This window comes from Meles meles, chromosome 13 (assembly GCF_922984935.1).
Source record: "Meles meles chromosome 13, mMelMel3.1 paternal haplotype, whole genome shotgun sequence".
Lineage (NCBI taxonomy): Eukaryota > Metazoa > Chordata > Mammalia > Carnivora > Mustelidae > Meles > Meles meles.
Genome location: NC_060078.1, coordinates 1,239,097 through 1,311,185, shown reverse-complemented (window position 1 = coordinate 1,311,185; position 72,089 = coordinate 1,239,097).

Here is a 72,089-nt window from a genome sequence, read left to right as displayed (position 1 = left end):
CTAGACTGACCCTGCTTAGAAATTTCCAACAAGGCCCAGGTGGCAAGCCTTCTGGGGCTGGCGCCCACCTGGGGGGTGGCCCTTGGGGGTGGTCCAATGGCAACAGGTATCACACACACCTGGTCACGGCTCCCTTTGGGGGCCGCCTCCATACAGGCATCACACGTGGCACGTCTCTACCGACAGTCCTCCGGGACTGTCGAAGTAAAGAGGACAGTGGCCGCCAGAGACAAGCTCCTTGCCCTGAACCACAGGGTGTCCTTCCAAGATCTCACGGATGAGGGGTCTGAGGAGGGTGCCAAGCAAGAAGGTGATTCAGAAGGACAAAGGAAAACAACTTTATTAGCAGAGAGCGCCAAGACCGAATGATTTGTTCTTTTTCACGGACCAAAGCTCCAAGTGTTCTTTGAGTAATATTTAATCAAAGGGGTGTTTCAGGTGGGTAGAGAAACAAACATCTGAACCTGGGATTGACTAAAATTCTCTCCAGGGAAAACATCCTGGATGTGAAAACCATTGATTCTCTATGGGGCCCTGACTCTATGGTCTTCAGACAAGGGCAGAATAATGAGCCTGAGGGCCTTTGGCCCGGCAAGGTCAGCAGGCAGGGATCCGGTGGGTGCCTTAAGATTTCCGGTGCTCCAGAAAGCCCAGAGCTCAGAGAAGCCCTGGTGGGTGCCTCAGTTTCCCCCGTGGAGCTTCCTGTAGATGCTGAGGGTCCCGATCCTCTTTTGTGAGGCTAATACTTGGTTGGAGGTATGGGGGGGGGCGCGCTGTGACTGTTAGCCCATTTATTCCTCTGGGCTTTGGGAAAAGGCTTTGAAAGAGAGAAGGGAAGGATGTTATGGGTTAAACCCGAATTCATATGTTGAAGGCATAGCCCTCAGAGTGCGACCTGACCTGAAATAGGGTCGGCACAGGGGGTCCTCAGAAGGAGGTCACACTGGAGGAGGCTGGGCTGGAAACCAGTAGGACTGCTGCCCTTATTCAAGGGAAATTTGGACACAGGAAGCACCATGCAGAGACAGAGGTGGGGACCTGAGCGATGCTTCCAGGAGCCAAGGAGCGCCGGAGATTTCCAGCAAGCCGCCCGAGGCTGGCAGAGGGGCCTGCCCCATGGCCCCCGGGAGAAACAGCCCTGCCCGCTCCTGGGGCTCGCGCTTCTCTCCCCCAGAACCGGGAGACTATACGCTGTTGTGGCTTAAGTCACCCAGGCTGTGGGGTTTTTCCCGCAGTGTGAACGGACTGTGTGGGCGCTGCAGTGGGGATACAGGGAGGAAGTTGCCCAGGGGCTTGTGACCCACGAAAAGGAGGCATCCTGAGGGCGGGTCGCAAGACACCAGCACCGGCGTCTCAGATGGCAGCGATGGAAGGAAGAGCGGAGCTCCTGCCACCTTCCTCCACAGTCCGCCGCCCCACGAAAGAGGAAGAGAAGATGATTCATATTGTTATCTGAGGCCGGAAGGAGACCAGTGCTCTGGGTGATAGGCAGCCACTGGAAAGAAGCAGGAGCTCCCATGATGCCTCGCCCGCTTCTGGCAAAACTCAGTATTCCGTCTGCCTCCTACCTGCCTTCTTTTAAGGTTCGCTGATGGATCTTGGTTTCCTGCCACGTGGAAAAACCCTTATTCATTATTCTTCCAAAGAGTCTCCCTGAACAAGGTTTCATGACCTAGAGGTCCAATTCCATGCTGGAGTTAAGAGGAAAATGCCAGAAGCCTGACCATGAGTATCTGAGGGCAAATATCTATGAGGAGCAGAAACGCTTTTAGTCTGAGACTACGGCACATTGAAGCACCCCTTACGGACACCAGGACTGCCCTGAGGTTTTCCCTCAGGGGTGGTGGGCAGAGGGACGGGCCTCCCAGGGCCAAGCTGCAGAACATTCCGCTGCTGTTCTGAGGACCGGTGACATGGGCCATCCCTATTTCTCCTTCCCTGGTCTGTGGCTTGACCTTGTGCCAAGTGCTGTGGCCTGTTGTCCACAGTGTCTGTCTCTGCTACAGCAGAGAACTGTCCTAACTCAATGTCCCTGTTTAAATATGTTTGCCTCCTCAGCTGCCCCCCAGCACGCACATACACATGCACACACGAGTTCCTCCTCTTTCCTTCCTTCCTCTGCTAATAGCCTGGCCCTCCTCCCGGTCACCCAGCCTCAAAACCTGAGCACCAACTGTCATCTCACTCCCCTAAATCGGCCAAGAGCAGGTCCCCGGCGGACCCTGGTGGGCCACCTCCCACATGCCTTCATGTCTTTTCATTCCGTTTGGCTTTTCCAGAGTTCAGGTGTTCACCGTGTCTCCCTTAGACAATGCAGTGGCCTCCAGATTTCACTGTTGTCTGCCCCCGGCCTCCCCCACCCTGATCTATCTGCCCTGAACCCCCAGAGTCCCCCTCAGAAAGCACGGGTGCCCAGCCCAGGCCCCTCACTGGCGTCTCACTGTTGTATTTGGTTGTTCTGCAATCTGTGGGGGAGAAGAGGGAATTCAGCATGGCATGTGGGGTGAGCAGAGTTTTCCCCCTACTTGGCCCTTGTTGGAGGCTGGTGGGGGAGCAGTTAGCAAAAGAGAGGAAGGAAACTGCTAGGCCATTAGCGTAAGAAAGCCCTGGTATTAGGGTCTAGGGCCTGTTGCATTCAGGGACAGCTGAAGGAGCAGGGCAGAGGGAGAGGTAAAGTGGACTCAGGCAGGCCTGGGTGGGAGTGAGGAGAGGGCGAGGGGCACCCACGTGGCCCGCTATTTTCGGGTCAGTACTGATGTGAAACCAGGACGGAGACTATAATGAGAGGCCGGTGAAAGGGGCACCATGTCCCACTTCTACCTGGGCCCAGGGGTGATGAAGGGCAGGGGCCAGTGGTAATGGCCGGGGTAAAGGTTCCCTTCCTCACCTCCTGCTTGTGGCGGAACCAGGGCAGAGCTGAATCTTGGGAAAGAGAGATGGAGGGTCAAGAGGTGGGGAGATTGGGAGCACCTGGGTGGCTCAGTGGGTTAAGCCTCTGCCTTTGGCTCAGATCATGATCTCAGGGTCCTGGGATCGAGCCCCGCATCGGGCTCTCTGCTCAGCGGGGAGCCTGCTTCCCCCTCTCTCTCTGCCTGCCTCTCTGCCTACTTGTGATCTCTGTCAAATAAATAAATAAAATCTTAAAAAAAAAAAAAAGAGGAGGGAGGTGGTTTGAGGACAGGGACCTGGGGCCAAGTGACAACTCTGAGTGGGGTCCAGCTCTTGTCTTAGAACCTCCTACACCAAGATCGGCACCCAGCCACCCCGGGAGCCACCAGAGACCCTCCTGACCCACAGCTGCGTTCACACTTTGTCTGTGAGGCTCTTCTCCATCTCTAAGTGCTGAAAGTGCAGCGTCACCAGAGATCAGCTCAGGGCTGCCTCCTCCAGAAAGTTCTCTTTGGTTTATACGTCCAGATTAACTTCCCTCCTCTGCACTTCCTTGGTACTTTGTTCATCTACCAAACCACTTACGACGTTCATGTGTTTCTGTACTATATGTTTCATGTGTTTCTGTACTATAGCGTGCAAACCCTCGGAAGCGGGCACAGTGCTCGACCACAGGTGCTAAATAGATGCTTATTGAACTGAATGAAGGAAAGAACGAACCAACGGAGGTGGTGAAAGTCGCCTTCATCTGGATTCTTCTGCAGTAACCAGCGTGCTCTCACATCTCATTGCTTCTCAACAAATGGCTAACTTGTTCATTTCATGGAGCTTGTGATTATAATCATCTTATCTCGTGTCATGACTTTTCCCCCCACCTCCTACCGGGGGAGAATAAAGGGAAATGCCCAGAACTCACTGCTAATACGCTTTCTGAATATTCCAGGCAGTGTCAATCACCTGGGGCTCTGTCACCTGCACTGGGGTGCATGGGGAGGCCCAGCTGGGGGGGAGGTGACAGGTGGTCACATTAGCATTTGGGATTCTGTGGGGAACCTTTTGGTTATTTTCAAAACTATGCACCTTCTTGATCTAGTCCTCCCGACATTGCAGGTGTAGAAAACATTGACCGTGGTAGACTGGCTTCCTAGATGAGGAGGGGTGCTCTTTATTTATTTTTTTTTTTTAGGATTGTATTTATTTATTAGAGAGACAGAGAGGGAGTCCAAGCAAGACTGGGGAGGGGGAGGAGCAGAAGGAGAAGCAGATCCCCACTGAGCAGGGAACTTGATGTGAGACTCGATCCCAGGACCCTGAGATCATGACCTGAGCTGAAGGCAGACGCTTAACCCACTAAGCCACCCAGGCGCCCCAAGGGAAGGCACTTCTAAGGAGATAAAGGGCTCTTCCTGGGCCACAGATGCCAGTGGCTAAAGGTCTGGCCATGCCCAGAGCCTGGGATGCTTCTTGTCCCATCTGGGGCAGAGCAAGTTCCCATCACACGTCCCAGTCCTCAGGGGCAGGATTCCTGGGCTTGCCTCCTTCTCTCCCATGGAACAGAGGTTTGTTCTTGCCTCTGGGATCCTGAGGAAAGAAACCAGGATGAGTTTGGCTCCAGGCCAAGGCAATCTTGCTGTGTCCTCAGAGCAGCAGCCAAGCCTGGACACAGCCTGTGCCGCCTGGGGCTTTGTCTAGAAACTTGCACGGACCCCTCCTCCCGCCTCCTCCACCCCATGGCCCGTGACCCCCCTCTCAGGCTCAAAGTTTGACTTTCTTTTCAAACTCACAGCTTTTGCAAACCGCTAGAGAGGAGAAATCAGTCTGGAATTTTACGCCTCTCAGCATAGTTGGCTCTGCCTGCAAACAGGGTGTGGGGGTGTTTGGGGGGCAGGCAAAAAGCAGGGATAGAATCACCCTCCAGTCTCCTCGCTCCAGCTCTGGGGTGGAGGGGGGGGGGGCAGGGGTTTCAGATCAAGGCAAAGGCTGCTGCCTGATGTCACTCCCTTGCAGACAGGGGACTCCCGCTCTCCCAACTCCTCCTGCCACATGGCTGCGGGACGGACTCACACTCAGGACAGCGCCCAGCTGTTAACAGCCCACCGCGTGCCTGGCCTCGTGCAAAGTGCTTGGAATGTGTGCGCTCTCTCATCACGCTCACGGTCAGCCTCCTGCGTCTTCCTTACGGAGGAGACAAAGGCTCTGAGTGTTTGAGGGACTCGCCCAAATCCTATACAAACCCACTCGGTCTGACTCCAAGCCTGAGCTCTTCGTGGAACCAGGTTTTAAGGGGTCTGGATACATGGGCCCCTTTGGAGGAATGTGTCCCAGGAGAGATGGCTTCTTGGAAACCTCTTTTCCCCCTGCAGACCTCCTGCAGATCAGACACTTCTCCTGAGGTAGCTTTTTGTTCTTGCCTCAGATATGGGGTCTGATGTTAGCTTCTACCGGCTCTCGTAAGCCCAGCCCCCTCATTTTCTAACGTCCCAGGGTCATGGCCTCAAGACATAAAGGGATGGAGTGACCCAGCAGGAGAGGCTGGCAAACAGGGTGAGGTAGAGTTTGACTGTGGGACTTGGCAACTGGTCTGCCCAGGTCCGAGTGCTGGTCCCACTCGCTGTACAATTTAACCACTCGGTGCCTCAGTCTCCTCGTCTGAGACATGGGGGTGCTGGGAGCTGAGTAGTATCTGCCCAGGTCCGTATGTTGAAGTCCTAACCCCCCAGTGCCTGGGAATGTGGCTCTATTCAGAGACAGGGTCTTTAAAGAGGTAATTAATGTAAAAGGAGGCCCTTAGTGTGGGCCCTGATCCAGTCTGACTGGCGTCCTTACAAGGACGGGAAACTGGGACATGCAGAGAGACACCAGGGCTGTGTGGGTACAGAGGAAAGGCCACGTGAGGACACACCAAGAGAGGCCTGCGTGCCAGGGGGATTGGCCTCCCGAGAAGCCAAACCGGTGTATATACCAACACCTTGATCTTGGACTAACAGCCTCCAGAACTGGGAGAAAAGAAATGTTTGTTTAAGCTGCCCCCTCTGTGTACTTTGTTACAACCGCCCCCGCAGACGAGGGCAGGGCTGTGCATCACTGTAACTCTTCCGGACCCATTCTGGGACCCCATTCTGGTTAGGTTCATGGGATCAAATCCCTGCTTAGGCACTTCCTGCCTGTGTGATCCTGAGCAAGTCAGCTCCTGGAGCCCGGTGTTCAGCCTCTAGGCTCAGGATCTTTGAAGCCCTGGTCTTTCAGGGCTGCTATGAAGTCCAAGAAGTCAGTGGGGAAGACAGAGTTAACGAGTGCGGGAGCAGGGATTTGAACACGGCAACGGTAACCAGGATCACTCTATGGCAAGTCTGTGTTTTTTTTCAATTGTATCTCCCTAGTTAATCAAAAGTGACCAGTTGTGTAGTGCAGAGACAAGAGTACAACAGCTCTCTGCGTGTTGACTCCCAGGTAGCACTTTTCTCTGGCCCCCCCGCCCCGCTACCGTGGGGTCTCTGTGGCCACCTGCCCGCCCTCCTCAGCTTTCTGCCTCCTCTCCCCCGGCTCAGGCTCCTTCCGCCTTCCAGCGCATGCACAGCGCAGGGCTTCCAGAGAAAATAACCGAAAAACCCCAAGATAAACAGTAGTGATTTACTTCGTGTTAGGCAAACCCTGAAAATGGGACCAAAAATAGCACTGGCCGTTGCTCATTTGTTCAAAGGAAGCAGCCGTTGATCTCGTGCTTGGGAAGTTATGTTAACTCTTTGAGACGGTGCCCAGGGAGCTGTCCGGGGGCGCCTGGCCTGGCAGGGGGTGGGCACGTGGGACCAGCGCTGTCTCCCGTGGCAGGTTCTGGCACAGGTAAGTCGATTTCCCCAGAAACCAACTGGGGTCCTTTGGCACGGGCTCCTGGGTTTCCCCATCTCGTCCCCGAGAAGCCAGAACCAGCCCTCGGTCAGAGCTCCCCACCTCAGTCTGGTGAGCAGCCCAGAAACCAGGGGATCCACAAAACCCGGCCCTCTGGGGCAGGTTTCACCAAGGGGGTATGACCATCTAGACCCGGATACAGAGCTTCTGCTCCCCACAGGCCAAAATCCAAAATGTAGCCAAGAGAGAGAGAGAGAAAAAAAAAAAAAACAAGGGAACGGCCATCCTGTATGCTGTATGACCCTGTCTGCTTCTGTGAGGACTGTCACAGAGCCTCTGCGGGGTGGGTGTCCTCCCCAGCCTGGTCCCCGGGGACACCCGCAGCCCAAGGTCTTTCCATTTTTACTCCTTGGCAGCACAGACCTTTCAGCTCCTGAGGGGAAGGCGGGACTCCTGGAGGCGCTCGACCAATAAGCTGGGTGTTGAGCAGAAAAAAGAAAGAAATCAGGAAAAAGAGAGAGAGAAGGGGATTTTCACTGCTTCTTTCCTTTCTTCCCTTTGGCAGGACGAGTGCTGAGAACGAATCGCCAGGATTCAAGCGTCCAAGTGAGGTCATTTAGTACAAATTCCCTATTTCCTTTCCCCCTTTCCTTCCCTTTTGGTTCATCACGGGAATGACTGAATTTCCCCTCAAGCCATCATGGTTCACGCCTTCTCTCGGCAGGCGGTGACAGCTTCTTCCAAAAACATTTCGGTATTTTTCTGAGACCACTTCCTAGAGCTTCAGAAAACTGCACATGGCCCGAGCGACTCCGGTTCTTCCGGTAAAACTGCTTCGTCTTAATCCACCCATTTCACAGCTCAAAGCAAGACCCACGGAGGGGTTGCAGGCCCCCTGAGGTATGGGTGGCCTGCTCAGCCGGGGATCTGGAGCTGTGCAAGGGGGGCACAGAGGGAAAGGCAGAAGAGATGCCGGGCTGACATGTTCTCCTCCAAAAATAGTTCTTAAGCCACAAAGGCTCTAGGAAAGCCCTCATGGATGGGAAGCGATGGAGCGGAGGCTCACTGCCTCCTTGGATGTCCGGGCATGGGTTGGACCACCAGGTCCAGAGGCCGGAGACCCTGTCGGTCGCCCACCACCGCCTCCGCTCCACTGTCCCAGAGTGCCTGGACCAAGGCACTGCCCTCTCTAGACCCTTGCTCTGAGCCGGCACACGGGCATGGAGCGCCCAGGAGATCCCCATGGGAGTCGCCGGGTCAGCAATGTGGTGCCGCATCCCCCCATCCTCTGCAGTCTATTTATTTATTTTTGACCAGGTCGTGTTAGCAAATACTTAACATGGACTTTACCCTGCGCTAGAACCTTTACATATCTTAATTCATTCAATGTTTACCACAACTCAAGAGAGAGACGCTGCTATTGCCGTTCTCATTTACAGAGCAGGATGGGAGGCAGAGAGAGATTAAGGTTAAAAAAAAATGAACAGATGAAGAGACGAAGACAGAAGAGACTATCTTCTCTAACGCAGCTGGGTGACAGGGGCAGAGCGCGGCTGGGAACGCGGGCAGCCTCCACCCAGGGCGGTGCCCTCCCCTTGCCATCCCGCCTCTACCCTCCAGACTCCTGACTCTTCTCTCTGGAGGCCACCACTGCCAAGAGATTGATGTATTTTTAAAAAAAATATACCAAAGGGCGCTTGTAGCTTTATATACACACAAGCACATATGGCATATATTATACATATATAAAACATAGATATAGATTCTTTCTGTCTTCAAATAGTCACATTTATATATTCTCCTTTTTTGCACCAAATACAAGAATGGGATCCTTCCGTATCAGTTTATTCTTTTAAACAACTTCCGAGTGTGTTTCATTGTATCAGCGGTAATTTATAACCGACTGCCTACTGATTCCCGTTTGGGCCGTTTCCGTTACTTTACTGCTACGACAACGCCGCAACGCATGTTCTTGGAGCTGCGTCGTTTTGTGCAGGTGAGGCTGTGGCAAGCAGACTGCTCTCCTCTCAAGACGTTCACGCTCTTACCCCTTATTGTAACAATGCTACGATCTGATCCCTGGTGAAAGGGACTTTGCAGATATGGTTACGATTACAGTTAGAAAGAAAGATTATCCTAGCTTCTTGAGGCATACGGATTAATCACATGAACCATTAAAAGCGCAGAACTTTTTCCAGTTAGAGACAGGAGAGATGTGGGGTTACCAGAAAGATCTGAATCGTGAGAAGGACTCGGTCCACCATTGGCGGCATTAAAGATGGAGGGGATCCTGAGCCAGGGAATGTGGACAGCTTCTAAAAGCCAAGAATGAGCCCTGGCCAACAGCCAGCAAAGAAAGGGGAAACTCAGCGCTACGATCACATGAACTGAATTCTGACAATGATCAGAATTAGCCTGGAACTAAATTCTTCCCCCCGACTCTACCTAAGACTCAGGCCACCCTTTGGTTTCAGCCTCATGAGATCTGGAAGCGAGAAACTGGCTGAGCCTTCTAACTCTCCAAGCTACAGAACCACAAGATAATAAATCTGTGTTATTTTACACACTAAATTTGTGGTGATCTATTACAGAAGCAATAGAAAAACACTACTGAGCTCGTAGGACAGCTGGTTATATGAAGAGTATATGCATTCAGCATTCAGCATTTTGATAGCTGCTGTCAAAGCGCTCTCCTTGGAAGTATAGCCAATTTGCAATTTCACCAGGTATACGGGAAGGGCGGTCTCCCCACATCTTCACCCACTTAGTATGTCATCAGACTTTCAGAACTTGGCCAGCTGGGTATGGGAGATTGCGCTGAACTTGCACTCAGACAGCAAGACCGCTGCTTCAGTGGAGAGTCCACATCCTCTTGGAGCTGTCTTGCATGCAGAGAGATTCCTGATAGAAATGCCAGGGCTCTCTTGGGGTGCACCACGGTCAAACTGGCTTAGACAGACAGCTCAGCTCCCCCTCCTGTGCAACGAGAGGCAAGTAGGGAAGGTCCTGGGATTGGCCCCAGCTTGGGTAGGGGAGCTTGGGGCCGTAGAGCATCAAGTCAAGGAAGACTAAAGTCAGTGACCTAAGTGTGCCTGGGCACAAAGGAGGAGTCCAAGTGTTGTCTCCCTGGGAGGAAGGGGAGGACAAAGACAGCCTAAAGGCAAGTGCAAAAGCTGGGGTGCCCGGCTCGTGTCTGTGAAGTGCATGGGGCCGTGGTATGCAGAGTATGGAGCTTTTGGAAGAGCCCGAAGGCCCTGCTAGGTTTGGACTTAGCAGCGAAAGGACTGTGAGCTTTGCAAGAGCACTGGGAGGGAGGGGAGTCCGGCTGACTTAGAAACAGGAGCTCAGACCCAGACACTGCGGAGTCTGTTCAAGGCGGGAATCAGAGGCCCCAGTCCCTCCTTGTCTGGCCAAGCCTGGAGCCAGAAGCAGTTGGGAAGGATGGGAGAGTGAGAAACCATATGAGGGTCCACAGGGAGGGAAACAAGCTCACCAGAGAGACAGCGGGGGGCCGCTGTGGGGGAAGTCAGCTGAGAAGCGCGACACATGGAGCGTCCCCTATGGGTGATGCTCGGGAGCCTTTGAGAAAAACCAGAGGGAGTTCCCTAGCTGGGACACGTTCCAGCCTGGTCTTTCCAGTGAATCCATTGTGGGGTTACAAGACCACACAGGAAGAGTGGATTATGGAGCCAGAGAGAACTGAATTCACAACCCGGCTCAGTCGCTCACCAGCTATGAGATTTGCCTGAAGATGCCTAAGTCCTGGGGCTTCACTGTCTGTACCAGAAAACGGAAGTCACGAAACCTTCGGGGTATTGTTAAGGATGGGAAATAAACATACGTATAAATGCAATTTACATATGCATAGCGGCATGTATGTGACACGTATGTATTTATGTACACATGCACAGTGCCTTTGCGAGAATACATATATGAGGCTTGTGTGTGCACGTGCACACGAAGAAGGTATGCACACGTACAGATGTGCACGTGTATACACACACATATATACACATGTGTACACATACGTGTACGACGGAGAAAGGGAGCACTCGGCAAATACTAGAATTAATTAAAATATATCTGAGAGGTGCCTGGCTCGCTCAGTCGGTGGAGCATGGGATTCTTGAGCTCAGGGTGTGCATTCAAGCCCCACATTAGGGGTAGAGATGACTTAAAAATAAAGTCTTTAAAAAAATAATAAAACTAATTGAAAAATCACCTAGTGTATTTACAGATGGAAAACGAAGGCTCAGGAAAGTCTGATGATAGGCTCAGGGTCCAGCCACAAAAGACATGAACCTGATCCCCCACAACCCCGGCATGGTGCACTTTCATCCTGCCCGCCCCTTGTCCAGATTGCCTGGGGACCATGACCAGCCCCCCTGAAGAGGCCAGGCCTCCTTTCCAGGGAGATCACTGCTGTACTGGGACCCATTAGTTCTGTTTACGAGACTGTGCTGGGTGGTTATGACATTCCCCCGCGGCCCCGTGTTCTCCTAGGGAGTTAGGATTTGGGCAATGAAATACAGAACTCCCAGGGAAATGTCACCATGGCAAAGGTTGACGAACCAAATCATTTTCTTTCTTGAGAAGAAATTGAAAGGATTACTATAATTGACCTCTCCTCGGGGCAGAGTGAACTCTATAGAAAATGGAACTTTGAAATGAGTCATTTCTAGATGATTTATCATCTATCACTTAGTGCCTCTCAAATGTCAGTTCACGCACTACCGTCCAGAGGCTCCTGGGTGCCTGTTGGGACTGCAAATTCTGGGGTCCCCCTTTGACCTGCTAAACTGAGACTTGAAGGATGAGGTTTGGGATGCTGATTTGCGACAGGCTTCTCGGGTGATTTTGATCCGTATCTGGGGGTGGACCCGGCTGTCTGTCTGGCATCTGTGAGAGAAGGCAGTCCTGCAGGCTGCTTGCCTGAGTGGTGAGGGCCCCCTACACCAGAGCCAGTCTGCTCTGGGGGCACACAGCCCTCCCAGAAAGCTCCTTCCTCGGAGCCACACTCCTCCCTCTGACTGCCACCGGTTCAGCATGCTTTCCAGAAAAGTCAATCTCCACGCTTTCATCAACACGACAGCTTTAAGCATTCGGTGCCAAGCAGGCAGGTCTGGTCTTTGCTGTTTCCAAACTCCTCCTGGGGTCCAAGGGTCTCTTTCCACCTCTCATCTGCCCTCACCGCGATACCCGCCTAGGCCTCCTTCCACAACTCTATGCTGTTCCCATTTGCAGCCCTGCTCCTTCCCTGCTGGAGCTAAGGGCTCTGCCTTCACTATACCCATACCCTCGAAAGTGCCAGCAGCTCCGTGTGTCTCTGGTTTGATGTAGGTTAAGAGGAGGCTTCTGCAGACGAGGGCTTGATCTAGTGGTTGCTATGGTGTGGGAATGCCTCTCATTTCCATTTCTACTCATCTTATCTGTGGGACTAGACATGGCTCTGCTCTTGCCACCGATATCCTTCTGCACCCCGCAGTTACGTGGTGGGAGCGTTCCATGGAGATGTGGGTTATGGATCAAGTTCTCCAAAAGCTTCTGTGCTCTCAGACACCAGACCTATACTTGAGGTGACAGGTGGAGTGTGGCTGTTTGGAAAGCCTAGGCAGCTGAGGAAACACCTCCAGGGACCGCCAGGGGTCGAAGACCCATGAATCCACTCGACAGAAGGCAAATCGGGAACTCAGAGAAGTGGCATTTCTTAGACTACGGAGTTATTTAATAACTGAGTCCGAACTTCTGAAAGTTACATGGCATTTATTATTTTATTGTATTTTTCATTAGGTGCCACACACCAGAGGCTTGAAAATCAGAATGGTGTGACAGGATACACAGAGATGCATTACGGACCCCGTCCCTGTCTCCCTCCTCCTCTCCCACCTGTTCCGCCTTTACTTCCTTTTGTCTCCTTCCAGCATTTCTTCATGCAGATAGAAGCAAATATAAGTGTGTAGTATGATTTTCTCCTTTTTTTTTTTTTTTTGGTCCCAGACGTGTCATATGGAGTATACTCGTCTGTTTTGTTTTCTCACTTAGGAAATCCTGGACAGCCTGTAATCACCACAATTTTTCGTAGCAGCATTGCATGCTCTCCCTTCGATGGAGGCACCGTAGCACCTTTTAACAGTTTGGCTGTGGGGCGCCTGGGTGGCTCAGTGGGTTAAAGCCTCTGCCTTCGGCTTGGGTCATGATCTCAGAGTCCTGGGATCGGGCCCTGCATCGGGCTCTCTGCTCCATGGGGAGCCTGCTTCCCCCTCTCTCTGCCTGCCTCTCTGCCATTTGTGATCTCTCTCTCTCTCTCTATGTCAAATAAATAAATAAAATCTTTAAAAAACAAACAAACAAACAAAACCACTTCGGCTGATACAGAAGTCGTTTACTATAACGTGTGTATTTAGAGTCTCTAATTCAGCTTTTAGGAAATTCAGAGATGTACAACCTTTACACCAATCACCTATGAAGAAACAACTGGGGTTATTTCTTATCTGTTACTATAAAAAAAGAAGATGCAGGGAACATTCTAGCTTATTCTAGTTTATGGCACTTTGTGCAATTCACAGGTGCTTCCTAGGGTAAATGGCCGGAAGCAGAAGCGCAGCAGGACTGCACAGGGCACGCCTGAAATGCCGGTGTCTCTTGTGCTCCAGGTGGGTCTTACCACCGTCACCGGCCAGGAGGGAGAGGGCCCTTCCTCCCTGACGCCTGCGTGGGACATTATTACTCTCTAAAATGCTTCCATCAGCGAATAGGAAACCATGTCATCTCACTGTAGCTTTAATTCGTCATCAGTTGTACCTTTATTCTAAAAGGTGCGTTTTCTGTTGTGGGAGCCAGCCTCCAGGATGGCTCCGAATGAGCTTAGCCAGCCTTGTCCGTTTCCCTCCCACAGTGCATCAGGGCTGGTCTGTATACCTCATAGAATGCGGCAGGAACCGGGGGCAGGGGGCGTGACTTCTCTGGCCAGGTCATAAAATGCCCCCTCACCTGGTCTCTCGGACTGCGCGCTGCAGGGGAAGCCAGCTGCAGTCAGTGAAGGCACACTCTCAAGACGCCGCATGCAGCGTGCAGAAAACCCCAGCCAGCACCAGCTCGCCAGCCGTGTGAGTCAGCCGCCTTCCGCGTAAATCTCCAGCCCCAGTCGAACCTCCAGATGACGGTGACCCCAGCTGGCATCTCACCGCAACCTCAGAAAAGCCTTGAACCAGAGCCATCCAACGGAGGCACTCTGGAACCCCTGCCTTCAGAAGCAGGAAAGATAATAAATGGTGTTTGTTGTCTTAAGCCCCTGGAGTGACTTGTTAGCCGTGAAAGAAAACCCCTATATTCAATGAGTATAACTGCTAACTCTTAGGGTGTTTTAAAAGATGGCTTAACACATGGGTGCCTGGGTGGCTCAGTGGGTTAAAGCCTCTGCCTTCCGCTCAGGTCATGATTCCAGGGTCCTGGGATCGAGCCCCACATCGGGCTCTCTGCTCAGCAGGGAGCCTGCTTCCCCCTCTCTCTCTGTCTACTTGTGATCTCTCTCTGTTAAATAAATAAATAAAATCTTTAAAAAAAAAAAGATGGCTTCAGAAATCGACCCTCAACTCTATGGTCAACTAATCTTCAACAAAGCAGGAAAGAATGTCCAATGGAAAAAAGACAGCCTCTTCAATAAATGGTGCTGGGAAAATTGGACAGCCACATGCAGAAAAATGAAATTGGACCACTTCCTTACACCACACACGAAAATAGACTCCAAATGGATGAAGGACCTCAATGTGAGAAAGGAATCCATCAAAATCCTTGAGGAGAATGCAGGCAGCAACCTCTTCGACCTCAGCCGCAGCAACATCTTCCTAGGAACAACGGCAAAGGCAAGGGAAGCAAGGGCAAAAATGAACTATTGGGATTTCATCAAGATCAAAAGCTTTTGCACAGCAAAGGAAACAGTTCACAAAACCAAAAGACAACTGACAGAATGGGAGAAGATATTTGCAAACGACATATCAGATAAAGGGCTAGTATCCAAAATCTATAAGGAACTTAGCAAACTCAACACCCAAAGAACAAACAATCCAATCAAGAAATGGGCAGAGGACATGAACAGACATTTCTGCAAAGAAGACATCCAGATGGCCAACAGACACATGAAAAAGTGCTCCACATCACTCGGCATCAGGGAAATACAAATCAAAACCACAATGAGATATCACCTCACACCAGTCAGAATGGCTAAAATGAACAAGTCAGGAAATGAGAGATGCTGGCGAGGATGCGGAGAAAGGGGAACCCTCCTCCACTGTTGGTGGGAATGCAAGCTGGTGCAACCACTCTGGAAAACAGCATGGAGGTTCCTCAAAATGTTGAAAATAGAACTACCCTATGACCCAGCAATTGCACTACTGGGTATTTACCCTAAAGATACAGACGTAGTGATCCGAAGGGGCACGTGTACCCGAATGTTTATAGCAGCAATGTCTACAATAGCCAAACTATGGAAAGAACCTAGATGTCCATCAACAGATGAATGGATAAAGAAGAAGTGGTATATATACACAATGGAATACTATGCAGCCATCAAAAGAAATGAAATCTTGCCATTTGCGACGACGTGGATGGAACTAGAGCGTATCATGCTTAGTGAAATAAGTCAATCGGAGAAAGACAACTATCATATGATCTCCCTGATATGAGGACATGGAGAAGCAACATGGGGGGTTAGGGGGATAGGAGAAGAATAAATGAAACAAGATGGGATTGGGAGGGAGACAAACCATAAATGACTCTTAATCTCACAAAACAAACTGGGGGTTGCCGGGGGGAGGTGGGATTGGGAGAGGGGGAGGGGGCTATGGACATTGGGGAGGGGAGGCGTACCATAAGAGACTATGGACTCTGAAAAACAACCTGAGGGTTTTGAAGGGTCAGGGGTGGGAGGTTGGGGGAACAGGTGGTGGGTAATAGGGAGGGCATGTTTTGCATGGAGCACTGGGTGTTGTGCAAAAACAATGAATACTGTTATGCTGAAAAAAATAAATAAAATGGGAAAAAAAAAGATGGCTTAACACAGAACGAGTTACAAATTCACATACCTTGATATAAATCAGTACTTTCCTTGATATAAATCAGTACTTTCCTTGATATAAATCAGTACTTTCCTTGATATAAATCAGTACTTTCCATCTGAGCTTAATTGTTATTGTTAACTGCTTGCCCTTGCATTCTGCTTTAAAGAGAAAATATTAGGGGCTCCTGGGTGGCTCAGTCAGTTAAGCTTCTGACTCTTGATTTCGGCTCAGGTTATGATCTCAGGGTCGTGGGATGGAGCCGAGTCCTTGCAGAGGGGGGAGCGTGTGTAAGGTTCTCTCTCTCCTTCTCACTCTATTTAAAAAAAATTTAAAGAGAAAATAATAGCGTGCGTATTTATAGTCTTTAAGTGACACAGAGTGTCACATCTCATGCCTGGCTCCTGAACTATCCATTCCAGCCCCACCCAAATTTGCAAGGCTTTCCAGGAGTTTTGGGTCAGAACCAACTTCTATCAAAAACTTTTTTTTTAAACTTCTTGAGGAGGGGCGCCTGGGTGGCTCAGTGGGTTAAGCCTCTGCCTTCGGCTCAGGTCATGATCTCAGGGTCCCGGGATCGAGCCCTACATTGAGCTCCCTGCTCAGCACAGAGTCTGCTTCCCCCCACCCCCTCTCTGTCTGCCTCTCTGCTGACTTGTGATCTCTGTCTGTCAAATAAGTAAATAAAATCTTTTAAAAACCCAACAAAACAACTTCCTGAGTGTTCTCATTTCTGGACTTCCGTTCTGGTAGTGATCCAAATTGCTTGATTGTTTCCTCTTCAAATGGCACCATGATGTTGTTTTGCTTTGTTTTGTTTCTACCTGACCCACGTCTCCAGCCCCAGACCTGCCCTTCCTGGACTCCTTGTCACTGAGGCATCATCTGTGTTTTGCACTTCCACAGATTGCTCCGCAGCAAATTGATAACAGCCAGAAGATCAGTAGTCGGCACTGGCAGGCACTTTTGTCGGAAAAACTATTAATTTCCAGCACCCTTCTACGCTTAAAAAAGCAACTCAGTTCCAGAAGAGCCTGGTGGAGAAAGGGAACGTTCACAGAGGGTTTCCTCATGAACCTGAGATAGCCTGCTTGTCAATAAATACACTCCCTTCACTTGGACATAACCTTGATGCAGAGGTTACTCTGCACGGAGCATTGAAGATCGATTACGTATCAACAGCCCTGCTAGGGTTCCAGTGGTTCCAAGCCTGCCTTTTCCAGAGACTATTCAGAATGGCCAGATCTGTCTATTTTAAAGATCTAAGAACTCACTTTAAAGGACAGGTTTTAAGAATAGGGATGTACAAATACTTTCCTTGTGGCTATGATACCTCTTCCGGGTAGAGATGACCTCTTCCAGGTAGAGATGACCTCTTCCGGGTAGAGATGACCTCTTCCAGGTAGAGATGACCTCTTCCGGGTAGAGATGACCTCTTCCAGGTAGAGATGACCTCTTCCGGGTAGAGATGACCTCTTCTAGACTTGTCAAGGCTGTACTGACCAGTATGGTGGCCGCTGGCCACGTGTGGCAACGTCAATCTAAATTCAAAGTAGTTCATATTGAACTAAGTTAAAAATTCAGTCCCTCGATCATGCCGGCCACATTTCAAGCCCTCAGGAGCCACATGTGGCTGGCAGATGCCAGCCTCCAGACTGCAGATCACAGGGGCGCCTGGGTGGCTCCATCATTAAGCACCTGCCTTCTGCTCAGGTCATGTCCCAGGGTTTTGGGATTGAGTCCCTCATCGGGCTCTCTGCTCAGTGGACTCTGCTTGTATTCCCTCTCTTGATGTCTCTCTCTCTCTCTCTCTCTCTTTCTCTGTCAAATAAATAAATAAAATCTTTAAAAAAGAAAGAAAAAGAAAAAGACTGTAGATCATATAGAACCATTCCAGATTTTGGGAAGTTCTATTGGTCAGCTCTGGTTCCGAGGTTTGCCTGGTCCCTTTTGTGTGAAAACATACAGAACAAACTTTGTCCCCCTCCTCAAGGGGACAAGACTGATCGGGTCTGAATTTTCTGACGCATTTAACTAGTATTTCCCGAGTAAGGAGACTCAATGGTTAAAAATAGTCAAATCTTGAAAACTGAGTACATGCAAAGCCAAGACGTAATTCTCTCTCTTCCCTGTTAAAAACAAATAATAATAGAAAAGGACACTAAGAAAACATGGGGTTCATTTACTGGGTGTTTGTGATATTTTGGCAAATGGAGGAGAGGGAATACTTTCCTACTTTATAGAAGCAATGCTTATGAGGGCTAATGTTTGCAAATCCTTCTGAAGATGGAAAGCACAGTTATGTAAGTTCCGAGGGCTAGTTCATTATTTATTAACATCCTTATTAATAACAGGGGAACGAATGCCTTGTTATAAAGGATTTTCTTCAGATATGTGAGCTTCAAAAATATATTTTGTACATCCAACTCTTCTAGAATTTAAAAGGGGGAAATAAAACAAACTCAAAAAAAAAAAAAAAAGGATGCACGGAAATTCTGCCAGGAAAGTAGACACGATCCATTTATAAAGTACAAATAGTGCTATGTTTCCTAAGTTACAGTCAAGAATATTCTTCAGGGAATATGGGTCACCTTAGGAACTTTTCTTAGCTTTCCTTGCTTAACGGAAACAAATCTACATGAGCGGCAATGCCCCTAGCCAACTCCAATTACGAGCAAACAGCAACAACAGAAGTAGCAGTGACCATTTATGAAAACCCAAGTCAGGCTCTGGCTAAGAGATTCACATACATTATTTCAACTCATCCTCTCAAGATCCACAAGTCAGAAGTATGGCAAGTTGAGTAGCCCCACTCTACAGAGATGCCAACTGAGGCAACATAGGGTTTGCTGGGAGTAGTAGGTAGCAAGGGACCCCAGAGTCCTGACAGGTGAGTTCAGCCTTCTGTGGAGGGACTTGACTCTGGTAGTTTCTGGAGGAAGCTCTGGGGGGAAGACAGTGCACCCGTTAGGCAGTCCGAGAAGAGAAACCAGCCATCTGAGGCCCCCGAACTCAGTGCCAGTGGAGACTGGGTTAGGTGATCTAGACAAGAGAAAATACTTTACAAATGAAAACATATATCATAGAGTCCTGGGCCTTGGGGTTTCCGTTTGCGAAAAAGGAGGACATTTGGAAAACCAGAATCCCTGCTGAGGATCCTAATGTCTTCAGGAACCGTTGCTCAACGTTCATAGGGCATGGACGACAGTATGGAGAAAGTCAGAAGAGGGGCCTCACAGGGACTCTGGTTGCTCCTGAGGGCCCCAGTGTTTTGCCAGCAGAAATTGCTCAAAGTCCATCTTCCTTCTTCTCTGGAGAACAGCGGTTTGGGGCTGAAAGGACCCCCAACAAAGTGTAAAAGGGCAAATATTTAGGAAGCAAAGCCTGATCCTGCCCCTGCATTTGGCCGCCCTTCTTAATCATGGGGCTATGAGTCGTCATCCGTCCTGGGGTCACTCTCCCAGACTAGCACCAAGCTGATGGGGACCAGCTCCCTTACTGGCGGATGACTTGGAGAGTGAAAATTGACCAGGATGGGGAGGGGCGTCTTACTCTAGGTGCCTAAGAGAGGAGATAACCAGCCTTCCTCTCTGACCCCTTATCTCAGTCTTTGATGTTCTCCTCTTCAAGCAAGGGGAGAGCTTAAGTGTTGGGAGAAGTCTGGCTACCTGGTCCCTGTGAAGTCTGAGTCCTGGGCTGAGTAATGTCATGTGGGCCCAAGATCTCTTTACCAGTTGGAACTTGGAAATTTCACCAGGAAAGCAATCTGAACAATAGAAGCCCACCGTTCAAAGACTTTTCTATTATTTGGTTCTTTTTGGCTTCTTCAAAAACGGTTCCTGGGGCGCCTGGTGGCTCAGCGGGTTAAGTCCTCTGCCTCGGCTCAGGTCGTGATCCCAGGGCCCTGGGATCAAGCTCGCATCAGGCTCTCTGCTCAGCAGGGGAGCCTGCTTCCCCATCTCTTCCCCAATAAATAAATAAAATCTAAAAAAATAAAAGTGGTTTCCCCCCCTCAAGAAGCTTGCAGACCCCTGGGGCAGAGGAAACAGATGCCTGGGTCTGTCTCCTGTGTGTCTCCCTTGCTGGAATCATCTAAGTTCCAAGAGGGTAGGAATCACCCGACCCATTCCCTGGGGGTGTGGCCAGCACCCAGGACAGGGTCAGGAAAGACACCTAGTGTACGGCACTTAGGAGGAGGACATCTTAACTACCACTGGGGGACAAAGCAAATATTTCTGAAGAAGGTGGTATGTACGTAGTGTTCTGTCACCGAGAGAGCTGGAGCCAGCCCACTGAACAGCAGTTCGTCAACCTGCCCGGCGTGACATTGCCAGTTAACAATGGAGGCACACTGAAACGCATCCTCGTGTTTTATCTTAACTTAAAAGTATAACCTCCCTGAAAGCACATTTTACAAAATGCGTGTACTTGTCCTTTAATATTCAGTCCAGGTACCCTAATTTTCCCCTTGCAGTTCGTGGATGGAACGGTTGCAGAATTGCGTGTGTTTATGAGAATCAAGGGTCACCTGTGCCCTAGTCCCCGGCGCGCTGGGACCCGAGGCCGGATGCTTGATTTAGAAACAGAAGGTTGCAGCACGCTGGGCTGCATTGATCATTCCGGAAGGGCTGTGGGGGACTCCCGTGTGGGGAGACGGAGCTCTGATGAATGACAGGGCGTCTTTGTTGAAGGCCGAAGTGAATCATCTTTGTATGGCTGCTTGAAGGTGAGCAGGGGGTGAGATGAATTCTCGATATGAGGCCTCCTGCTTTTGAATCGGGACAACTAACCTGCCACAGGTATTTATTTACCGTCCCGGCGCACAAGGCCGGTGCTGTTCAGTAAAGAGTGTATATGAGTTGTGAGAAAGGGTCCCCGCCTAGAAGGGAGCTCATGCTCCATAGGAACACGTCACCTGGAGGACAGATCGTAGGAAGCAGTGAGAAGTGCCAAGAGTATGTTGGTTTCCACCCACTGCCCGGCCCTGCCCGCCCCTAGCTCCCAGCCCAGTCCCGGCCCATTTCCAATGGGCAGAAAGTATATACAGAGCCCCAGATTAATTCAGTTCCAGTATGTATGGGATGTTGTACAAAGCCCCAGAAAGGTCTGACATAGTAAATGTTCAACAGGGGAATTTTTTTTTTTTTAAGATTTTTTAAATGTATTTGAGAGAGAGAGAGAGAGAAAAAATATGAGTGGGGGGAGGGGCAGAGGGAGAAGCAGACTCCCCGCTGAGCAGGGAACCTGCCGGGGAGCTGGATCCCAGGACCCCAGGATCATGACCTGAGCTGAAGGCAGACACTTAACCATCTGCGCTACCCAGGCGCCCCTCAACAAGGGACTTTTGGGTGCATCCAGGAGGCAGGAAAATGGGCACACACAGAACACACAGAAGTCAGGGTGGGAACTGCTTAGGCAGGTCAAGGGAAGCCTTCTAGAAGCAGCACACCTCTGCCCCAGTCTTGGAGGAGTTTGCCGGTGGGGGAGTGTGCCAGGCTGGGGGACGGCAGCGCGTCCGTGAGGAGGGGAGCAGGCACCGCTGAACTTGCCTGTGCTTGGGGCTGGGTTGTGGCGGAAATACAGGCCAGGCTTCAGGAGCCCCTCATGCCAACTGCCCCAGGGCACACCCCGGGGTCTGCTTCGGTGCGGGCACTGCACGCAGAGGACGCCTGGCATGAAGCGACAGTACGGGAGAGAGGCACAGCCTGGCTTCGGCAAGTGCGAGGGAGCAAAGGAATGCGTGAGCGGATGGGCTCTGGGTGCAGTGAGAAGACCGACTCTGCCTGCTCTGTGGCCTGGACGCCCACCTCCTCCTCCGCACTGTCCAAGGAGCCCAGCACAGCCAGGACAGGAGACTAGGCTGTACTGAGCCCCAGGCCCCTGGCTGGCTAGGGAGGGAGCCTAGCGCTGTGTGCGTGCCGTCCTATGGGCTTGTGAACTTTGTGAATTCTTCTGCTTGAAGTAGCCTCTCAAATTGCACTAGCTTAGGTCTGCATGTGAGCAGGGTATGGATGGTTATCAACCCGGGGGCATTTAAAGAGTCTGAATCCACGGCTGTCCCACCCTCCAGCTGGCCAGGATGAGAGAGCCGTGCCCCACCCCCACGCCGGTGCCTCCTAGGTCCAGTCAGCTGTGCTAGTGATCAGGCTCCAGGCAGATCCCTGTAAAGGCAGACATGGGCTCTACCCCTGAGTTGGAGGAGAGCAGGACTGAGGTCCTGAAAAATGGGCCGGGGAGGAGGCAGGAAGAAGAGGCAAAGGTTCTGGGACTGGTGGCTGGCTCTCAGCTGGACTGAGGGGCTGCAGAGAGGGGTGTGGGGAAGGGGGCTTCTGTCCAGCATTAGCTCTCCAAAATGCAGGCTAGGGATGGGAGCAACTGAGGTGCAACTCCAAATACATTGACAGAAACAGGCAGCCCTCCCGGGGCGGTTCGCAGAGCAGCTTGGCACTGTGCTTACCAGCTACAAAAAAGATGATCGGAGGCCATTCCGGAAATGCTGCCGTGCAGGGTGGACGTGATGGGTTTGCTCTGGGAAGAGGTATGGGTGGCAGTGGCCCTCGTGGGCTGAGGCGGAGCCATGCGGCCACAGGCTTTTTGGATGGAGTCCCATAGCAGGAGGCTTGTGTCATCACGGAGGTGTTAGGCAGTGGACAGTCCTCCCGGGGCAGAGATATAAACAGAGGCCAGCAGAAGGAGAGGCTTGTCTAGACTTCAGAGCCGGCTTTGCGGCTTTGTATTGATCTCTTCTGCTACTGATAATTCTGCTTAGAAAACGCACCTGCTTGTCTTGTTGTTGACCCTTTGCCCTCACTTTGTCAGAGGGAGCCCTCACTCCTGCTGCCCGTGGGGTTCATTGCCAAGAGCTCCCTGGGCGACCGGCCATTTGTGGATTGCAAGACAAAGGGGGCATACTCTTTACTCTGGTCAGCTCTCTGGCATGAGTGTGCTACCACTTCCAGAATGTTCTCAGCATTTAAAACCCTCCTTCCGGGGTGCCTGGGTGGCTCAGTCGGTGAAGCATCTGCTTTTGGCTCGGGTCATGATCCCAGGGTCCTGGGATCGAGTCCCACGTTGGGCTCTCTGCTCAGCGGGGAGCCTGCTTTTCTGTCTCCCCCTGCCTGCTGCTCCCCCTGCTTGTGCTCTGTCTCTGTCAAACAAATAAAATCTTAAAAAAAAAAAAATCCTCTTTCTAGAAACATTCCCCACCCTACCCATGTCTTGACCAAGCTGAATTACCAGCATCCCCTAACCTATAATTTCTGTCCTCCCAACTCTGCCTCATGCTCTGCCTCTTCTTGGAATGCCCCAGCCCCATCACTGGGCCTAAAAACCCACGACCCCTTCAAAAGCTGCTTTATCCTGCAAACATTCAGAATCTTCCAAAGTGTTCTCCAGATCCCCTACAGTCCTGAATCGCTGGCCAGGAGACGCTTGGAGGTGCCGAGGTCTGGGGACCAACAGCTGCTGACTGCAGTTGCTGGTTCATACCCCTTCCACTTTTGGAACTCCCCTCTGCCCCCCGGGAACCCAGAGGATGACTTGACAGTGGTTTGGGCTTGGAGATCAAGCAGGTATGACCTAGAGATGAGGGGCGCGTGGGGGGCTCAGTCAGTCAAGTGTCCGGCTTGAGCTCAGGTCATGATCTCAGGGTCCATGGATCCCCCCGGTCCCCACGTGGGGCTCTGTGTCAGTGGGGAGTCTGCTTGCCCCTCCCCCTCTGCCCTTCCACCTACTTGGGCACACACACTCTCTCTCAAATAAATAAACAAATAAAAAAATCGATAAATCTTGAAAAAGAGAGAGAGAGAGACCTATCGATCAAGTAGATGATGCCAGATGACCACTGGGGAAGAGTTTTCATGGTCAATGAGTCAAACGCAGAGAGAATGTTTAACTTTGGCGGCAGATTGCGTAACCCAGTGGATGGAACGGGTCGGCTCGCGGGTCTCTAGGTCAAAAGCACACAAAGAGAGAAGTGGAGATCTCATTGGGAGATTTTGTAAACCCTGATTGCCCCTCCTCCTAAGGAAGGCTAGAGAACTCTCTGGGGTCTAGGAAAGGACTTCTGTTGTAAACAGGAGACCCAAGTTGTTTGCAGTACTCTGGACAGTGGACGTTCGAGTTAAAATAACAGGATTTTCAAGGTATTCCTCATTCCTTCAGCATCTAATGACTGAGTGCCTGTGTGGCAGGCTCTAAGGTGACGGGACTATCCCCCAGACGCTGGGGATGCCTCAGAAGCCACCTTCACCGGTCAGCTTCAGCGGCAGAGGTCAGCTCCCCCCAAATCATGCTCCTCCCTGGGGCAGCCCACGTACAGCAACCGGTGAGTTTGGCAGGCAGAGAGGGTGGGATGGATCTGAAGGGTCGGTCACTTTAGCTTCGGGGCTCCCTGTGTGGTGGCCTGAGTCCCTTGTTGGGCTCCAGTCCCAGTCTGACACTCCCTCTGCCCACTCCTGCTTCCTCCCCGTCAGCCACAGTGCGCATACGAGGGGCGCCCCTTCAGGCACATCCCACACGCCCAGCTCCCACTCAGCGTCTGCTCCCCGAGGAGGCCAGCCTTCGACAGCCTGCTTTTTGACAAGAGGATCATCAAGGATTTCTGATGTAGATGAAACATGTCTGGGAACTGTTTAGAATTTCCCATGGATTCAGAATGTACCGTCCCAGATCTCTAGAAATATTTGGTCAACAGAAGAATGGATACTTGCACGATCCTTCAAACTGAGATGGCAGGCAACGTGCCCAGGTCTCTTTTCCTACGGATGCCTCTCTGCTTCGTGTCCAGGTGCGTTGGGAGCTCTTTGAACACGTCAGGAGTTACTTCTGCTTCTCTGGTTCACAAATCCCGTTTCACGTAGCCTCGCAAATCAGCAGGGACCCTGGCGTTGGCCCACCGTGGCAGACCCAGACCACGGCGTGTTTGGTAAATGTTGCCATACTTGGCCCGGGGAGGGCCTTGGGCTGAGTGGTCCAGACTGGGCTCCTGGTGTGCCAACGGCATGCGGTGGCTGTTGAAGTGGAGAGAAACGAGGAAGGCTGAGCCGGTGGAGTCAGTCGCTCTCTCTTGCCACTTGGAACCCCAAGTACAGATCTTTAAAAAACTATGCCAACATTAAATGTGCAATTTGCAATGTTTCAGGAAGAAAAATAATTGGGCTAAGAGCCAGAAAACTTGGATTCTGGTCCTACCTGGGCCTCTAACCCACTGTGAGATACAGGGTAAGACAATGCACTGATTCATAAGAAGATCTGTCTTCTCACAGGTGGAACGAAGGTAATGAATTAGATGTGGTTTGAGGTCTTTATAGCTAAACAAAGCTGGGGAGTGGTTTCTCTCTCCTTTTAAAAAGAGTTTATTTATTCATTTGAGAGACAGACAAAGAGAGTGAGAGACACAGCATGAGCAGAGGAAAGAGGCAGAGGGAGAAGCAGGCTCCCCACTGAGCTGGAGTCCAATGTGGGGCTCTGTCCCAGGACCCGGAGATCACGACCTGAGCTAGAGGCAGATGCTTAACCATCTGAGCCACCCAGGTACCCCCGACTTTTTAAGTTCTTATTTATTTAAGTCACCTTTACGCCCAATGTGGGGCACAAACTCACAATACCAAGACCAAGAGTCGCATGTTCCGACTGAGCCAGCCAGCGCCCCGTGAGGGGTTTGTCTTTTAAGAGTATTTGTTTAAATAGGTCATTCTATATTTAAAAAAAAATTAATAGACTATTTTTTAGAGCAGTCTTGGTTTTGGGTGCCCACGTGCCTGCTATTACAGAGTGGTACACAAGAGTTCTGCTCCCCTAATCGTGGTCTGTGTTCAGGTTATTGGTCTCTCGCTCTTTGGAACCCCTGACAGGCACTGACCTTGCCTGTCCCAGAATGTCTGATAGTTGGAACCATGCAACATGCAGGGTTTTAATACTGGTTCCTTTCATTTAGCACTATGCATTTAAGATCCCTCCCTTCCTTTCTAAAGGAATAGTTCTTTCTTTTTTATTGCCGAATAATAATTCATCGTATGGACATAACACAATTTGTTTATCCATTCACTTGCCGAAGGACAGTTTGGTTGCTTCCAAGTTTTGGTGATTATGAATAAAGCTGATAGGAACATCCTTGTGCAGGTTTTGCGTGGACATAAGTTTTCAGCTCCTTTGGGTAAATACTAAGGAGCATGACTGCTGGATTGTATAGTAAGGGCATGCATAGTTTTGTAAGAAACCTCCAGACTGTGTTCCAAAGCAGCTGTACCCAACAGCAATGAATGAGAGTTCCTGTTGCTCCATATCCTTAAAGTATTGTGTTGCTAGGGTTTTGGATTTTAGCTGCTCTGATAGGTATGTAGTGCTATCTCATTTTAATTTGCATTTCCCTAACGACATATGATGTTGAGCATTTCCCCACAAGATTATCTGCCATCTGTGGGTCTTCTTGGGTGAAGTGTTTGTTTAGGTATTTTGCGTATCTTTAAATTGGGTTGTTGGGGCGTCTGAGTGGCTCAGTGGGTTAAGTGTCTGACCCTTGATTTCAGCTCAGGTCATGATCTCAGGATGGTGCGATCGAGCCCCAGATTGGGCTCCATGCTCAGTGGAGAGTCTGCTTGAGGACCTCTCTCTTCCTTTCCGTGTCCCTTCCTTTCCCTCCTCTGCTTGTGCTCTCTCTCTCTAAATAAATAAAGTCAAAAAATAAATAAATTGGGTTGTTTATTTTCTTACTGCTGACTTTTAAGAATTCTTTCTCTATTTTAGGTACCGGTACTTTATCAGATGTGTGTTTTGGAAAGCTTTTCTTAATCTGTGGTTTGCATGTTCATTTTTTGGACAGTGTTATTGGCAGAGCAGTGATTTTTTAATATTAACGAAGTCTCCCCTATCAAGTCTTTCCTTCATGAATCATACTTTCAGTGTTGTATCTAAAAAGTCATCACCAAACCCGTGGTCACCTAGATTTTCTCCTATTTTATCTTCTAGAAGTTTTATACTTTTGCATTTCACATATAGGTTATGATTCATTTTAGAGTTAATTTTTGTAAAAGGTGTTGGTTTTGCGTCTGCATTTATTTTTTCTATCTACATGTCTAACTATTCAGCTATTCAGTTATTTGAAGAAAAGACTATCATTTCTCCATCAGAATGCCTTTGCTCCTGCCAAGATCCATTGACTGTATTCATGTGGGTCTATTTCTGGGTTCTCTATTCTATCTCACTGATGTGTTTGTTTACCCTTTTACCAATACCACACTGTCATGGTTACAGGAGCTTTATAGTAAGTCTTAAAGCCAGGTAGGGTCAGTCCCCCAATTTTGTTCTTTAATATTGCATTGGGTATTCTGGGTCTTTTGCCTTTCTATATCACCTTTAGAATCAGTTTGTTGATACACACAAAATAATTTGCTTGGATTTTGATTGGGGCTGTTTGAATCCATAGATTAATTTGGGAAGCACTGACATCTTGATAATACTGAGTCTTCTTATCCATGAACATGGACTATTTCCCCATTTATTTAGTTCTTTGATTTCATTCTTCAGAGTTTTCTAGTTTTCCTCGTATCTGTATTATAATATCTTGTTAGATTTATGCTTAAGTATTTCTCTTTTTTTGGTGTTAATTAAATACTATTGTATTTTAAGTTTCAAATTGTCATTGTTCTTTGCTGGCATATAAGAAACCAATTGATTTGTAAATTAATCTGATAATGTGGAGACTTACTGAAGTTCTGGTTTTTGTTGTTGATTTTTTTGGGTTTTTCTACATGGACAACCATTTACTCCGTAAAGAAAGACAAGTTTCTTTCTTTCTTCCTAATCTATGTACTTCTTATTTCCCTTTCTTGTCTTATTGCATTAGCTGGAACTTTCAGTCTGATGTTTAATAGTGGGGGTGAGAGTGAACATCTTGACTTATTCTAGATCTTAGTTAGAAAGCATTTAGTTTCTCACCATATGATGTTAATTGTAGATTATTTCTGGTAGACATTCATTATCAAGTTCTGCTCTATTCCTAGTTTGCAGAGTTCTTTGTTTTTGTTTTTGTTTTGCATTTAATCATGAGCAAGTGTTAAATATTGTTAAATGATTTTTCTGCATCTATTGATATGATCCATGATTTTTCTTTTTCAGCCTGCTGTTCTGATGGATTGCATTGTATTGGATGGATTACCTTAATTTTTGAATGTTAAACCAGTCTCACATACCTGGAATAAATCCCTTATGGTTGTGATATTTAATTCTTTTTATACATTGTTGGATTTGATTTGAAAACTTTCTGTTGAAAATTTTTGTATGTTTATAACAGATATTGGTCTTTAGTTTTCCTTTCTTTGTATATAATAACACTTTTGTCTAGTTTTGGCATTAGAGTAATGTTAATCTCATTGAATGAGTTAGGAAGTATTCCCTCTGCTTCTATTTTCTTGAAGAAATTGTGGACAATTGATATAATTATTTCCTTAAAGATTTGGTAGAATTCACTCATGAATTCATTTGTGTCTGGTACGTTCTGGTTTTGAAGGTTATTAATTATTAATTCCTTTCTTATGTAGATATTGGCCTATCCAGATGATCTGTTACTCCTTGTGAGTTTTGGCAGATTGTGTCTTTCAAGAAATTGGGCTATTTCATCTAGGTTATCGAATTTGTGGGTATAGAGTTGTTCATAATATTCCTTTGTAATTATTATAATATCAGTAGGATCAGTAATGAAGCTCACTTTTCTCTTCAGATAGTAATTTGTGTCTTTACATTTTTTGTTTGTTGTTTGTTAACCTAGCTAGAGCCATCAATTTTATTGATCTTTTCAAAGAAACAGACTTTGGGGTAGTTGATTTTATTTATTAATTTCCTGTTTTAAATTTATTGACTTCTTCTCTAACTTTTATTGATTTTTTTCCTGCTTTTTTGAATTTAATTTGCTCTCTCCTTTCTTTTTAGTTTCCTATGGTGGAAGCTTAGATTATTGATTTTAAATCTTTCTTTTTTTTCCCCTAATATATGTATTCAATGCTATAAATTTACCTCTAAAGACTGCTTTTGCTGCATCCCAAATGTTGATACATTTTATTTTCATTTTCATTTAGTTTGAAATATTTTGAAATTTCTCTTGGGACTTCATCTTTGACCCATATATATTTAGAAGTATGTTGTAACCCATAACTTTGGGGGTTTTCCAGCTATCCTTCTGTTATTGATTTCTAGTTTAATTTCATTGTGGTCTGAAAGAATACTTTGTATGAGTTATGTCCTTTTAAATTCCTTAAGATGTGTGTTTTGGTCCAGAATATGGTCTATTTTGATAAATGTTCCCTGTGAATTTGAGAGGCATGTACTCTGCTGTTGCTGGATGAAATACTCTGCAGGTATCAATTAAATAAATTGATTGATGGTGTTGTTCAGTTGTATCCTACTGATTTTCCTCCTGCCAAATAATCTGTTACCAATAAAAGGGTGTCAATATAATAATTGATTCATATATTTCCCTGTGTATTTCTATCAGTTTTTGCCCCAGGTATTTTGATGCTCTGTTTTTAGGCACGTATACATTAAGGATTATTTTGTTTTCTTGGATAACTGACCCTTTTATGTAATGACTCTCTTTATCCATGATAACTTTCCTTATTTTGAAATCTGCTTAGTCTGAAATTAATAAGGCAACTGCCACTTTCTTTTGATTTGTGTTAGCATGGTATATATTTCCCATACCTTTACATTTATTCTATGTTTTTTATACTTACAGTGGGTTTCTATAGACAAAATGTATTTGGGTATTTTGAAAATGTACTCAGAGTCTCTGATTTTAATTGGTATATTTTGACCAGGGGCGTTTTAAATAATTTATATAGTTAGATTTATATGTACCATATTTGTTACTATTTTCTAGTCATTGCCCTTGTTCATTGTTTCTTCTCCTCTTCTTCCATTCCTCCTTCTCCTTTTCCTTGTTCTACTTTCTACTTTTTTCCAACTCTCTGGTTTTAATTGAATATTGTATATTCAATTGAATTGAATATTGTATAAGATTTCATGTTTTTCTTCTTTTAGCACAGTGTATATAGAGGGATACATATATCAGCAATCAAAGAAATAAAAACAGAAGAACGATTAAGGAAAATTCAAGATGGTGGTACCCTAAGTTGATAACAGGGATTTTCTTGTGCCTGGGAGTCAAAGAGGAGACGCAGAAGGTCCCAAGATACCCAGGCAGAAGAAACTCTAATCCTTATGGACGTAAGAGCCTCAGAAGCTCTAGGAAACTTTGCCCTTGAAGGCTGGGACTATGAAAGTCATGATTATTTCAAAGTACCACTGATTTGAGGGAAAGACTTGATATTATCCTAGAACATCCACGGGGAGGAGGATGGTCTACCTTGTTACAGCTGAGGGCTCATTCTGAAGAACCGGGACTAGGGGCTAGGCCACAGATGGTTGAGTTTTCCTTTTCAGTTTTTAAAACAGAAATATTGAAGGAAAAGACAAACCACACAGACTTAGCCAAAACAATTAAAAATTCCATTATCTGATACAGGTATAGTACATAGAACATATAAAGAATTCTCAAAATCCAGCAATAAGAGAACAATCCCCAGCCCCAATGGGGAAAAGATTTGAGTAGACAGTTCACCAAAGAAGATATACAGATGAGATATATAAGTAAGCACATCAAAAGATGCTCAACCCCATTAATCATTAAAAAATGCACATTAGGGGCGCCTGGGTGGCTCAGTGGGTTAAGCCGCTGCCTTCGGCTCAGGTCATGATCTCAGGGTCCTGGGATCGAGTCCCGCATCGGGCTCTCTGCTCAACAGGGGGCCTGCTTCCCTCTCTCTCTCTCTGCCTGCCTCTCTGCCTACTTGTGATCTCTTTCTGTCAAGTAAATAAATAAAATCTTTAAAAAAAAAAAAAAATGCACATTAAAATTGAATAAGACACCATGACACAGCTTTAAGAATGGCTATAACAACAACAACAAGAACAATAACAACAACAAGACAATATTACGTGTTGGTAAGAATTTGGAGCACCCGGGACTCTCAGCCATTGCTCGTGACCATGCAAAATGGCATAGCCTCTTTGAAAAACAGTCTAGCAGGTTTTTTTTTTTTTTAAATAGTTAAACATGCAGTTACCAAATACAAAACTCACGTATCAACATTTATTGTTCATTTATTGCCAAAACTGGAAACTCAAGTGTTTCAACTAGTGAATGGATAAAAAACTGTAGTCCCTCCATGCAATGGGATGCTGCACAGAAACAAAATAAGCAAACATACAGTAACATGGTGAATCTCAGTGCATTATGGTAGGTAAGAACAGCCAGATTCAAAAGGCTGCTCCTGTATACTCCATTTATGTGATATTCTGGAGAAAGCAAAACTATAGAGACAGAAATCAGAATAGCTTGTGGCTGGGACTAGAGCAGAAGGACAGAATTGGCTACAAGAGTGTATGAAGGGACTCTCTGGGGTGAGGAAACAGTGCTGTATCTTGATTGTGGCAGTGGTTATGTGATTATATGCATTTGTCAAAAAATTCATACAGCTGTACACTAATTCTTCTTTGTGTAAATTATAGCTGAATTCTTCTTTGTGTAAATTATAGCTGAATAAAAAACATTGTAAAAGTCTCCAAAGGTTAAAAAAAATCTATCTCTGCATAGTTTTAATCAGAATGTATATTATACACATTGGCTTGCTTTTCTGTTCATGGAGTCACTCTCACAGAGTTCTACCCAGTGCCTCTGCATCGTTTAAGAGCACCCCTACTCTATGGAAGATATCCATTTCCCAGCATCTCCTCACTACACAGCTCTTCTTATCAGTCTCACACTGGAAACTAAAATTCGAACTGATTATTTACTTTCCCCTAAAAGATCAGCAGGACTAATTTCATTTCTTATTACATGCTATTTTCCTATTTTCCTCTGTCACCACCAGAAGTCCCTGACTTCCAGATTAGCCTAAGTAGCCAGACTCTCCTGCCTTGGTGTTAGTGAGGAATTGTGTCCAGATGCTAGTAATGGAGACTGAGCTACAGTGATTAAACAATGCCTTATTCTCCTGCAATGTTATTAGGGACCCAGGCTATTTCAATAGTTGAACAGATGGTTTTGAGAATATTTGGAGCTGTTTCATTAGGATAGAAATTCAGAAATAGGTTAAAATATGCATTTTGTGGACTCTTGATTCATATTGATGCATTGAATTTCTGGCTGGGTGTGTCTATTCACAATAGCACTAGCAATATGTCAGAGTCCCCACCTTCCTGCAGAATCAGTATTGGAATTATTGCTTGTTGGGTTGTAGAAAGAGGCTCACATTGTGTAAGTGATGAGCCTATGGCTGGTACATGTCCAGGTCCTGTGCTCTTTTGCCAAGAAAATCTACAAAAATTATAAATCATTGTCTAGGTCCTCTTTCCCTGCTTCCCTACCTCGTTCTCTCCTCCTTTCTTTCTTCTTTTCTTGCTTCCTCAGCGATTCACTGGGGTCCCACAGTAGTCCAGGCTCTGGATGTAGTCTGTCATAGTGCCTTATCTTTGGGGAGATTTGATAGCCTTCTTGAAATGCTTTCTTCTTTGCCTTTTGGGACACCAGTCTCTCCTGCTACAGCAATGGCAGCTCTACTTGGACCAGGGACAGGTGGACAAATGGATCGGGACAGGTGGACAAATGGATTGGGACAGGTAGACGAATGGATCGGGACAGGTGGACAAATGGATCGGGACGGGAGCGTCAGAGTCCCACTGGTGAGAGGAAGGGACTGTTAATTTCCTCCACAATATACAATTCCCCCCTCTTCCTTCTTGATCGTTTGGAGCAGCACTGTGCTTAACCAAGTGCAGACCCATAGGACATGAGAGTGTAAGTTGTTGAGTTGTTGGATGGCACTTTCAGGAAATCTTAAAAGGGAACTGACAGCTTGCTGAATTGTCCTGCCCTTTATTTCCTGTGCTTGTTGGGCATGTCTAAAGGCCAGTCCTTAAACCTCTTCTCGTCTCTAATACTCTCAGTTCCTAGGACTCGAAATGTCATCTATAAATTGGCCACCTCCAAATGTCGATCTCCAGCCCCGACGTCTCTTCGGAGCCCCAGACTGGTGCACACAATGGCCACCTCAACCTCTCCACGTGGATGACTAATGCCCAGCTCCAACCGAACTCATCGAAAACGGAGCTTAATTTCACGCCTGAAACTCATCCTCCCCCGTTGTTTCCTCCTCAGCAAATGGCACCATCATTCACCCAAATGTTCGGTCCCGGATCCGGGAATCACACCGACCCTTCTCTTGTCCTCACGCAGCACGAGCACGCCGGCAGCAACTACCCCGGACTCTCCGTCTCGCCTCAGCTCCCGAGTTAGCCCCTCTGCAGTCCTTCCTGCACCATCCCCTCGGCTCTCACCCAGACTATGGAGCAGCCTCTGAACACTTTTCTGTTTATCCTCTCTTATCCCTGATAATCAATTCCCCTAGCAGCGTCTAGAAGGCTCTTTTGAAAGCTATTCGTTCTCAAAACCTTCTAAGGGCTCCTCTGGCATTTAGAGGGAATCAAATCCCTCTCAAGGCGCTCTGGGAGCTGCCTGTCATGGAGCTTCCTGAGGGTCAACAGCTGTATGCGATTCATCTTTTCACACCGAACCTAGTGACTCGCAGGTTGCAGATGATTAATAAACTTGCGTAGAAATGTTGATGGAATTCTGCCCCCTCAGATGACTAGAGGAAACCTTGCCCACCACCACCCCTGCCCCTCGAAAGAAAACATGGCAGCAAATGACAACGTTGCTGGGTGTTGGAGAAAGTTCTTCTGTGAAACTCTTTTGATTACAACCTGTACTTGCCTACGCTACCTCGATAGCTTCATGACAGCGTTTGGTTGTTTTTCCATCTTCTTCACTTGGCGAGATTTCTTTTGAGTCCACTTGCCTCTCTGGGGACATGCTGTTGCAGGATATGAATAATTGAACACAACAAATTTGGATGATAAATTATGGATTACAGATGCTGAGTTATTTTGGAACTGTTGCTCCATGTTGTAGCAAGGCACTGGAATATTAAAATGTGTGTTTTAAATCGTCTTAGGTTTCTTCTGGAAAAAAGAAGATAAGAAAAGAGAAAAAGCAGAATAGCCCAGAGCACCAGGGGAGATCGCCAGCTGCCCCAGCTCCCTGGCTAGCGTCTCTCCGGGGCCACAGCTGCAGAGATCACTGGAGCTTAACGCACCCTGGGCACCAGCAGCATTTACCTGGGCATAACCAACTGCGGGCTCGCCCTGATTACATGTGCATCCTGTGTCCTTGCTGAGGGGACGGGCGGACGGAGGTGGGTGGTGAAGAGGAATCTGTGGATTGTGCACCCATCCCGGGAGCCTGGGGGGAGCAGAGCTCAGTAAACAAGGCTGTGTCTACACCTGTGTCCTGCTGCCGCGCACAAGAAAGGAGTGCTAAGGGGGTAGTCTGGGTGGGGCCCGTGTGGTGGGATGTCAGGATTTCTTCCCCTTTGTAAACTGACAAGAAAAAGCCAGCATCTACTAGGGATGCAGCAGAGACATGCAAGTGTGGGCACGGCGTCAGCACGGGTGACAGGGACTGCACATTCAGGGGGTCGCAGCAGGACTGGAAGACACAGGAGAAGCTCTGCCAGTAGCTGCCATCGTGAGCACCCGGAGGAGCCGCCAGGCCGGGGGAGCCAGCTGCAGCAGGAAGTGGCTGCTTGGGGCCTCTCAGAGAGAGAGTCACCGCTACAACCGCTGGAAGCTTCTAGCGACCGGTGCTGCCCGAGGAGCTGGAGCAGGTCTGGGAGACTTCGTGGCTTGCACACACCCGCTTTGCAACTCCAAAGTTTGGCAATTTTGTTGTCCCAAGGGAGAAAGGGTAGTGTTTGTTATATTTTCAGAAGAACAATCTCCCTTCAGAAGACGCAGTAGATCAGCAGGCCCGGGACCTCTGGGTGGGGAGCCCGTTTGCTTCAAAGACCTGCGACTCTGTCATCTCGGAGTCCTTGAGTTCTGGGTGGAGGGTGTAGCTCGGGAAAAGCAGTGCCCCTCGGGCAAAGCCCCGTGTCCCTCGGGCAAAGCCCCGCCTGTGCAATAGTGTTTGGCTGTGTATTCGCTGTAAGTTATTTAAAGTCCCTGTCAAATTTGTGCTATGGTCATAAAAATGTCCCATTTATTCTCTCTCCGGATGGAGACCAGTGTGTTTTTGAAATCCGAGCTAATTGTTTAAGCCCAATGCCTAACACCAGGCCATCATTGTAGGGACGGAGAGCAGGGAGAGAAGTCTGTGGTGTGCTTGCCTGTCAGCACTTTGAAGTCGTGGCAAGTTCCCCAAACTAGCGCGTGATGAAGTGAGAGGCCTCTCTCACACACGTGTGTGTGTCTTGGAGTGACACGGGGCAGGGAGTGACATCTTGTCGCTGTCACTGAACACAGGAAGGGAGTTGCTGAGCTCTGGAGAAAATGCATCAACACTCCATGAGAAGCGGGGCGGGGTGGGGAGGTGGTCTTGTCGTTTTTCAGGAACCTTGGGCTGGGGGCTGTTGGCAGGAGAACCCAAGAGAGGAGGAGTCGGGGACAGCCCTGGGAAGCAAGAGCCAGGTTCTGGTCCCTGGGAATGCCATCCAGGAGCCCAGGGATGCCTTCCTCTGTCCTGGGCAAGAGGGCCCCATTGGCCTGCTAGACTTAGTCTATGTGGGGGAGGGGAACGGAATGGAGCATCTGCAACTGGCCTCAGTTCGCTGTGGTGGCTGCCCAACAGAATCAGAAACTTCCAGAGTGAAGCTGGGCACTGAACCAAGCCGGTGCTGGAGCAGTCATGGGGACCTCTCAGGGGGTGGCCGGCCAGGAGCGTGGAAGGCAGGGCTCAACATGATATTTAGACACAGGGATACAGGGTAAGGAGCTCTGAATTGGCACCAGTAAACAACCTGTAACAACAACAACAACAAAATGTGCCCCTAAGGCTTTTTAATAAGGTTCCTGTAGGAGGGAGACATCAAATCTCAGACCAGCCCGGAACAGAGTACCCCCCACAGTCCCACAGTCTGGAGAGTCCCCCTTCTCTCGCTGAGCAGTCCACTGGTTCCGTCCCATCTCCCAGCTTGGGGACCCTCATCCAGACCCCTTGGCCATATGGTCTGGGGTCCTATGGAAGCACAGTTTACAGCTGGGGAAGGGTTACTCTCTGCACTCACTGCTGTCCCAGAGAGGGCCGCCCCGCCAGTGGGCTCAGGGCCATTTTGAAGAGCACGGAAAGAAGAAAGTGAAAGTGAAATCGACATTCACCTGCCTGGGAAACGTTTAGGACAACATGTTCTCCCTCTACAATTCGTTGAGCATAGTTTTAAAAATCCAGCTTCGACAGGAAGTGGAAAAGAGCAGAGTCCACGATCAGATCTGGGTTCTGATTCAGGCCTTGCTACCAGTTGGGCCTGAAGACTGGCACGTTGTTGAACCTCTCTGAGCCACCGTTTCTCATTTGAACAATGGTTCCGGAAATCTGCCTTCCAAGGTATTTTTTATTTTTTTATGTCTTTTTAAGTGGGCTCCACCCTCAATATGGGACTTGAACTTATGATCCTGAGATGAAAAGTCACATGCTCTACTGACTGAGCCACCCAGGTGCCTCTCAAAGTTGTTGTTTTTTGTTGTTTGTTTTTAAGATTTTGTTATTTATTTGAGAAAGAGAGGGAGAGAGAGCATGTGCACGAGCAGGGATTGGAGCAGAGACAGAGAATCTCAAGCAGACTCCACGTTGAGCGTGAAGCCTGACATGGGGCTCGATCTCCTGACTCTGAGATCATGACCTGAGCCAAAATAAGAGTCAGACCCTCAGCTGACTGAGCCACTCAGGAGCCCCCACTCAGGATATTTTTTTTTAAATGATACTAAAATACACACAACATAAAATTTGCCATTGTAACTATTTTGAGTATACAGTAAACACATTCTCATTTTTTGTGACCATCACCACCATCCACCTCCAGAACTCTTTCCGTCTTACAAAACTGACCCTCCACCCCATTAAACACTCTCTTCCCATCCCCCCACCCCGATCCTGGAAACCACCATTCTACTTTCTGTATCTATGATTTTGACTACTCTAGTCTACTCCTACAAGTGGACTCATACAGTATATGCCTTTGTACTGGCTTATTTCCTTCAACAGGCAAGGTTCATTCATGCTGTAGCATATATCAGAATTCCCTTCCATTTTAAGGCAGGATACTATTTCATTGTGGGTATATATACACATGTATCTCACATTTTGTCTATCCATCCATCCGCTGGTGGACACTAGGATTGCTTCTCTACCTCTAGGCTATTATAAATAGTGCTACTATAAACTTGGATGTACAAATACCTCTTAGAGTCCCTGCTTTCAATTTTTTTTTTGGGGGGATGCATATCCAAAGGTGGAAATCCTGGATCATATGGTGATTCTACTTATAATTTTTGAGGAACTGCCGTACTGTTTTCCACAGTGGCTGTACCATTTCCTATTTTCACCAGTGGTGCATAAGAACTCTGATTTCTCCACATCAAAACCAACATTTACTTTCCAGCAGCCATTCGAATGGATATGAAGTGATACCTCATTGTAGTTTTGATGTGCACTTCCTTAAGGATTATTGATGTTGAGTATCTTCTTATATGCCTTTTGTCCATTTGTATATCTTCTTTGGAGAAATGTCTTTCCCCTTTTTATTTTATTTTTTTTAAGATTTTATTTATTTATTTGACAGAAAGAGAGATCACAAGTAGGCAGAAAGGCAGGCAGAGAGAGGAGGAAGCAGGCTCCCCACCGAGCAGAAAGCCTGATTCGGGGCTCGATCCCAGGACCCTGAGATCATGACCTGAGCCGAAGGCAGAGGCTGAACCTACTGAGCCACCCATTTTAAAAATTTTAAAAATCCCATTTTAAAAATCAGTTTGTCTCTTTGTTGTTGAGTTGTAGGAATTCTTTATATGTTCTGAATATTAACCCCTCATCAGAGATATGATTTGTAATATTCTGAATATTAATGCCTTATTGGATATATGATTCGCAAGTATTTTCTCTTTTTCTATAAGTTGTCTTTTCATTCTGTTGATTATGTCCTTTGATGCACAGAAGTTGTTAATTTTGATGTAGTCCAATTTACTATTTTTACTTTTGTTTCTTATGTTTTTGGTGTCATATCCAAAAAATCAATGCCAAATCTCTCGAGGTATTTTTGAAGATAAAATGAGATATGTGTGAAAGTCCTTGTAACTTATGAAGTAGTATAAAAATATTAAGAGTTATATAAGTATTCGAATACTCAACATGCAGCCAAGCCCTATAGGCATGCTTCAAAAATTACCAAAAAATTATTAGTCAAGATAATAGATTCGAAGTGCACGTATTATTTCTTTCCCTCCCTAAGCCTTACCAAAGGGACAATAAAAGGATTTAAAAAAAAATACATGTGCTTTATGGGGCACCTGGGTGTCTCAGTTGGTTAAGCCTCTGACTTCGGCTCAGGTCATGATCTCAGGGTCCTGGGATCGAGCCCCACATCGGGCTTTCTGCTCGGTGGGGAGCCTGCTTCCCTTCCTCTCTCTCTGCCTGCCTCTCTGCCTGCTTGTGATCTCTGTCTGTCAAATAAATAAATAAAATCCTTAAAAAATACATGTGTTTGAGTTATAATTTAAATACAATAAAATCCACCCATTTTATGAAGTTTGATGAGCTTTCATAAATTTGTACATTGCTATCAGCACCATCACAATCAAAATATTTGGTGTATATTTGGTATAATATTTGGTATAATATTTCTATCACCCAGAAAGTTCCCTTCTACCTCTTGACAGGCAACCCACTAGTAACTGTTCCCAGGAAACCATTTATCTGCCTTCTGTCACTATGGTAAGTTAGTTCGGTCTTTTTGAGACTTTCGTGCAATATGAAGTCTTTTGAGTTTGGCTTTTTCTGCTCAGCTTTGTTTTGAGATGCATGCAAGTTGTAGCATGTATCCGTCATTCCTTCTGTTTCATTGCTGAAGAGGGTATCATAGTGTGGAAAAACTAAATTTGTTCACCTGGTGTTGGAGATTTTGGCTCTTATGAATAAGACATCTATGCCCAAGTGTTTGTGTGGATATATGTTTTCCTTCTCTTAAGTAAGTTGAAGTCAAAAGATAAGCTGGGTCAACTGGTAAGTGTATGTTTAACTTTCAAAAAAACTGCAAAGTGTTTGTACCAGCACTATACAGGAATTCGAGTTCTATTCTATCACTAACACTTGAGGAGGCCAGTGTCTTAAATTTCAGCCATTTTCATGAGAGTGTAGTGATAACTCCTTGTGGGTCTAATGATCATTTTCCTGATGATTAATGATGTTGAACCTTTTTCAAGTGCTTTGCCACCTCTCCAGCTTCTTGTGTGAGATGCCTGTCTGACCGTAGCCCATTTGCAAAGCCCATTGGTTCAGTTGTGAGGAATAATTGCACATTATCATTTTTCAAATTTGTGTGTTGCAGATATTTTCTCCAAATCTATGACTTTTTTATATCTTTATTGAGACATAACTGGCATGCACCAAACTTCAGATATTTAAAATTACAACTGATGAATTTTGACACAGGTATACACTTATGTAATAATTACTACACTCAAAGAAATGGATATATCTGTTACTCTCCAAAGTTGATTTTAGATCACTTTTCAATGCATTCCTCCTGCCCTTTTTTGTATTGATCCAATTTTAACTTGAAATAGCATTTTTTTTCCTACTTGAAGAATTTTCTTTTACATTTTTTGGTACTACTGGCCTACTGGCAAAGAATTCTTTAAAATTTTGTTTATCTGAAATAGGCTTTATTTCACCGGCAGCTTTTAAAGATGTTTTTCTGGGTACAGAATGCTGACTTTATTTTTTCTTTAAGCACTTTATCACATATTATTTCATTTTCTTCTGATTTGTGTAATTTCTAACAAGAAATCTGCAGTAATTCTTATCTTTGCTCCTTAATGTGTAAAGTGTTCTTTTTCTCTGAATGCTTTTACTATTTTCTTCTTATCACTGATTTTCAGTCATTTGATTATGATGTTGCCTTGGTGTGATTTTCTTTGTGTTTATATTCCTTGGGTTTTCTTGTTCTTCTTGGATCTGTGGGTTTATAAATTTCACTAGATTTGGAAAAATCTTGGCATTTTTTAAAATATCCCTTCCTTCTCCGCTCTGAATGGGACCCCAGTCACTTGTATATTGTACTAATTTGCCAACAGTTCACACTATTCATTGTTTTCAGTTTTTTCTCTACCTGTATTTCACTGGGTGGCCTTCTGTTGTTCTGACTTCAAGTTCAATGATCTTTTTTCTGCCAGGTCTCGTCTGCCATTAATTTTTACCAGTGAAATTTCCATTTCAGACACTCTATTTTTTAGCTTTAAAAGCTCAATCCATTTTTTTATGTCTTCAAACTCACTCCTCATTGTGTTTGTATTTTTTAAATCCTGTTTGCATTTGTAATATGCAAGTAAGTAATTAAAATCTTTGACACTTCCATCCTCTGTCATTTCTGTTGACCATTTTTATTGACCTATCTTTTTTCTTGGCTTTAGATCGTGTATTCCTGCCTCTTTAAATGTCCACCTATTTGCTACTGAATGCTTTAGTTTATGAACTTCATGCTTTGGACTTAGATCTCCTCCAAAGATAAGGAACTTGAGCTTTTTAAAAGATTTTTTAAAATTTTATTTGAGAGAGAAGGTGAGAGCACAAGAGCAGGGGGAGGGAGAAGCAGACTCCCCGTTGAGCAGGGAGTCCAGATGGACATGGAGCTCGAGCCCAGGACACTGGGATCATGACCTGAGCAGAAGGCATCTTCTCAACTGACTGGGCCATCCAGGTGCCTCAGGAACTTGATTTTTTTTGGGGGGAACTGCTTTCCAGTCTTATTTTTTAGTGAATCTAGAGTATCTTTTGCTCCAAGGCTGGTTTAGTCTCACCCTCAAAAGCATTTCATTTTAAAGCCCATTTATTCTTTTAGATTTCTCCACTTATGGGGACTCAATGATTTCCTACCTATGTGTTTCCTGTATGAATTTTGGGAATTGCTCAATTTATAGCTTCCCAGGGATTTTTCTTTCCCCAAAAGTTAGTTTTGCATAGCCTAAAGGAATTTAACATTATTTGTGTGGAGACTGGCATTCTTACACTCCAAGAAGATCCCTGTGCAGATTCCTAGACGTTCTCCATATGGCTTCTGGCCTCGCCAGTACTCTATCCCCCAGATTCTTGGCTCCTTAGTCTCTTTAAACTCTGATTTTAGACTCTTCAACTTTGTGACACCACTGGGATCTGCTGGATTTCCCTCTGTGTGCTGCAGGCTGCAAATGCTCTCCAGGCAGAAAGCTAGAACAATCACAGGTCTCACTTTGTGTACCAACTCTTAGGGATCACAGTCTTGCACGACTATTTCCAATGTCTAAAAACAGTAGTTTCTTTTATTTTGTCCAGTTTCCTTTTTCTTTTATGGCCAGAAGGCAACACAAATGAAGTTAATTTTTCATGGCTTATGTGGTAGTGTCCTATTGCTGTAACAAGTCACCATGAATGTAATGGCTTAAACACACAACACAGATGTTTTATCTTAACAGTTCTGTGAGTTAGAAGTCCTACGTGGGTCTCATTGGGCTAAAATCAAGGTGTTGGTGGGCCTTATGACATCTCGGAAGCTCTGAAAACAATCCGTTTTCTTGCCTTTTCTGTCTTTTAGAGGTCCCCTGCATTCCTGATGAGCTCCCTTTTCCAATCCCAAAGCCAGAGATGGTGGATCAATTCCTTCTCATGTTGCATCACTCTGACCTGCTCTTCCCCTTTTTAGGACCCTTCTGGACTACACTGGACCTATCTGGATAATCTAGAACAATCTCTCTATTTCAAGGTCAACTGATTAACAAACTTAATTCTACCTGCAACTGTAATTCCTCTTTTTAAATTACATTTAAATTACATCTAAATTACATATTCCCAGGCTCTGGGGATTAGGATGTAGACATTTGGCGGGGGGGGGGGGGCAATAGATTGATTGATTGATTGATTGATTGATTGCTAACTACAGGTGGAAAGCAGAGTCTGAACATTATAACATAAGCATAATTCCTCAGAAGGAGGGGGAGAACTGTAAAGAAGGCAACGTCAACGAAATTTTGGAACCAGGGAGGAATAAAAGATTTAATGGACTAGCAAAGGATAATATCTAAACCAACAAAAAAGCAAGCTGGGAAAGTAACTGGCTTAGACTGCACAATCCTCAGAACCCTCAGGAATTAGAGGTACCAGGTACGCCTGATAGTATCAGCTGACTCAGAATGCTAACATAAGATATAACGATGGAACGCCTATTCAAGAAGCAGACAGAGTCCTAAATTACACTTTCCAACTCTGTTCAGTCTGTTCAGGTAAGTGTCCTCTTCAATGCTAGCACAAAGCACAGGGGTTTTTATTCCATAACAAGGTACCTTTCTTATTGGAACGATTCAGCCAGAGATTAAGCCCACCATAGACTAGCCCTCCCACATGCTCAGAGCTGCCGACTAGACTTATAGTCCTTTTGCTTTTAATGCCACCAAGCAACCAAGGAGTACCAGACATCAGGAAACTGGCATCACAAGAGACAAATAAGCATAGAAATGAGCAAATACATACAACACAGTGTGAAGGATGCAGGTTTTAAGAAAAGGAAATATTCAAAAAATTCTCTTTAATAGTGTCAGAGATATTGGAGAAGATACTGAAACTGTGAAATAGAAACAAGGGGTTCCCCCCACCCCCACATGGAAAAAAAATCAAGAAATAAAAATTGAAAACAGGGGCGCCTGGGTGGCTCAGCGGGTTAAAGCCTCTGCCTTCAGCTCAGGTCATGATCCCAGGGTCCTGGGATCGAGCCCCGCGTCGGGCTCTCTGCTTGGCTGGGAGCCTGCTTCCTCCTCTCTGTCTCTCTGCCTGCCTCTCTGCCTGCTTGTGATCTCTATCTGTCAAATAAATAAATCTTTAAAAAAAAAAAAAAGAAGAAAAAAAAATTGAAAACAAACAACCAAATGGTAGCAGGAAATTAAAATCAGTAGAAAGGTTTGAAGATAGATTTACAGAACCGTCACAGAAGGTAGAGAAAAAGAGAAAAGCAGAAAACACTGCTTCTGGGTTAAAAGGACCCCTCTGGGACTCCTCACAATGAATGAAAATGAACACTCATCCCCGTGTATTAGTGAGAAATTTCAGAACTGGGGACAAATAGAAGATTCTACACCCTTTCAGGTTGGGGGGGGTGGAGAAACCGGGCACATTCAAAAGCTGGGGCATTGAAATGACTCAGCCATCTCAGCAGCAGCAGCAGAAGCTACAAGAAACTAAAGTGACACTTTCAAAATTTGGAGGAAATAATTTCAACCTAAAATTCCAAATTAACAATCAGCCTAACATGAATATTTAAAGCCGTGTATTATATTTTATATGTTACATAACAAGTATAAGACAGCTGTGGGCTGGAGAGCCCTAACATTGCTCCTTAGCAATTCTCTCAGAAATTACCAACATTTTTATTGGCTCGAGTTTCCAATTCTGCAGACTCCATTCTGGATGCCTGGTCAGGGGGAATTACTATTCCCGTGGAATTCTTCTCCCTGTCGTGACCAGAGAAATGAGCAAGTCAGAGGGAAATCTGCTGCCATGTGGCAGTCCAGAGGTGAGATGCTTTGGATTTTGTGACTGCCTCGAATCACAGCACTGAGCTGTCCCCTCTGTCTAGGGCAGGTCCCCAAGTTTACATGACTCCAGGCATGGAGCTAGAGGGGATAGGTTGACTACTTCTCAACCACCATGACTTCCTCCCCAACAAAACCTCTCCTACCCTGCCCACACTGTCAGTCTGGAGACAGAGATGTTCAGCTCTCCTTCTCTCAAAACCCCTACTGTCTTCAGATACTAGTCTGTGCCATAATGATTTGTTTACCTGTGTGTCTTCAGGCTTGCTACCTACCCCCATGGCAGAAGGTGGCATTCTTGAGGGTAAGGACCTCATCTTGCTTTTCTCTGAATCCCTAACCGCTAACACAGACCTTGGTAGTTGGGGCTAGCCATGCATGAGCCTTCATCTGAAAAAACCCACCCGTTGTTTGTCCCTTCTTTCAACCCTGGCGTGCACTGTTCTGGGATAACAGTAAACAAATGAGACAATGTTCTTGGACATTCTAGGGAAGGAAAGAAAAACTGACATGGTATGTGAGCAATTGCCCCACGTGGTCCTCAGAGAGTCTGACCTTGGGGTGGAACAGAGCTCTGTGTTCTTGTGACTTATTCCGGGAAGTTCTGCCATAAACAGGGGTCCTCACTGTGTCACTCAGTTCAGAACCTTCCAGCAAGGAACCTGCATAGGTGTATTTCAGTGCGACTAATATTTATTAATACCCATGAGAAAACCATTAAATATACAAGGAAGACTATGGTTTATCCCTTAAGGGGCTTGTTCCCCCGGAAAGAGACATAAAATGTAACATTTTAATGGAATGTAGAAGGTGCTGTCTGTGCTGGAAACCAGGCAGCTGGGGAGTGTAGAGGACACAGAGGAGGACTTCCACCGTCTGGCCTCATCAGGATACCTGTCCGCTCTGCCATCACGCACAGGAAGACCAGACCCTGAGCACCCAGGGGTCCTCAGACGGGACTCACAGACACTGGGAAGCGGTTGGGCAAATCTCGGGGCTCCTGGCTTTAGGGCTGTCTGCAGTTCCGTAAATACTGACAGGTCTGGCATGGACGAATGCCGGGAAGCAGTTCCAACATGCCTGCTGGAGGGCTCGGCACCCCCACGCGTACCCCCCACACCTCACCCTTCTCTTTTATGCCCCCTTGCTCCCTCCTCGCCTTGCCTTGTCCCTCTTGTCTCCCCACATCCTGGCTTATATCTCCCTGCACTCCCTCCTTCGTATGACACGTGCACGCATCTTTAGGGAAGTGTACAAGGCCAAGTGTTATTTGTGTACCTGGGATGTTGTACAAGCGGGACCTGTGGGATATGGCCCAAGCACGTTCGTCTTTCATCCTCCGCTGTCCCTTTACAATGCATTCGTGGAGGCATCTTATCGCCTCTTCATGGCTAGAGACTCCCGCAGGCCCATGACTGGGCTTGGTTCATGTAGAAACAGGAAGTCTTAGTCATTTTACATGGCAAAACTCAGCGTCTGATAAAAAATTGGAATATCCTGTTTAATGCATTATTAATTCAAAGTGCAGATCTCTCCTGATTCTCCCCCAGCTCATATCCTTCGGGGGGTGGGGCAGGAAGGCAAAGACGGGTGGAGGAAGTTCTTGCTTGGCTGGTGCTCTCGGCTACCGTCCACTTGTTCTGGTGGGCGTGTGAAGAGGCCCCTTGCTCTCTAGACCATTCCTGTCCATTCCTGGGAGGCCTCCCTGTTCACTCCTGTGCCTGCAACCCCACAGCCCAGGCCAGGGGGTTCCTCCCTGAGCAGCTGTCCCCACTACCGGTCAGCGTCCATTTCGTAGCCAGCCACCCACACAGACCATCCACAACAAGGGACCACTGGCTTCGGGAACAATCTTGTGGACGGGATCCTTTGTCAAAAATTCCAAGAGATACTCCTCTTCTTGTAGCGTCCACATCTGGTCCCTGGGTTTCTTAAACCTTGGTCCCTGTCCTAGAGAAGTTGCACGTTCTTCCCAGGCACGTCTCTTTCTTCTCTCTCCCTCTGCCATGTCCCCTCCAGGCCAATGGCCAAGGCCGTAAGTGGCTTTGGCACTACCTACAAAATGCAAGGGCAATGGCTTTGTCTGCGGCTCTGCCAAGTGCTGAGGCCGCGTGGGCGTGTGCTGGGAGCAGTGTGTGTGCTTCTCAGTTTCTGGAAGCAGGTAATCGGGCCCCCAGAGGGTCTGTTGAAGCTGGCTCTCCCTAGACGTGAGGCGAGCAAGGTGACCTTCTCCATGCCCTCTCCTTGAAATGGGAAATGGGACTCACACAGAGGCTGCCATATTCTCCCAAGAAATCGCTTTACAAATCATCCCCTTCTTCCTGAGTCTTCCCCAGTTTTGCAACTTCTTAATGCCTTCCTAGCGGGGTTGTTATTTAACTGACTCTTGACCTCTGATATTTACCAACTGACCGTACATGACAGGGCTCCCTATTTAACATTTTGTTGCACGTATGTGTTTGTTCTCAGTGAAATCCAATTATTACACTGTAACTTGCCCTTTTCATTTGTCAGTATCATGCATCTCCCTATAGGTCCACAAACAGAGATCACATTCTATCGTTTGCACTGGTGTATGTAAATAAAGGAATTTATGCAAATGGCAGGGCTGGGGCTAAGGTGGGACAAACAAGGTGGCGAGGGGCCCAACCTAAGGAAGTCCTCGTATCAAGGTCGAGCCCATCACGCTTTTTGTCTTTCATGCAGCCGTTTTATTTTTAGGAGGCCGTGTGTTACAAAGAGCACAGACTCTGGAACCAGGCTGCCTAGGCTTGAATCCTGACTCTGCCACTTGTTAGCTGTGTGAACTCTGCAACTTCACTTTCTGTGCTTCAGTCTCAGCATCTGGTAAATGGGTCAGTAATAGAATCTAATAGTGTCCCTTTGAGATAGATCGATCGATCGATCGATCTCAATGGGACACTATTAGATTCTATTTCTACATGTGTATGTGTGTATATACATATGTATATATATACCAATAGATGTAAAATAATGTTCATATATTAAATTTATATATGTATATAAAATTTAGAGAGAGACAATGTATGTGGATAAGTATGTGGATGTGTGTGCGTATATAGAATATGTATGTGGAGAGAGAACACATATACACATATATGTCTCTCAGGGTCCGAAACCTCAAAGACCTATCTGAGCACTAGCTATTTTGATTATTATTATTGTTAAATATACTTGCTTAATCCTCCTCTCTGTCCCCCCCACTTCAACTGCATGAAATTCCCCACCCCAACCCTCAAATGATAATTCATATTAACAACTTGAGAATGTTCTTTTAAAAAAAACTCCGTGCTCTGGGCATCTGCGTGGCTCCATCATCTGAGCACCTGACTCCTGAATTTTGGCTCAGGTCATGATCTCAGGGTTGCGAGATCGAGCCCCCTGTTGGGTTCCACACTCCAGGTTGAGAGTTTTGGAGGATTTTCTCTCGCTCCCCCTGCGCACCACCACCCGCCCCGCGGCGCTTGCATTCTCTCTCTCACTCTCTTTCTAAATAAATAAATAAAATCTTTAAACAAAACCGAAAAAAACTCCTTGTTTGTTGACACACAAACTTCGTCATATATTAAATTCTCATTTGACATGAAAATCTACCTCTGGACCGTTTTCTTTTTTTCTGTCTAACATCTATTTGCTTATTCCTAGGTCAATATAATATTGATTTGAATACAGTAACTTTTAACTATGTGTGGATGTTTGAAAAAACAAGTCTTCATGTTTTTCTTCCAAATCTCTCTTGGTTTTTCTCAGCTAGTCATTCTTCCAAGTGAACTTTAAGATAATTTTATCCATGTTCAGAGTGAAGAAAATTCTGTCAACATTCTAACTGAAATTATATAGTTACATAATATTGATACATGAATTAATTCTTATGATATTAAATCTTCCCATCCATAAAAAGACATATCTGTTCCCTTATTTAGAACTCATTTTATATCTTTCAAATGCATTTTAAGGTTTTCTTTATATAGATACAACACTTTCACCACTATATTTATTTGTGTGACTTTTATACTGTTTTTGTTACTATTATGAACAAAATATTTTTTACTATTTCTTTCTCTGTATGAAAAGCAACACATTAATTTTTGTATATTTATCTTACATATAGCTACTTTGTTAAATTCCTTACCTAGATAAAAAAATTATGGCATCAACAAGAGACAATTTTACTTTTCCTCACTTAATATGTATTCCAATTATTTAATTTTCTTGTCTGATTGCATTTGCTAAAACCTCCAAGGCACTGTTCAAGGAGAATGGCAGAGCTTTCATCCTTGTCTGGTTTCTGATGGTAACTGAAATGGTTTTAGAATCGCTATTTAGGATGATAGCGAATGAGACTAGAAACAGCCTGTAACATATTTAAGTTGGCTCTTATTCTTATCTTGTTTAGAATTCTTTTGAAAAATGGTGGCTGAACTTTAATAAGCTTTATTAACCTTTTCAGAGTCTATTGATAGGACCACATGGATTTTCTCTTTTAATCTGTTGTTGCAATCAGTTTCATACATTCATTTCTTGATATTTGGGCCACCCCTACATTTCTAGACTAAAACTTATTTAGTCATAGTTTACTTCCTTTGATACATTGCTGTATTTTATTTGCTAGTATTATATCATAATTTCCGTTTTATACTCATAATGAGGCTGGGCTCTAGTTTTTCTCTCTGTACTCTATCAGATTTTTTGTGTCAACTGTATAAAATAAATTAGAAAACATTTCATCTTTTTCTATATATAAAGTAATATAACTATTACCGGAATTAATCTGTTTTTCTAAAGGTTGGATAGAACCCAACTCTAAAGCTGTCTGTTTTCAGTATCTGTTTTAGTGATTAATCTTTATTCACCTCTCCTGTCTCTACTGTGGAAATTGTGTATGTAAGTTTCCCATTTCTTCTTAATTTTGTTATTATGTACTTCACTGAAAATCAGCCATTTCCCCTAGAGATTCCCTTCCTTTCTTTCTTCCTTCTTTCCTTCCTTCCTTCTTTCTCTCCTTCTTTTTCTTCATAAATTAGGCTCAAGAAAGTTAGCCATTTATCAGTCTCTTCTAAGACCAGCTTTGGGAATTATTTATCTTTTCAAATTTTTGTTGTTGTTGTTTTCCATTTAATTCCTACTTTCTATTTTGGATTATTTTGCTGTACTTTTCCCTCCTTTTTTTTTTTTTAAAGATTTTATTTATTTATTTGACATAGAGAGATCACAAGTAGATGGAGAGGCAGGCAGAGAGAGAGAGAGAGAGAGAGGGAAGCAGGCTCCCTGCTGAGCAGAGAGCCCAATGCAGGACTCGATCCCAGGCCCCTGAGATCATGACCTGAGCCGAAGGCAGCGGCTTAACCCACTGAGCCACCCAGGCACCCTTTTCCCTCCTTTTTATAGGTAAATACAACCTCAATTTTTAGATTTCATTTTTTAAAGGCATTTACAGTCATAAAAATTTTTTGCTCTGCACAGAGATATTGACAGAAAGTGTACTCCTTTACGTTGCTTTCTAGGGCATTTATATATATTTTTTTCTAACTTTATTGACTTGTAACTAGATAAAATGGCTGTGAAAGTTCTACTTTTTCTTTGTCATTTAAGTATTCTATTGTGGCCAAGTGAGAAAAGACACACCTTGTATATCTTGTTTATTTTTGCCTTTATATTTCCAAAATTGAGGTCTTTGCTTTGATCCTGTTTTCATTTGGTTAGTGAATTCTCAGGTGGTTCCTGTTGGATGGAATATATATGGGTTTGCCCTTCGGATTTGTACAGTGGGACAGCCCTAGGTGTGTGGGCGATGTATACACCAGTGTCTTGCAAATTCTTGAATATATTTCTTACACACTGACTAGAGAATAATAGTTGAGAAGAGGATTCTTGGACTGCTAGTTTTCTTCTTCCTAGTCCATAGGCGTAAATTACCATAATCTTGTCTCTAGACAAAGAAAGAAATCTGCTACCAATCTGAAACTCTTTATAAATAGCTTGTCTTTACTGTCTGGAATCTTCTAAGATTGCTTCTCTAGACTCCAACTTATTTTGCTTCGGTTGTTCCTTTTCCAGACTCTCTCCATTACCCTAGAGTGCGTTTCAAGGTAGAAGGCCAAGATGAGAAAAATCCCTGAGGGGCTATCGGGGGAGGCTTAAAATTTCTTGCCTGGCTTAAGCCGCTGAAAGCTCTTTCCACTTCTGCTTGGGTAGATAGTTGTCTGAACTCTGGCTCTGCAGTTCATGAGAATAATGGGGTGTAGAGTAGTATTTAATAAACATTTATTGACAGACTGACTCACTAGAAGGCTATAGGATCTGCAGCAACCACCAACAGACATTACTTTGGTTTAACAAGTTCCAAATGTTACAGTTTTCTCCGTTGGCTCTACAGAACGCTGCCAGTTCCTGACTTCAGGTAAATCAGGCCATGCGTTTAAGGAGAGATGCTGAGGAAAGGTCTAAGTATGAATTCTTTTTCATAAACACTCATTCAGGAAAATGCACAAGTCATGAATGTACAGCTCAGCGAATTATCACGATGAGAACACACCCAACGTAACCACTGCTCGCAACAAGAAACAGGCAGACCAGTTCCCCACGTGATCCCACATTCTCCTCCTAATCACTCTTCCTTCCTTTCTTTCTGGACGTCATCCCTGTCCCTTCCGCTCACACACAGTTCTGCCTGTGTTTTGAGCTTTGTATAGAAGAAATTGTTTTGTGTGTATTTTTTGTGTGTCTAGCTCCTTTTGCTCAACATTGTGCTGGAGAGATTCCTCTGTGCTTTTGCTTGTAGCTAGACATTGTTCGTTCTCACTGCTGAGTGTCCGACCGCTGACTCATCCACGCTGCTGTTCATGGACTTTGGGTTATCTCCAATTTTCGCTATTACAAATAATGCTGCAATGGATACCCTAAGAAATTTTCTCACTTGTCTTTCTACCTGAGATCCCAATTAGAGAAACAGAAAGAAAGGCATCACACTCATTTCTCACTCCCACACTTTTAATTCCACAGATCTTAATTATGGAATGAATGTTTCTATCACCCCCAAAACGCCCAGTGTGATGGCATCTGGAGGCGAGGCATGTGAGAGGGGGGTTAAGTTCAGATGTGGCCATGGGAGTGGCGTCCCCACGATGGGCACCGGCAGGGCTTGGGAACCAGTTGGACTTGGATAACAAGATGGGAAGGAGTCAAAGATCGACAATCTTTGACAAGCACCAAGGGGAGTCATAACGTCATTGTTGGAAATACAGATGTCAGGAAACGGGGAGGCTGGGGAGCGAGGGTGACCGAGAGTTGGATTTTAATGTCCTTCAGGAGAAAGAAGTCTGGGAACAACACTGTTTTATTGACTTTATAAAGTCACTAAAAATTGACTCAAAATGAGTCGACCTGTCTGAAATAAAAACACCCATTTCTAACGGAGCTGGTGCTCCTGACTCCCCACCACGGCGTGAAAGGAACTGCCATCTTAAAGGACTTCTATTTGTTCTCTTTCAAAGGATGATGACATTGAAATGGATTTCACTGTCCCCTCTTGTCAAAAGTGCCTCCGTTACGGCATAGCCTTGCCCGTGGGGAAGGGAAGATGGTCTTTCAAGAAAGCAATAAACACATGAGTTATGGGGGCATCTGGAAATCATTTACCAGTTAGAGGAGGAGCAGCCCCAGGGAGCCGGCATGGAGCACGGGAAGGACTCACAGGCCCAGCGTAAGGTGTGCCGTACGGGGCCCTGAGTGGGTGATTTGGTCAGAGCTGGGTCAGTGGCCCCAAAATGGGGACCCTCTGGGATGTCTGGGAAGCCGCTGGAAGGCAGGGGGAGGGAAGGTTCAGGACCACCAAACCACAGCCGGGAGAGGGTTGGGTGCATGGAGAGAAAGCAGCCTGGGGCATGTGGGCAGCCACAAGCCATCAGAGTCAGTGCGTGGCTGGCCACATGGACCCGCCATGGATGGAGAAGCAGTGGGCGCACCGAGAGCTATGCCCCCTTCACTGTCCAGCTTCTCACCAGAGCTGCACCTTTGGCACGGATTGGAGGGTTCAAGCTGTGTCTCCTGGGCCCGTCCTCTGGGGAAGTATCTCTGCAAGCCGTGGAGTCAGGGATCGAAGGAGAAGGCTGAACACAGGATTTGGGAAATAAAAAAAACTGTCAAGTTGACCCTTACATGCCAACCTTGCCCCTCCCTCCTTCTGCTGCCTTTGTTCCTCACACTGTCCCCTCAGCCACCCTCACCTGCCAGGACCTTGCCTCTTCCAGGAAGCCCTCTCCAGGCGCAGTGTCCTCCTTGCTCCAGTGCTCGGACCCCGCCTAGCGCGGTGCTCTGCTGATCAGTCCGCAGATCTGTCCCTCTGCCTGGATTCTAATCTCCCGAGGGCAGGGACTCCACCGTATTCATTACTGTTTAGTCCACAGGTCCCAAGTTCTCCGTGCTCCTGGTTCAACGACCATGAACTGAGCCCCCACTGTGTGTGCCTGGAAGGAGCCTGGGCCCCCCAAATGCTCTGCGCCTCCCCCCAACATCCCTTTGCTTCTTGCTCCAGCTGCTGCTCTGCATGAGTCTGGGCTAGCGGATGTCTGTCCTGTCTCGTGGCCCCCACACCATCCATCCCCCAAGCCTTTGATTCCACACGGCCATTGAACACGGACAGTAACTTTGGGTTAACACCAACCTGGGAGCAGAAAGCTTCAGAAAACCAGCCTCTCAAGATCCAGTGTGGATGATCCTAAAGTCCTCCCACCTTGCTTTGTCTGTGGGCCATCTGGCTCACGGCCAAGCTCCCCGGGATCCACTCCAGCCCAAACAAGAATCTTCCACTTAAACCACCCCTGCCTGATGCTCCAGACATGGGAATATCTTCCCATTACTGTGTTATCCTCCCACAGGGATTATGGTCTTTTTGTAGAAATGGGCTGCGCCTCTCCCAGTTCTGTGCCTACGCCCCCTCCCATACCTCTGCAGAAGCCACCAGTGCAATTAAGGGATACAGCAGTCCCCCTTCTCCATAGAGGGCACATTCCAAGATGCCTACAACTGTGCATGGTACCAAACCCTATATATACCGTATTTTTTCCTCTACATACATACTTATGGTAAGATTAATCTATCAATTAAGCACCATAAGAGATTAACAACAATAGTAAAATAGAATAACTAGATAAATAAATGAATTGGATAATAAATAAATAAAATAGAATACCATAATAAAAATTACATGAATGTGGTCTCTCTCTTAAAATATCATACTGCGCTCACCCTTCCTGTGATGATACGAGATGATGAAGCGCCCACATGATGCGATGAAGGGAGGTGCGTGATGCAGGCACAGGACAGAGCATTGGGCTACTACTGACCATCTGATGACATGGCCGCAGGAGATGAACGGTTGATGGTGGGTAACTGAATCCACGGGAGGCAAAACCTTGGATAAGAGAGGGATACTGCATTCCGAGGATGTGCCATCTTTACAGCAGAGGGGCTGGCTGCAGTTTATAAACTCCACTTCCCCATCTCGTGTCTGCTCTCCGTCATATTATTCAATTCAGGGCACTTAACAAGGTTGTCTGGGACACACGAGGTACACAATGATGTTAGCTAATTGAATTGATGAGCCTAATTTCCTTCATTATTCAATTTTGGTGGAAGATAAAACAGTATTTGTACCTTGTTTAATGAAATAATTAGGAGATCGTGGCTGCACAAAATAGTGGGAAAGTTTTATGTTTATAACTTCTGACTTCGGCATTTATTGAAGCTGGCCAATCGATCATTTTTCAGTTGGCTATAAAAATGCAGTTTATGTCCTCAAAACCAAAAACCTTGTTGGATCCAATTCAAAGAGCCCAGGCAGGGGGGTGGGGGGGGCAGGAAAAGGACTGTAACAGACCTGGGGTTAGAGTTCCCTGTCTAAATTATGGGAAGCCAGGGCTCGCCCCAGGTGGGGAGCTGGGTGGGGGGACTGGATGGCATTAGTCCACGCACCGGAAAACAGAGCAGAGGTGAAATCAAGAAATAGGAAAAGAGAGTAAAACTTTAGTCAGAGCTAACAGTGTGTGAGCCAGTGAGACAGCTCTAGGTAGGGCACGGGGCAGTCGCTGGCACCCAGAACACAAAGATGGAGGGGATGGGCTGGGAGTTAGAACCCCAGCTGCTGGGCTGAAACCGAGGGTCTTCACCACGGACCAGCCATGACCTGGAGGCCAAGAGAGCTGGAGCAAGTGTCAACCAGAAATGAGGGCTCAGACTTGGCCTGAAAAGCCCCAGCAGGCTGCCAAAGATTGGAATAAAACCCAAGAGTCCATGGACAGGAGGATGAACGCATAAAGTGTGCTATGAATGGTGCAGCAATGGAATGACCAAAGTTCAGCTGTGAAAACGTGGCCGTTCCTCCCCAGCTGGACCCAACTGAAGAACGAGGACACAAAGGACTATGCTAGTGGAATGCCATTTACTCAAAAACAGGCGAACAGGACCATGTTTTCTAGATTTTAAACACATAGGTGGTAAAACTTTAAGGAAGAAGGAGGACCTTATTAGACGAAAGAAGATAGTGAAGGCGGTGGAGAAATAGAGTACTACTTCACCCGGCTGGTGGCTACAGGAGTGTTTGCTTTGTATTTCCTAATTAAATTGTCCACATATGTTTTGGCACTTTTCTTTTTTGAGGCTCTATTTCATAGCTTTTAAGAAAGTGAGTCAAGGAAATCAAACAATTTAAAAATCCTGCAACCAGTCCTTTTAAGGGAGGGTTCCCGTCATTGCTTCACTCACTAGCCGTACGTGACCATTTTGGCAGGTTCCCCGTAGGCAAAACCTGCAGGCTTCTTGGCCCATTTATTCAATCAACAAACACAGGCCAGGAGCTTGCTATGTGCCTAGTACCATGCTAGCCCCTGGGGATCAGATCTGCTCCTTGCTCCTGTGGCATCTGAGTGAACCAAGAACATTATGTGATGCATAATGCTTCCCTTCCCCCCTGGAATTTCTGGAAGCCCAGAGCTGAAGTTTGGTCTTATTTTTGGTAGGTGTCCCTATCATAGATTTTTGGCTATAATTATCTCCCCACCCCCTCCCATCTGCACCCCTCGCTTCATCATACAAGCTAAGTTTTTACTCATTAGTTTTGCAGGATCTGCCACATTTTAGCGGAAGCCACTTCAAATCCTTTCGGGTGGAACTCGGAGAAAATCAGTGAATACCGGAAACCCCTTGCTCTCCTCTTAGCCGGGTCCCCCTTAGCTCACGCCAGGACCCTCTCTCCCCACTCCGCCCTTTCTCGAGCCTGGGCTTGCCCTTTCTGCCCCCTCCACAAACCTCCCCCAGGAGACAGTCCGCCACACCTGAGACATCGGACGGGGGTGAGGGGACACTCTTACTTTTTACACCTGTCACATTTTCCAGTCCCTTAGCTTCAGAAGCGGACACGTGAGCAGGCCTTGTTTCTCTTACGGGTCCCCAGTGGAGCAAAGACTTTGTAAGGTGAGCGGTGAGTTAGAGTAGGAGCAGAGTTCATCCTGGATGGGGAGGCTGAATGCTTCCATTACTCCAGCAGTAACAGGCTGGAGAGGGCCCTTCAGACAGAAATACACTTTAATTCACCGTTTTGAAACACCCTGAATACACTTCACTTTGCTAAAAGATACGCCGGCAGGAAGCTGTATTTCCATGGACCAGGAATGCCAGCTGACTTTCGCGGCCTGGGGAGGGGTTTTTGAAAGTGGCGCCCCCCAGATGAATGTGCTGACCGGACCCCGGGCTCGCCTGGGGAGAGGGTACTGGGGCCACTGTGGTTAGTCCAGGATTGCTTCCAGCTTTTCTGGCAGCTTCCCCCAAGGGCTTGGGAAGGGAGGGGGCTGCAGACACCAGGCTTTCTTTGATTCTGTTGGTGTGATAAACCCTATGCAGGCATCTTTGGAATGTGACCATGCCAAGGATCCTGTTCCCTTTATGACTCCACCAGGCTTCTGGGCCATTTCCAAGACATTATCTGGGGAGAGAAAAATGTTCAGGGAGCTGGACCAAAAAAAGGGAAAAAAATGCCTTAATTATGTTTAGAGCCATTTTCAGCATGACTGAAATAAGTTTGGGCTGTTCTGGAGAAATGGGCTGAGACCTTTGTGCTGTATGGCTAGACTCTCTTGAGTTGGAAGAAAATGCATTCAGAACAACAGTGCGAAGTCCCGAAAATATGTGCAACTTCCCCCAAACCACACACCCTCTTGTGTTCCTGCACAAACACACAAATGCACGCGCGGGCACACACACACACACACACACACACACACACATGCATACAGAAATGCCCACACCCAGGCTCATATTCAAACACATAACTGTCTGCCTACCTGGATATGTGGACACAAAGGTCAGAAAGGGAAAGAGAAAGGAGGGAAAGGTGTAATAGGAAAGATATTTTTAAAAAAATTAACATATAACGTATTATTTGCTTCAGGGGTACAGGTCTGTGAATCATCAGTCTTACACAATTCACAGCGCTCACCATAGCACATACCCTCCCCAGTATCCATCACCGAGCCACCCACCCCTCTCCCCTCGACCCTCCAGCTACCCTCAGTTTGTTTCCTGAAATTAAGAGTCTCTTATGGTTTGTCTCCCTCCTGATCCCATCTTGTTTCATTTTTTGCCTCCCCACCCCAATGACCCCCTGCCCTGCCTCTCAAATTCCTCATATCAGAAAGATCATATGATAATTGTCTTTCTCTGATTGACTTATTTCACTCAGCATAATACCCTCTAGTTCCATCCACATCGTTGCAAATGGCAAAATTTCGGGGGAGAGTTTTGACGGCTGCATAGTATCCCATTGTGTATATATACACCACATCTTCTTTTTTTTTTTTTAATTTTTTTTTTTTTAGATTTTTATTTATTTATTTATTTGACAGAGAGAGATCACAAGTAGACAGAGAGGCAGGCAGAGAGAGAAGCAGGCTCCCTGCTGAGCAGAGAGCCCGATGCGGGACTCGATCCCAGGACCCTGAGATCATGACCTGAGCCGAAGGCAGCGGCTTAACCCACTGAGCCACCCAGGCGCCCCTATACCACATCTTCTTTATCCATTCGTCTGGTGATGGACATCTAGGTTCAGGAAAGACATTTTTAAGAAAACAAGACCTTTAGTACAAATATCTGGCAAAGAGTAGATACAGAGTTTATGGGCTCTCTATAAGAAAAAGAACGCAGGGGGCGCCTGGGTGGCTCAGTGGGTTAAGGCCTCTGCCTTCGGCTCAGGTCATGATCTCAGGGTCCTGGGATCGAGCCCTGCGTCGGGCTCTCTGCTCGGCGGGGAGCCTGCTTCCTTCTCTCTCTCTGCCTGCCTCTCTGCCTACTTATGATCTCTCTCTGTCAAATGAATAAATAATATCTTAAAAAAAAAAAAAAAGAATGCAGTTAGAGAGGATGCCAAGATCACATCCAGAGGTTGGGGCAAGTGTGGCTGTGAAGCGTTAGTTTCCTTAGGTTAACAGTAAATGCACATCTAACCAGAATTTGTCTTTGGCCCCATCACAAGTAAAGTGTCTCTGCCAAACTGATTTTCGTATATACACGTATTTCCCACATATGTGGCTGGGATGGAAGACGCCTTGAAACCATAATGGCCAGACAAGCCCCTGCTCCAGTAAGGACAATAGTGAATATAATAATAATAAAAGAATACTATTCTTTTAATAGCTATAGAATCGGTCACCTTTCTCATCCTTGATGTTGGTAATTTCTGCTAAGATGTATTCATAATCGATCTAAAAAAACCAGCTTTGGATTCCATCGCTGTTTCTCTATGTTTGTCTGTTTTCTATTTCATGGAGCTCCGCTCTAATGTGCATTAATTCTTCTGTTCTACTACTGTGGGCTTAACGGACTCTTCTTTTTGCTGGTATCTTAATGTAAAATCAGAGTTCACTGATTTGAGACCATTCTTCTCTTCTAATGTCTCAGATTAGTGCAATAAAATTCCTTCTCAGCGCCATTTAGCAACATCCCACACATTTTGATATGCTATGTTTTCATTTTATTCAGTTCAAATGCTTCCTAATTTCCCTTGTGATTTCTTCTTTGACCCTGAGTTATTTAGAAGTATGTTATTTAGTTTCCAGGTATTTGGAGATTTGCTAGTGATCTTTTAGGAATTGATTTATGTTTTAATTCCGCCGTGGTCAGAGAACGCACTCTGTATGAACACACTTTTACAGTTATTGAGAATTGTTTTACAGCCCAGAATATGACCAGTCTTGGTAAATGTTCTGTGTATATTTGAAAAGAATGTGTCTTCTGTTGTGCTTGGCTGCAATGTTACATAAATGGCAATTAGGTCAAGCTGCTTGATAGTATTGTTTAAATCTTCTATATCCATACTAATTTTCTCAGACTTGTTCTATCAGTTATCAAGAATGTGATACTGAAATCCCTATCATGGACTTCTCTAGTTCCCCTTGTATTTTTATTTATTTTTATTTTTTAAAGATTTTATTCATTTATTTGACAAATGGAGATCACAAGTAGGCAGAGAGGCAGGCAGAGAGAGAGGAGGAAGCAGGATCCCCACGGAGCAGAGAGCCCGATGCGGGGCTTGAACCCAGGACCCTGAGACCATGATGTGAGCTGAAGGCAGAGGCTTAACCCACTGAGCCACCCAGGTGCCCCAAGTTCTCCTTATATTTTTAAATGAAGATTTTGTTTATTTATTTTAGAGAGAGAGAGAGGAGAAGGGCAGAGAGAGGGAGACAGAATCTTAAGCAGGCTGTATGCGCAGCATGGAGCCCCATGTGAGGCTCAATCTCACAACCTTGAGACCATGGCCTGAGCTAAAATCAAGAGTCAGACACTAAACCCGCTGAGTCACCGAGGTGCCCCCTCCTTATTTTAAATCTCTTTTCCTCGATGCACGCGTATTAGTAGCGCCATGTCCTCTTGAGGAACTGATTCTTTTATCATTATGAAATAATCTTTTTATTCATGATAACATGATTTCCTCTGAAATCTATGTTTAATATAGCGCACTTAGCTTTCTTTTGATCTGTGTTAGCAGCATTTATCTTTTTCCATCTTTTGAGCCTAATCGTGTATTAATATTTGAAGTGAATTTCTCATAGGTAGCCTATACTCAGGTCAGTCTGACAACCTCTACCTTTTAATAGGGATGTTTCAAACACTTACATGACATTTAATTATTTGTATGGTTAGCTTTAAAGTTATGAGAGTGCTGTTTGTTTTCTATTTGACCCATATGTTCTTTGTTCCTCTTTTTCTCTTTTCTTGCCTTCTTTTGAATTAACTGAATAATTTACTGTCCCATTTTAGCTCCTTTTGGCTTGTGAACCATTACTCTTTGTGGTGAATTTAGAGTTCAAAGTGCACGTCTCTAACTTACTACAGTTTAACTCAGGGTGGTATTAGTCACTTTGCCCATAAGTATCTTGCCACAGCACGCTTCCATGTCTCTGCTCTCCATCTCTGTGCTCTTGTTGCCACACAATTTACTACTTTAAACCCCAAGCTGTGTTGTCATACTGTTTCTAAACAATCGATTCTTTCTTAAGGACATTTCAGTAATTTTTAAGTCCTATAATTACCCATACACGTACCATTTTCACTGCACTTCACACCTTTGTGCAAGTCTGCATTTCCATCTGGTGCTATTTCTTTTGACCTGAATGACTCCTTTAATATTTTTTATAGTACAGGTCTGCTGGTGATAAATTCTTTCTGCTTTTGTGTTTCTAAAGTCTTTATTTTGCTTTCATTTTTTTGAGAGATACTTTCACTGGGTATAGAATTCTAGTTTAATGATATTTTTTCTTTCAGCACTTTAAAGACGTTGTTCTGTTGTCTTCTTTTTTTTAAGATTTTATTTATTTATTTAACAGAGAGAGAGAGATCACAAGTAGGCAGAAAGGCAGGCAGAGAGAGGGGGAAGCAGGCTCCCTGCTGAGCAGAGAGCCCGATTCGGGGCTCGATCCCAAGACCTTGGGATCATGACTGAGCCAAAGGCAGAGGCTTAACCTGCTGAGCCACCCAGGTGTTCCTATTGTCTTCTTGCTTACATTTTTTCTGATGGGAAAACTGCTAGCATCCTTACCTTGTTTCTTTGTACATTTCTTTTCTCTGATTGCTGTTAAGATTTTCTCTTTATTGCTGTTTTTGGCTATTGATTATGGTATGCCTTGGTGTCATTTTCCTTATTTTTCTTGTGCTTGGGATTCGCTTGTTGAAAACTGCAATAAAATTTGATTTGATTTTTTAAAATATCTTTCATGTCTCTACTTAACCCTTTGAACATATAAAATAAAATTATAATAAATATTTTAATGCCCTTGTCTCTTATTTCTAATACTGTGTCAGTTCTAGATAAGTTTTGATTGATTTTTCCCTTCATTATATTTTCCTGCTTATTTGTATATTTGTAGTCTTTTACTGGATGCTATATATTGTGAATTTTACTTTCTTGGATGTTGGTTAGTTTTGTATTTTTAGAAGTATTTTTGAACTGTGTTCTGGCATGCAGATAAGTTATTTGGAGATAATTTGATCCTTTCAAGTCTTCCAATATTTGTTACATTAAATTGGAGTAGTACTCAATCTGGGCCTGATCTCCCCCACTTCTAGGGAAAGACTGTGCTCTCTATCTTGTACCCTATGAATCAGAGGCTTTCCAGTTTGGTAGGAGCAGCACATTCCTAGCCCCGTGTGGAGCATGTGCACTCTTACCTGCATCAGCGAGCTTCCTCACAACATCAATACTCCTTTGACTTCTCAGGGAGACCCCCACTGCAGGATTCCGGAGTCCTCCCTCTATGCAACTCTCTCTCCTCTGTGGGACTCTGTCTTGTGACTCTGGCTACCCTGCTTCCCTAATCTCAACTCCACCTCCTCAATTTAGAAGGTTCCCCTGGGCTCTGTTTGGGTCCCATCCCATACGCTTGGAAACTTTCACAGCTATAAGCTGGAACAACTGTAGTGCTCCCTCTTTTGTTTCCCATCTCCAGGGACCACAGCCTGTATCGCCTGACAGTCAGTGTCTTAAATACCATTGTTTCATATATTTCTTCCTCTTTGGGGATAGTAAGTCTAGTTTCTGTCATCTACCTTCGCTAGAACCAGAAATCCTTCTTTGACTTTTTAATCTCATTTTATAGATGAGGCATCTGAGACTTTGAAGGATTAAGGAATTTGCTCAGGCAGATTCAGCCCGTAGCTGGAAGTCCATGTTCACATCTGGACAGTGCACAGCCAGAGCCGTGCTTTTAAGAGTTACTACCCCCCACGGCTTGTATGGTCCACATAGTCTACGTAGGTGACTTTATTCCGTATTTGTGATCACATTCTAAGGTAAGCATTGTTATTCACTTATTTGCTTAAAAAATATTTGTTGAGGGTTTTCTACGTGCCAGACTAATTCTAGGTGCTAGGAATGCAGCTGTGAGCAAAGTTTACTCAAGTCTTCTGACCTGTTAGAGCTAACATTCTCACAGAAGGAAGAGACAGCACACAAGGCAAAAAAGTAAATAATACAGCAAGTGAGGCAGCAATACTCTCGGAACCATTTCAAACACGGAAGAGGAGTTACTGGCATGCTGTTTGTCTGCCTCCCCCTTCCCCACTGAGGAGGCCATGGGGTCCGGGCCGCGTTGATCAGAGTCTCTGAGATTCACTCCCTTCGGAGTCACAAAGAGTAAGAATGATTATAGAGCTCTCAGAGGACAGCGTTCTCAACACCTGAAGAGAGCTTACCTGTGATGCAGAGTTGAGAGGGTGGTTAGAGGGAGAGGGAGAAAGAGTGAAAGACTGAGAGAGAGAGAGACTGTCAGCGAGAAGGAGACGGAGAGAGCTACCATTCCCCTCGGAGTTACACCCTTCTCAGCCACACACCTCTGGATTTGTCGGTTTCTTGAGCTAGTTTGGGTGGAGTTTCTGAATGTGTCCTCCACTGAATCCTGACTCTTGTAGTCACTGAGGTTTGAGAGACAGAGGAGACCATCATGAACTCTGGAGTCCTGGGTGAGTGGCACTCACAACTTTCCAGAACGTTCCAGAAAAGAAAAAGGCTGCATAAGGGTCTCATCTTCAGGGAAAAGTCAAGGCAAATGGAAACAGAAGAGCAGTAAATTAAGAAGTGAAAGACCAGAACCAGCAACAAATGCTGAGTTTGATGCTTTAGGATCTTATGGTAAGACCCCCCGGTTCCCACCCTGAGGTGTCATTGCGGTAATGCACTCCTCCACTCCGGATTTCCTCTCCATGTTTTATCTCAGAATACTTTTTATTTTCCACAAGTTCAGATGAAAACTGTGTCTATCCCAATTCTGGTGACATTATTGAGAAACCTGACTGGAGCTGGTGTGTATACGCGGAGCTATGCTGGACCCAGTACCCCGGACCTCTCACAGTGTACGGCACAGAGTAGGGGCCCAGAAGAATGCTTTATTAAGTTTTTTTTTTTAAAAGATTATTTATTCATTTATTTATTTGTCAGAGAGAGAGAGAGAGCATGCACAAGCAGGGAGAGTGTTAGAGGGAGAAGCAGGTTCCCCACTGAGCAAGGATCCTGACATGGGGCTCCATGGGATGCTGGGATCATGACCTGAGCTGAAGGCAGCCGTCTAACCAACTGAGCCACCCAGGCGCCCCCGCTTTCTTACATTCTTCCTGACAATCTGGCTTCCTTGATACTTCTGCATACCCTCCTCCTTCAGGGTTAGCACATCCTGTGGAGAAGCCAGTGGCTGTCTGGTTGTGGGTTCTTTATTGGGGGGGTTCTAGGTTTGCAGGGGTGGGGGGTTTGGGGATCTTGGTGGTAGTCACAGCAGTTTTACAACAATAAAGGTATCTGGTGAAGACCTATGTTCTGCCTGCTTAGGCCTGTTTGCTTTCCTACTTTCCAACACAACAAAGGTTTCAGGCATCGTCCTCATGCCACTTTTCAGTGCGGAACCAACAAAGAGCCACAGAGCATTTGATAAAGCTATGATGGTGTCGTCTCTGTTTCTCTCTCTCTCTCTTTTTGGCCTCTTCTCCCGGGGATTTGGCACGTGAGCAGCGGTGACCTTGTAACCTAACCTGCGGATAGAATCGTGGAGACTTCCCTGGCAATCCGAGATGCTAACCATCATAATCCAGCCTTGTGTCTGTCACCTGCAAAGGCTCTTAGGATTCCGAAAGTCAGGAGCACTGCCTACTCCAAGAGTTCACTTTGTCTCCCCAAGAAATGAAAAGGAAATCTAAGAGCTACAAATACTAGGGGTATTTGGATACACCTGCTTGCGCGAGAGCTCAAGATGTTACTTACTTAATCTGTCAAACAAGATCATTAATTTATCAAATGCCATGAATCCCACTCGAAAGAAGTTATTAGTGGAGAACCCCGTGGATGTTATCCTTTACAGTCGAATATCTGTAGCTTATCAGGCTCTAGTAGTAAATCATATTTTTCTCTCTTGCCAAGAGAAAAATCTATTTTTTGAAATTGTTTAGAGGAGAAAACCACATATTGATTTAAAAAATATGTGAATAACCTAAGTCCCCAAACTCAACTATAATATGACAAAGAATAACAAGGAATTAATGAAAGCTGGCAGGAACAAAGGAGGAAAAACTCCGGGAGAAAACTGTGACCTGTTCCCAAGAAAAAAGTGAACCTGAGTTGAAGGGATTACAAAACAAGGCAGCTGCCCTCATTCGACCCTTCTAGAATAACGCAGCACTTCCTCCTGTGAGTGGAAATGAAGAAACGCTCATTACTGTAATTTCCTTCTGGCAAACAGTTAGTGGCTCCTGGACTGTAGTGGCTCGAGCCCCGGGAGGAAAGATGCTCGCTGGAAGCAGCAGGGAAAGAAATGTGTTCTCATGAATGTTCCCGGCACCCCGTCCGTTCATCTCCCAGAAGGGTCCTCGGTGACCCGCACCCGGATAACTGTCTCCCCAGGGGAGCTCCTGTGGGACACGGCCTCATGCCCCGTCGTTCGGAGCCGAGGACTGACAGAGACACAAGCATTTTCTAGATCGCTACAAGGGCTTCGCAGCTGCGAACGCCGGGATTCGTCCAGTGTCTAATCGTAAGCATCCTCAGAAGGTGTATGTGATTATAAACCGCTCCCAGATAAAAGAAAATATTTTTAGAGAGGTTGCATCTATTTCTCATACATACTGATGCTGAATCATTCTTTCCCCTCTAGTCCCTATCTCTTCTCCAGCCTGTGTTTTCTCCCCTCCCCTCTCCTCCACCCCGGTCTTTACCTGGCACACCTGTTCCCAGGCCCTCGTCTGATGGGATCCGTTCCTCGTCCTTTTCTTGGATAACCACAGTTTGCTTTGCTTGTTCTCTTCCCTTTTCCAACATTTTTGCCAGCTGGCTCCACAGGTGTTTTGTATTGGACCCCAAGAGCCTGTGCATCCGGGGTCTTCTCTGACCATGAGGGTGATGCCCTGTGGCATCCCGTAGTCCTCTTTACCAGCACCCTGGGATAGAAAACGTGTTATGTGCTGGTTCTACTTTGGCTTTAATTTACTCATTGATTACAATCTCTCAAAAGTCTTTCTAACCCATTTACTTTTTATCCAGTGATAACAATCTTTTCATCTATAAGGCAGCATGACTTAGGGTTCAGAAGCAAGGACTCTGCAACCAGACCACCTCATTCACATTCTGGCTCTCCCACTGACTAGCTGTGTGACCTCGGGCAAATCACTTAACCTCTCTGGGTCTTATTGTCCTCAACTGGAAAATGGGGTAATAATCATTACAGCTTCTTCTTCTTTTTTTTTTTTTTTAAGATTTTGTTTATTTATTTGACAGACAGAGATCACAAGTAGGCAGAGAGACAGGCAGAGAGAGAGGAAGGGAAGCAGGCTCCCCGCTGAGTAGAGAGCCCGATGCGGGGCTCGATCCCAGGACCCTGGGATCATGACCTGACCCGAAGGCAGTGGCTTTAACCCACTGAGCCACCCAGGAACCCCTCATTATAGCTTCTTACTAGTGCTGTCCTGAAGACTGGATGTGAAATCCCCTGGGAACAGAGCTGAGACTATAGTTAGTCATATTCAAGTGTGTGGTAACATTTTTTAATACTTCACCTTCAAAAATAACTTTAAAAATTTCAGTTAAAACATATACATAGTTACAGAAGTCAGAAAAAATGTATGAGCAAGAAAGAAATAAAAACAAGACACATTTCCTGAGGCTCTGAGGAACTTCAGGGCCAACCTGGGGTGGATGCTGGTGTTGTGCGGAGTTTAGTGGGCTTTGCAGAGCTCCTCGTGAACTGCACGGTGGGAGAATTAACTCATGAGAACAGGGGTTCCTGCTGCGGGGTCAAGGTTACTTTGGTGCCCAGAGTTACAGCAAGGAAGCTGCCGGTTCCCGTGCACAGCGAGCCCTATTGAAGAGTGGACCAACAGGTTCCAAGCACCACTTCTACTCTTAGAGGTGGAGACCATCACACGTGCCGTGGACCCATCTCCCCAAGCTGGGCACGGATCGGTGCGCTCTCCCCCTCTGCAGAGTCATGCCCCTACCTCTCCGTCACACACCTTCGTGCAGGACTTTCCTGACTCCCGGTGTTAGGTCTGTTTGGCCTGTGTTCTCTATTCTACCATTTCCTTTTTTTTCCCTTTCTTTTCAAACTCTTGACACAAACTTCTATGCATTTCATTCTTTTTAAAAAAAATTTTTTTTTAGTGGCTAGTCCTGTGGGTTTTTGGTTTTGATTTATATGTTTTTTCCCATTATGATATTGACTAGCATCCCTATTAAACAAAGCAGAACACCAGATTTAAAAACAAAAAGCAAAGAACCAAAAAACGCGAGGCGCGGGAACCAAAGGGGGCTTGCAAACCAGCAACCCAGACTGTTGGTGAGTTGAGAAAAGAGACCTCCATTCTGGGGTCCCAGGCACAGCTGTGTCCAGTCCAGCCAGGGAGCAGGAAGCGTACCAGCCTGATGGGGAATCTGGTTAAGGCAGAGAAGGGCGAGGATGAGCATTATCTGGGGTATGGTTAAAGCAGAGCGTTCCTGCACCTTGGAGGGAAAGAAGGTGTGTATTCCTGTGTCTGCCAAACAACCCTGGTGTTCTGGGAGTTCTAACCCCAGGTTTGCAAGAGAAAATCCCAGCCCAGGGCAGAAGTGGACAGAGTGACCTAATGGCTGAGACTTTGGCTTCTCAGCATCCAGAAATGACAGTGTGCTGCTCCCTTAGAGAGTGAGCAGAGAGTTGAGGCAGTGTGGGACAAAGGACCTTGCTGGCTGCCACATCTGGGGGTGGGTAGGGAGACTGACAGAGAAGGAAGGGGGCAACACGCAGCCTGCGGGGAATGGGCCAGAAAGATCTGCAACTCCCCCACTCAAAGTGTGGATGAGGGTCTATCTGTTCTTTTTTCTTCTTTTTTTTTCTCTGTAGGTAAGGGATCTGGGGGATGCATGCAGCGCTCAAGCTTTCCTTGTCCTACAGCCTGCTGGACTAACTTACCTGTAGGCAGAGGGCTGTATATTTCAGGGCAATGGGGAAATCCCCTTATTTCTCCGAAGGCATGCACAGAGAGAGTTTCTCAAGGGTAGGGGCCGTGTTTCACTTTTCTAAGTGCCCTCAGCACCTGGGACACGGGAAAGTGATTTGTTGAAGCAAAGGCAGGGAGGAAGGGAAGGGAGGGGAAGGAAAGGAAAGGGAAGGGAAGGAAAGGAAAGGAAAAGAAAGGAAGAGTGATGAATCCATCCACTTCCTACACCTCAGAGTAAAGGGGAAAAAAAGGCATAAAGCTGTATAGTCTGAGACAAGCATGCATGAATGAGCTTAATTCTGAAACATGCATAAAGCAGGTTGTTAGCATGCAGGTGAGTATGAGGGGAGGGGAGCTCAGACCAGAGCCTGAGGATAGAAAATGCAGAAGGAGCCTCAGAATGGTCCCAGGGTCCTGGGCCCCAGCCCCGCATTGGCAACAATGGGCCCTTTTGCTCAGTGGGGAGCCTGCTTCCCCTTCTCCCTCCACCTGCCATTCCCCTGCTTGTGCTCTCTGTCAAATACATAAATAAAAATCTTAAAAAGAAGAAGAAGAAGGAGCACCAGAGACATGTAGATATGTGATTGTATAATTTACCTGCCCACTCAATACAATTTTGAGAGTAAGTTAAAACGATAGAAATTATTGACTGAAAATTGGTTTTTTATATTGATAGATCTACAATATAGTTCTATTTTAAGAACTCTTTCACAAGAAAATTCTTCCTAAAAAGTAAAAATAACATATATTCATGTACTTTGAAGCAAAATTTATGAAGAACTTCTTTCTACTGATCTGAACATTAAAAATAGTATAAGCAGACTTGTGGTTCTTGGCATACATAGTCACATACTTTAATCAGTTTCTTGACCATATGTATCTCTAATTCTGTGTCTTTTCTGAAGAGTGGTTTTTTGGTGGTTTTTTTTTTTTTTTGCTTTTGTTTCTGTTTTCCTTTTTCTTTTTAGTGTGGTCTTATTATTTCAAATTTTTTCACAGAACTGTTTACAATCTTCAAACTGGCATTTGAAGGTAAGTTAATTTAAAATTATTAGCATCTTTGATACCTTCCTGTAGACTGTAACATTTTTATTTAAGAAAATACACTCTCTACAGGTACAGAGGTACATAGGAAGCTCAGATCCCATTCTGCTCAATGAAGGATGTTCTCACTTCCAAACACTTATGCCTTGAATATGTAAGTGTGTCACCCAAATATTCACATAGGTGTTTTTCTGCCATTTTTTCAGAGTACTTTTCTTTGAAAACATTTTTATACGACCAAATTTGTCAATTTCTTTTATGCTTTGCCAAATGCAGATGCTCCAAAAATCACAGCCTTTCTCAATCTCATTCCATTCCAGTAAAATAAAATTTTGTCTGGTTAAAAATAAGAGCTCTGTCAAAGGCTCCAAGTATTCCACAGCTGAAATATGCAATTTCAAAAACTAAATCTTGTACACTGTTTGAGCTCTTATCTTTTAATTTATTTAGGGCCTCTTTTCTGGAGAGATAAATTTGTCTTCCTATTTGCAAGTCTTGTTTTGAATAAATGCAATTCTCTGAAAGTATCAAAAACTTTAAAAGAAGCTTCTGGTGCTCCGTGCATTGATCTCTGGGAATAAAGATTTCCAAAAGATTTTGAAAAAAGAAAAATGTACCTCAAATTTAGAAGACTTACGAAAGACTTTAATATCAGCACTGAACTTAGATTGATTTACAAGTGAATTCTTCAAAGGGGCCAGTATTTCTCACATGATCAGTTACGACCAGTAAAGAAAGTTCATTCTGCACCACAGAGGAATGTTTCATTCATGTCAGCTTTGTCCAGTTAGATGTTGTGGTTTTGTTCCTGCATATAATGTTATTTTCAAGTTTTGATGACTGTCACTTCCGTTTGGTCGGTAGAACATCACAGCCTTTACAAATGTAATTACGAAATATGTGCGAACCACAGCGAGGGCCCAACGTGGTTTCTTTGGTTTTTCTAATTCGTAAAAGGATAGTTTCTAAGCCAATACTATTCTTCATCAAAATTTGTGTCTGTGTATAACCTCACAAATAAACGATTTTCATTTTAACATTGAACTTTTTAGCTGACTTTGCAGAGACATTTATGATAATGTCGACTGTTCCGTCACTGACAGAGTGAACTTTTAAAAGCTTAGCTTTGATGCTCTGAAGTCTGTGAAAAAAATCACATGATTATGGAGATTTGCTTAAATTGTTCTGTTTGAAGAATTTGATGACACTGTTATAATACTGGTATCGTTTATCTGTTTTCAATATTTCTTTTCAAGCAAAGTGACAGAAACCATATCATTTCCCTTTTCAGACCCGAATGAAAAGACTTAGAATTGTAAATAAGTAAAATTAATTTACTTCTAAATTTGATCATTTGATCTTGATGAAAGTCTTGTTAGAGTGATATGTAAAAAACGTTCTTCTCCTGGGCGCCTGGGTGGCTCAGTGGGTTAAAGCCTCTGCCTTCAGCTCAGGTCATGGTCTCAGGGTCCTGGGATCGAGCCCCGCATCGGGCTCTCTGCTCAGCGGGGAGCCTGCTTCCTCCCCGACCCCTGGCCTGCCTGTGATCTCTGTCTGTCAAAAAAGTAAATAAAATCTTTGAAAAAAAAAAAAAGAAGTTTTGCTCCCGTGCATATTAAACTGTCATGTTGGAACACAGTCTTCCCAGAATCATGATTAACTTCCCAAGTAGAGGCTGATGCCTTCTCCGCCGGTTTAGTCTCCTGACTACTATGTGGCTGGTAATACAGCTGCTCTGGTGGATGTTAAATACTGGAAAACATTTCGTGCGAGTTACATCAACTAATTTTTTTTAATAAATATATACTTTGTATTGCTTTAGCTCATTTCTGACAAAAAGGTTTATTGTAAAATTTTTTAAAAAGCACCGCCAAACAATAAGAAAAGCAGGTCTAAACTTAGACCATGCAATAAGGTAAAACCACCAGAAGCAGCAAGAGCATTTGGAGTATCCTCTTCTACTTGAAGGCAGGGCTGCTTCGTCTCTGTTTCCCACGCATCTGTCACATATGTCTAACGTAGGATTTCTGCACTCCCACCGGGCCCACTGGCAGGGCCCTGCAGTATTTTGCACTGACAGGTCACAGCATGGGAAATGGCCCAACTGGTTGATGCACAAAGAACAGAGACATTGACTACTTTCGCCATCACCTCTAGACACTAAGAGATGTTAGGTGTCCTTAGCATCTTGGTACTGAGCACGCACATTCATTTTTTTGTCCCCCAACCCCCACTCCCCGTAATTATACTTAAAGGAAGGAGTTTATTGAATCTCATTTGGAAAAGGACCAAGGAAATAAGTTGTTGTTATTGTTTCAGATTTAATCCCTGGAAGTGAGAATTCTCTTAATTTCATGTGAACCTCTCACATTATTAAAGCCCATAGCAGAAGCCGAAGAATAAGGACTTGTGAAATATATCCTCCTTCATTTTAATATAATTAATAAGAATGCTTTATTAAATATGGGGAAAGGCTACATGGAATGATGCATAGTATCAATAGGCATAAACTGGGAAGCCAGGACATATTATGGGCCACACAAGCAGAAAACAGAGAGAAAATGAGACTAGATTTCCAAAAGCTGAACAGAAAGGTGCAAAAGCAATGCTCAAAGAGTTCATGGCTAAAAATATTCCCAAACAGGTCAAGGACCTGAAGCCACTGGTTGGCTTGAGGTGCTATTGAGATGCAATGAGGCATTGAGATGCTGTCAAAATGGCAAAATACTTTTTTATTGTCTTCCCCTGAAAGGATGCCATTTTGATAGTCGTCCATTGACAAAATTGTGTTCGTGGAAGTCTGAGAGTCCAGCAGAGAAATTCTGGCATGCTGTTGGAGAAACAAACAAACACAAAACACGGGCTGCTTTGAAGAGGCCATTCTAAGGACTGGACAAGATGGCTCCTTCTTTAAATATATGAACAAAATGAGAAGTTTAACAGAGAGATCAATGACATGAGGAAGCTCATTAACTCTCATTAACATGAGAAATCATAGAAAAGAACCAAACAGGAATTCTGGGGCTGAAGATACAATGAACGAAATGAGCAATTTAATAGAAAACGTCAACAGCAGACTTGATTAAGCACAAAAAGGATATGTGAGGACAGATCATTTGAAATTAGCCACGTATCCCCTACATGGATAATGGGATATAATTAAAAGAAATAATCTACACATCATTGGAGTTACAGAAGAGAAAGAGAGGAGGGCAGGAAACTTATTTAAAGAAATAATGGCTGAGCACTTCCCAAATCTGAAAAGAGATTTGGACATCCAAGTTCATGAAGCTTATAGGTCTCCTCAACTTTTCAGCTCAAAGATCTTCTCCAGGATACTATATATTATATTATATTATATTATATTATATTATATTATATTATATTATAATAAAACTGTCTAAAATCAAAAACAAAGAGAATTTTAAGGGCAGGGGAAAAAAAGAAATAAAAGAAAACAACCTCACCTGTAAGGGAACTCCCATAAGGCTATCAGTTGATTTCATAGCAGAAACCTTATGGGCCAGGAGTGACTGGGATGATATAGTCAACTGCAAACCAAGAATATTTTACCCAACAAAGTTTTCTTTCAGAAATAAAAGAGATAAAGATGTTCCCAGATAAATGAAATCTGAGGGACTTCATCAGCACTAGACATGCCTTATAAGAAATGTTGAAAGGATTCCTTAAGCTGAAATGAAGGGATGCTAATCCTTAACATAAAAATATATGAAAATATATAACTCAGTGGCACAGCTAAGTATATAGTCAAATTCAGAATACTCTAATACTATAATATGGTGGTGTGTTAGACACTTGGTTTTAATAAAAAAGTTAAAGGACAAAAGTGTTAAAATAGGGGCGCCTGGGTGGCTCAGTGGGTTAGGCCGCTGCCTTCGGCTCAGGTCATGATCTCAGGGTCCTAGGATCAAGTCCCACATCGGGCTCTCTGCTCGGCAGGGAGCCTGCTTCCCTCTCTCTCTCTCTCTGCCTGCCTGTCTACTTGTGATCTCTCTCTGTCAAATAAATAAATAAAATCTTTAAAAAAAAAAAGTGTTAAAATAGCTACAATAATTGTTAATGGACACACAACAAAAAAACATGACAATTATGGCACCAAAACCACAAAACATTGGTAGGAAGAGTAAGAGTAGAGTTTTTGTAAGTGATGAAGGTAAAAATGTCATCAGATTAAAATGCACTGATTATGTATATATATATACATATATACATATGCACACACAAGATATTTTATGTAAGCCTCATGGTAACTACCAAGCAGTAATCTACAGTAGATACACAAAAGATAAAGAGAAGGAAATAAAAGTATACCATTCCAGAAAACCATGAATTCACAAAGGAAGACAGCAAAAGAGGAAGAAAGAAACAAAGGAACTACAAAGCAGTCAGCAAACAATAAGATGGCATTAATAAGTTCTTGCCTATGAATAATACTTTAAATGTAAATAGATTAAATTCTTCAATCAAAAGGAATAGAATGGCTGGCTGAATGAATGGGGAAAAAACCAAACCCAGATCCTAGTATATATTGCCTACAAGAGACTCATTTCATCTTTAAAGAAACAAATAGACTCAAAACGAGGGAATGGAAAAAGATATTCCATGCAAACAGAAACAAAATAGAGCAGAGATAGCTATACTTAGATCACACACACACAAAATAGACTTTAAATCCAAAACTAAAACAAGACATGGAGAAGGTCATTATGTAATGATTAAGTGGTTAATTCATGAAGGGGATATAATGGTTGTAAATATGCATGCACTAATTATTGGAGCACCTAAATATATTAAGCAAATACTAATGGGTCAGAAGGAAGAAACAGACAACACTACGATAACAGTAAGAAACTTCAATACTGCACTGTCAACAATGTGTAGATCATCCAGACAGAAAATCAACGAGAAACATTGGACTTGAACTATACTTTAGACCAAATGGACCTAACAGACATACAAATACCATTCTATCCAACAACAGCAGAATACACGTTCTCAAGCACA